The 72089-nt window shown below is 46.9% G+C and overlaps 1 protein-coding gene and 1 long non-coding RNA gene across 2 annotated transcripts; one reads left to right on the forward strand and one right to left on the reverse strand.

Moving 5' to 3' along the window:
* Positions 1-13311: 13311 nt before the first annotated feature.
* LOC128112288 (uncharacterized) lies at positions 13312-18919 on the reverse strand. Its single transcript, XR_008218935.1, has 2 exons — positions 17933-18919; positions 13312-16002 (listed from the first exon to the last, which is right to left on the reverse strand). It is a non-coding gene; the product is annotated as an uncharacterized LOC128112288 (long non-coding RNA).
* Positions 18920-19162: 243 nt separating this feature from the next.
* Ets2 (ETS proto-oncogene 2, transcription factor) lies at positions 19163-36848 on the forward strand. The gene is made up of 10 exons (XM_052741294.1): positions 19163-19727; positions 23305-23376; positions 26145-26256; positions 28128-28247; positions 28592-28792; positions 30066-30149; positions 30755-30979; positions 31781-32044; positions 33557-33675; positions 34691-36848. The coding sequence occupies exons 2-10, from the start codon at positions 23305-23307 to the stop codon at positions 34904-34906; spliced, it is 1413 nt and encodes a 470-aa protein (XP_052597254.1). The 5' UTR covers positions 19163-19727; the 3' UTR covers positions 34907-36848.
* Positions 36849-72089: the final 35241 nt, after the last annotated feature.

Genomic DNA, 72089 nt, shown 5'->3' on the forward strand with positions numbered 1-72089 from the left:
CACAAGCTTGGTCACTGTTTAATTCAGAAGTTGCCCCTTTGTTCTGAGCAAGTTCAACACCTGGATGTTCAAGTTGTACTGAAATAAGCCACGATTAAACCCATGGCAGGGAAACAACCCTGACTGAGAAGTGGTGGGGTGGACACTGGGCCCATCAGCTGTGAGGCCTCAGGAACCCATGGACCCACTGGGTACCCAGAGCTTCTCTTCTGATCCACAAGGAAGTGGGGACAGTCTACATCTAAAGACACCGGGGTTCCTGAGCCTCTTGACCTGTGACATCAGAACTGCTCTGACCGGTACCCTTGTCCTTCCCCGTCCTTACACCTCCATGTGTGAATGGTTCCGGAAGCTTAATTCTGCCAGGACTGAACCCAGAGGCAAGGATGAGTAAGACCCAGTACCTTTCACAAAGTCAGATTAGGAAGGTTTTTAAAAGGTCAAATGATGGCCTCCTTCAGCTACCTCTTCTGTTGCTGTTTTAGGAAATGCTATTTTTCATTTTTCAAACACCACTCACAGAAACATGGGGTGGGTTTATTGTTATTACTTTGAAATTAATGTTTTAAGTACTTGTCTGTTTTGGGTTTTTGTATGATAAAAAACCAGAGTCGCACGATAAGAGCTCCCGTGGCTTTTAATTACAGTTAAGAATGCAGCCCCGGAACCAGGAAAAGAGCTCCGGAGGAAACTGGGCTTGCCGCACAGACGTGAGGACCTCAGTTAGGACCCAGCGCCCAGGTCAACAGTCACGTGAGCTTTAACCGGCTGCTGGAGGGGCAGAGCGAGGACAGGACGGTGCGTCCAGCCTAGCCAAAAACCAGGGAACTCCAGTGTCTGTGAGCGACCCCGTCTCCAAGGACTAGAGTGGAGAATTACAGAAGAAGCACACACCTACACACAGGCACACACACACACACACACACACACACACACACACACACCCCTACACACAAACACACAGACACACACACACCTGCACACAGACACACACACACACCTACACACAGACACACACACACAGGCACACACACACAGACACAGACACACACACACAGACACACACAGGCACACAGACACACACACACACACACACACACACACACACACACAGACACACACAGGTACACACACACAGGCACACACACACACAGACACAGACACACACACACAGACACACACACAGACACACAAACACACACAGACACACACAGGCACAGACACACACACACACACACACACACACACACACACACACACACACACACTAAAGGAACACCCCTTCAAATGCCAAGGCCCCAAAACTGAGCTCATAGCCCCCGGAAGCCAGCTTTTGGGGGGTCACAGAAGCAAAGTGGCTGCCCCCGTCCCAGCACCCAATGCTTGACCTGTGTGTGGTCTCAAAAACAGCTGTCCATGGACAACAGCTGACTTCCCATCCTGGTTCCCTATCCTATACACAGACCCCAGGGTGGGGCACTAATCTGGGCTGTCTGAAGCTGGTCATTGTGCACTCTGTGCCCTGATCACAGTGTGGCCATAACTGGAGATGCCACCTCTCCAATTAAGGAAAGTTTGCTCTAGCTGTCTGAGGTCATCTAAATTCTCAGCTTTCATTTCTTCCTACAAAATTAATTCTTACTCATCCCTACACACACCCCATCACCACCACCACCAAACCACACACACACACACACACACACACACACACACACACACACACACACACACTACATACACACATACTGCATACACACACATGTGCTCACACACACCATCACCACCACCACCAAACCACACACACACACACACACACACACCCTACATACACACATACTGCATACACACACATGTGCTCACACACACCATCACCACCACCACCAAACCACACACTTCACACTGCACACACACACACACACACACACACTACATACACACATACTACATACACACACATGTGCTCACACACACCATCACCACCACCACCAAACCATGCACACATACACACACACACACACCACTACCAAACCACACATACACACTACATACACACATGCTCATACACACAGCCATCACCACCAATCCACACATATTGCACACACATACAACCACTACCATCAAACCACATACACATATACAAGCTGCATACACACATACACACATCACCACTACCAAACCACACACACACATACACATACTACACACACTACACACACACCACACACACCACACACACACTGCACACACATACATGCATACACACCACACTACACACACACACACAGTCCCAGTATGTAGGAGGTATAAGCAGAAGGATTGAAAGTCGGAGGCCAGTCTGGGCTACACAGTAAGACAGACCCCTTCTCAGAAACACAAAACAGAAACAAAGTTCCTGAAAAGTCACAACATTCACAAGGCCTCTCTCCAAAGTTATAGAAAGAAACTACTGCTAAACCAAGTCCATCCACCAAGTGTCTGTAAGTCCTGAAGGAGACCTTCCATCTACCAACCTGTCTGTAAGTCCTGAAGGAGACCTTCCATCCACCAAGTGTCTGTAAGTCCTGAAGGAGACCTTCCATCCACCAACCTGTCTGTAAGTCCCGAAGGACACCTTCTATCCACCAAGTGTCTGTAAGTCCTGAAAGAGACCTTCCACCAACCTATCTGTAAGTCCTGAAGGGGACCTTCCACCAAGCTGTCTGTAAGTCCTGAAGGAGACCTTCCATCCACCAAGCTGTCTGTAAGTCCCGAAGGGGACCATCCATCCACCAACCTGTCTGTAAGTCCTGAATGAGACCTTCCATTGACCAACCCATCTGTAAGTCCTGAAGGGGACCATCCATCCACCAAGCTGTCTGTAAGTCCTGAAGGAGAACTTCCATCCACCAACCTGTCTGTAAGTCCTGAAGGGGATCATCCATCCACCAAGCTGTAAGTCCCGAAGGCAGCTACAGGGATGCAGCTTTCATAATCCATCACCTGTGCTGGAGTGGACTTTTCAGATGCAACAGCCTTTGAGTCACCCTGTTCCTCTCATCCATCACCCTTGCTCGGGTAAGTCACCTCAGTAGAGACACTGGTTCACCAGGCTAGCCTTGGGTGGAATGGTTCTTTGGTCTGTCATCAGTATCCTATCTGGGGTGAACACATTTAAAAAATTTGTTTATTTATTTATTGTATTTTATGTGTATGAGTGGTTTGCCTGCATGTATGTATGTATACCATGTACATATAATGCCCAAGAAATCCAGGAGAGGGTGTTAGGTCACCTGGAACTGGAATCATGAATGGTTATGATCCACCCTATGGGTAGTGAGAAGTGAGCCTAGGTCCTCTGCAAGAGCAACCAATGCTCTTAGCCGCTGAGCCATAGCTTCAAATATTTATTGTCGCCTCTCCAAAGAACGGACTCACCCAGCTAGACTACATTTCCCAGCATTCCTTGCAGCTAAGTGAAGTCATGTGAGAAGACCCAACCTAATTTCCACCTGGGATTTGAATCAATGCCCTTCAGAGGGGTATGTCTCTGCATCTCTTCCTTACTCGGGGATGGGTGTGGATGTGGCAGGGAGCAAGGGAACTAAAAAAGACAGTCCTTGGAGCCACCTTGGGTCACTGTCCCCAAGCGTCATGGAGAGATCACTGAATTTCTATCTTACTGAAGCCCCAGCATTTGTGGGCACTTTTACTGACATGTTATTTGCAAGTGTTGTTCTCTGTGAGGGAAGACCATTTGTTTTTATTGTACTTTTGTTATGGTTGTTTTGAGATCGTCTTACTCCGTAGTTCACACTGACCTGAAACTCATGTGATCTCTTTCTGCCTCAGCTTTCAGAGTACTGGGGCTACAAGCCCCCCCTCTCCATCTCCTACTCCCCAACCCCCATGCCCCCACACACCCCCTCTTCCCCTTTTGCTGTCTTTTCAGTGAATGGAGGACTTAGTCTGTAAACTAAAGGCCTTCGGAGCCACCGTCCTCCTGACCACAGGCTCTGTGTGAACTTGCAGCATAAAGTGCACCTGAGAGGCATCTTCAGCCTGTGATGGCTCATGGGACAGAGGCCCCTTGAGTCAGCAACGTGGATCTGGGAAGAAGTGGGTACGCTTGGTCAGCCATTGTGGGAGCAAGCCAGGATTCACAGTTTCCTCCGGTCTCTGGGACTAATGAAAACAATTTGTATCAGGGTAGCCTGGAGGCTTTGCTATGATACTGACAAGGCTGAGGAGCCAGACTGTGGACTCTATGGCCAGACGTGTGGCACACTGTCCTTTATCTTCATAGGCAATGTCACAGAAGGAGCTAATAGTCCCCAGTGGCTGTCACCCAGAGGAAGAGCCCTAGTGACATAGTCTCTGGCTTTACGTTAGTCATTGGTGAATGGCACGCTAATCAGGGTTAAAGGTGACCCTGTCTGAGTGGTTAGTTTGAATGTGAAAAGATCTGGGGTGAATGAGATGGAGCTGCAAACATACCTAGTTCCATCCATTCGTCCTTTAATCATTGACTAGACACGGGAGTGTCCAGAAACACCTAGAGATCCCAGGCACTGTAAAAAGTGCAGGAACACCACGAGGAACATATGTCAAGGTTCCACCCTCCCTGAGCGATAATAAGATTAGAAGAATACTAACAGGGTGGATTTCAAAGTGGCAAACACTGGGAAGGGCATTAGCAACTGGGACACTGACAGAAGTCGAGGTCCCAGCACAGCAGGGTCAGAAAAATCATCCCATGCCCTTGGATTTGAATTACGTAACACAGTCAGACCTGTGGCAGCGAAGAGCAGGGGAATTCCAAGGAACCCTAAGGCAAAGGTCCTGGAGCAACAGCACAGGCTGTTCTGGGAACAGGCAGAGGCTGGTATGCTGGGCATGAGCATGAGGGGGCCAGGGCTAGGTCAGGGGACACCAAGAGGATTCAGTTCTATTCTTCGCTTTGCATTTAGAAGAAAAAGGCGACCTCATGGGATTTACCAAGGACAAGGTTGGCTTCAGGGTGAAGGACCAGTTACAGGAGGCCTGGCTGCCAGTGATGGTGATGACCAGAGGGCAGTAGAGGGCAGGGCAAGAAGAGGCTTAGCCTGTGCTTTGTGATGGAAATACAGCTGAGAGAGCTGATGGTTGGGCGGTGAGAAAAGAAGTTGGGATGACTCCTGGAGCCTGAACAGAACAGGAAGATGCAGGGTTGGTGTTGGTTACATTTCTTGTAGCTGTGACCAAATGCGTAACCAAAAATACAACTTGAGGGAGGAAGGGCTTATGTTGGCTCACAGGCTGAAGGGCTGCCGTCCATCATGGCGGAGAACACAAAGAGGCAGCTGGCTCCGTGGTGGCGGGAGATCTGCACTGGAGCACCTCACATCTTAGTGGACAGAGAGCAGAGAGCAAGCAGGAAGTATGCTGTAGAATCTCAGCTTGTCAGCCACTGCCTGATTCAACATTTTACTCTTAACACTTTGGCTGCCCCCGCTGCTGTGGAACAATCCTTTTCCACACTATGAATATGGATTACTCTCATTGGTTAATAAAAAGCTGACAGGCCGGTACCTGGGCAGGAAGAAAAGAGGGGAAATCTCTAAGCCAGCATGCCAAGGGGGGCATTAAGCTTGGTTTGGTGCAATTTGTATGATCAGGAAATGCTCAGCCCTTGGATTGCTGGAATTAGGGAAGACTTTTAAACAAGCCATGAAAGAGTCTGTCTCAGGCTGGCTTGTGAGGCTGTGGGACATGGGAGTGGATGGGATCGGTCTGACTGCTGTGGAGGAAGGAAAACTGAGTGATGCAACTTCCCACCCCGCCTTAAGGCAAAGGCTGCAAAACCTGAGACAGTGTGATGGAAGGCAGTCCCTGATGGACTGGCACATCAAAGCCATTAGGAACACTTGGTTATCTCTGTCTGAGGTCCCCACAAATCACAGGGGCCTGGAGGACCATAGAGGTGGGGCAGATTATTGAGGGAACTAGGGCTAAGAGAAGCTGTGTTGGAACCCCACTGGGCCGGATAGAAGTGTGTTCACAGAGGAGTTAAAGACAAGGCTGACCCAGAAAGGACCTCAAGAGTGGTGTGGAACTTTAGTTGATTCTGCTGAGCCCTGTGGTAGGGCAAGATCATTATAAAGTAGGAAAGGCTTTGGCAGATCTCAGTAACTTAGACCAGCATGTAAAGAGTGTCTATTGAGAGAGAAACCTAGGGAGATAAGTTTAGCCGGAAGGTTTCTCCAGTCCCACCCAGCCCCACAGTCCTATGTTTCTCTGGTCCCACCCAGCCCAGAGGTGCCGCAGCCACTTATAAAATAATCATTCAAAGACGTAATATTAATTACAAACTGTATGACCAATGGCTTAGGCTTCTTGCTAGCTAGCTACTATAACTTAACTCAATTTTCTATTAATCTATATGGTGCCACGTGGCCATGGCTTTACCAGTCTGCTGGCATCTTGCTGATCCTTTGCTGGCAGGCTGGTGTCTCTCCAGACTCCGCCTTTCTCTTTCCTGTCTCTCTCCTTGGATTTCCTGCCTGCCTTGAAGCTGCCTTGCCATAGGCCAAAGCAGCTTATTTATTAACCAATGGAAACAACATATATTCACAGTGTACAGAAAGACCAGCACTTCCCCTTTTCTATCTAATCAAAAAGGAAGGTTTTAGCTTTAATATAGTAAAATTATATATAAAAGTTATCAAGCAAGAATTACAGTTACAATATCTATTCTATTTGTATTTGGCAAAATTAAAGAAAATATTTTATATTTGTGAGTCTAAGGTTTCATATCTAATTTATCTTTTATCATAACCAAGGAAAATTATAACTATCTAGTCTTCAACTACATCAAAGACCCCAGAAGAATATAATATAACCTAAGTAAACAGGAAGTACATTGTAAGCAACTTCCAAAAATCTAGAATGACAGAGACAGCTGGCTGCCTGGACAGTTACCCAAAGTTCCTCTGTAATTTGGGGGCATCCATCTTCAGCCTATAGGCCTAGAGTCTCTCAGTATCTTCTCCCTGTGTCCTGTAGAATGCCTGGCAGTCTCCTCTATGAAGCAGGAACCTGAAGGACCATCTTATCTTTTTTTAGTTATAGTTTTCCTTGTTAACAAATTCAGAAAAGAAACTCACTAAAGAAATGTAAAGTGTATAAGTTTGAAAGACATAAAAAGATAGTTTTCGGTTGGTAATACAAATTAGGATAGAGAGTAAATTAGGTACAATTTGGACTCACCAAAACAGGATAGATAATGGAATATTTTCTCTGAATTTGTCAAATGCAAATTGACTAGACATTGTTGATATGTTTATTGCCTGTATATATTGTATATAGTTATTGTACTTACTGTGTATAGTTTTTCTTATATTAGTTATAATTTTATTTTAGATGAAAAAAGGAGAAATGTAGTGATATTTTATTTGTGCTCTAACAAATAAAGCTTGCCTGGGATCTGAGGAAAAATCCAGCCACTACATTAAACATAGAGGTCAAGCAGTGGTAGCACATGCCTTTAATTCTAGCATTCAGGAGGCAGAGATTCATCCAGATCTCTGTGAGTTCAAGGCCACACTGGGAACAGAGCCAAGCATGGTGACACACGCCTTTAATCCCAGCACTAGTTAACCATAGAGGTCTGGAGGTCTGTACAGACAGGAAGTGACAGAGCTGGGTGAAAAGAGGAAGTGATGTAGCTGGGAGGAGAGGGGAAGTAAGATGGCAGGGCATAGAAAGGTATATAAGGTATGAGTATCCAGGAAGTAGCTCTCTTGGGCTGAGGATTTCCTAGGGGTAAGAACTTGTGGCTGGCTTGTTCTATTTCTCTGATCTCTCAGCTTTCACCCCAATATCTGGCTCTGGGTTTTTTATTAATAAGACTGTTTAACAATTCATGTTACAGATAAGGAAATGGTAAAGCAGAGGAAGAAGTCTGTCTGGGTTCCTCAAAGACAAATGTGGCAAGATTTGTGTTGAGCTAGAGTTCCTAAGGAAAAAAAATGATAGAAAGCCAATGACACAAAAGAACTTGTGTGCTATGGAGGTTCTGGACGGCTTTTAAGCCTGAGGAGCAGTTCACATGAGACATATGTGATGTAAGAACTCAAATGAAGATGATCAAACCTTTCCCGGGTGGTAATTACCCACCCCACCCCCACACTGAGGAGGGCATGTATTCCTCCCTCCAACAGAAGATTATGCTAGGGGTGGAGATGGTTTGCCCAGTCAGGAACTCCCCTGACAGCCAGGGATGGTGAACAGGGAAGGAACAGCTTCAGCTATGTCCACAGTGCCTGCTGACCTGGGGAGCCAGCAGGAGCAGCAGGGGAAAGCCAGACCAGATTCCCCTTTGGCCCTGAGTAGGTCTGAGCAGATTGTCAGACCCGCTGAATTCATCAAGTATGCAGAAATGCAGGGAGGCGCCATGGAAGAGCTCCAGGATGTGGAAATATAATGGTTCAGAGAGAATGACCAAGGGCGACAGGGAGCATATTAAGTTAGCGCCTCTTCTCCATGCTTCCTACCCAACCTTGGTCTGTGGAGGAAGCAACTGATACAGATGGATGCAAGCTCTCCATGCTGTATTAGACCTTGCTCATGTTCCACTTTAGTGACCTTAGTTGTGAGCTTCTGGGATCACCTGACCCTTGCTGAGAACAGATGCCAACAGGCTTTGATGGTGGTTACCTTTATGACTCCACTATCTGTTATGGGACGGCGGTTTGAGATGTTGCCTTATCCCGCCCATCCTCTGAAAAAGACTTCGATATACAGATGACATAACGTTAGCCCCTGAGTGTTCTTTAGATTTGGAAAGCCAAGCTATTGGAGGGACAACCAGTTACAGTGACACTTCCTCCTACCTTACAACCCTACTGTGCTGGATTAACTGAAAGGAAGAATAGGTTGTTAAGACAGCAGCTAGAGTGTAAATCCAAAAGGCAACCTACATGGGTGAAAGGGACACCCCCAGAGGCCATTCGGGTATTGAGTGAAAACCCCAGTGCCAGCAGTGGGCTACCTTCCTGTGAGTTGTCGGCCAGGGAAGCCCCCGAGGTCACAAATCATAAAAGCTATTGGTGTTGCTGTTGGTTATATGCTGGAACTAGGCAGTACGACCCTATTGAGACACCACATGTGCATGTTTTGACTGCAGGGCAGGGGAAAAATAAGCTGGGGGTGAACTGGAAACTCCCACCCTGCTGGTTGGCTTGTGTATTGTCAGAGCGGGCCATACAGGCTGCTGATGGAGAATTGTCACCAACATCCCTGTGTGCTAAAATACTGAAATGCCAGGCAGGATGTTCCTGCTTGTACAATGGTGGCTTGGCTATCAGGAGTAAGATCAACAGCCTTTAATTGGATTTAAGGCCTGCTACACAAGAGGGGATTTCACATCTGGTACTGTAAGCCGTAACAGAAACCTGTGGCTAGGGAGGTCATAAGTCCCAACAGGAAAGCTACTTCTATGGTTTTACGGATGGATGTGATGTGTCCATCAAACTACCCGTAGCTTGTGTGTTTATGCCCATAGATCACTGTCGTTGTCTGTCTCAACACATAACCCCTGAAGCCCCTGAGAACAAACGGCCATTACTGTGCAGCATGGTGGCCTGCTTCTTACCCATAGGTGGACATCTATAGTCACCCCCTCCAAGGCTCCAGGATCACTGAAGAGGAGGAGGTGGAAAGAATGTAAGAGCTGGAAGAAGGGGTGGACACTCCATCCTGAAGAGAAGCTCTTTAAACAGGAAGGCAAACTCAAAATGGCTTCAGGAAGTCCCTGAAACTGACCAGATTCACTAGGACCCTCCCTGCCAAAACATAAACCCTGAAAGCTGAGAGTCCCTCCCAGACAAGCTGAGCCGCAAAGATGCCTCTCAGAGGAGAAGAGCTGCAAAGAAGACTCTGAGACCAGACCAGCTGCCTGGAAGAAGCAGAAACCAGACCAGCTGCCTGGAAGAAGCAGAAACCAGACCAGCTGCCTGGAAGAGGTTTAGGCCAGCTGAGACACCTGGAAAGGACACTCTCCAACCTGCTGAGCTGCCTGCAGGCTGTGCAGTGTGCTCCAGGTTCCCAGCTTTGTGAGCTGTCACCCGTGCTGGGGTGGGCTTGGGTGACGCAGCTGTCTTTGAGTCATTTCTGTAAGTGACCTCTCACCCATATTCCTATAAGTAACTCCAATAAAACTCACTGGTTCACCAAATTGAACTTTGGTGATATCTGTACTTTGGTCTATTATAAGATCCCTATCTGGGGTGACTAGACACGTGTGTGTGTGTGTGTGTGTGTGTGTGTGTGTGTGTGTGTGTGTGTGTGTGTGTGTGTGTGTTGCATCTCCCTAGGAAAAGCTTTGTCACATGACATCTCCACCTCTGCCATGAGCTTGTCTCTGTCTTTGATCCTGTGGCAGTTGGTCACCCGGTTGGATTTCTGCAGTGCCGCTCTGTATGACTGAATTTCTGGGTGCATGCCAGCCCTCCTGCAGATCAACAGATAGGAAGGACCCCCAGTATGGTCTGCAGGTGATTACTCCGGGGACTAGCCTTGCAAGGTAGGACAGCACAAACCTAATGAGGGAGGAACAAGGACACCAGGCAGGGCAAAGGCCCAGCCTGAAGGAACGAAACAAGGGAGCAGCCTCCTCCAGAAGCCCAGAGTGAGAGGAGATCGAATGCACCGCAGCCCGGAGTCAAAGCAGGGGGCAGCTCAGACTAGACGTGCACAGAGCTGGCTTTCCTTACTGAGACTGGACTCCCAGCTCTGAGAACCTAGAGATAGCAGAGGCTGGAAAGCCCACACGATCCCTCCACTTTCTTATTTTCTTGTCCCCTGACCCTATTGTGTGAATTTCTGGGAAGCGGGGTCACCAGTGTTTTCACTTGGGGAGAGGAAAGTTGTTTGTGCCTCCTACTTTATTAACAAGCTATTGATCTAAATTTATAAGCTCTTAATTTTTTTCAATGTTTCTTCCATATGAGTTGTAGAGACTGGTCATCCCCTGGGGCTTGCATTTAGCATTCCAACATATAATTGCCTCTATAAACTGAATGCTGATCCACTGGCTACTGCTGGTTTTAGAAATCCTCTCTCTCTCTCTCTCTCTCTCTCTCTCTCTCATTCTTCCTTTCTTTGTAGACAGGGTCTCACTATGTAGCCCTAGCTGGCCTGGAACCCTCTTACAGATCTGTCAGGCCTTGAGCATCTGCCTCAGCTTTCAGAATGTTGGGATTAAAGCCACAACCCACCACACTGGGCTGTTCTCATTTTCGTGGAGAAATGAGAGCACTAAGCCATTGCCTCGTTAATCATTTTACTCTTTACACCTTAAAATTTTGTTTCCACCTCCAACTGACTTGATAAAACCCTCATTTTCTTAGAAAGTTTGACTTCCCATTGTGCTCCCAACTTTCTCTGCATCATAAGACCGCTTCTCACAGGAGAACTGTACTAATTTTCTCGGATTGTCATACTAATTGGCCAAACCAAGCATTTTAAATGAGAGAACTTTATTGCTTCACTGTTCTATAGGCCAGAAGTCCAGAGCCAAGGTGTCAGCAAGGGCCCTGACAGTATTGAAGGCCCCCAGGGAAGATCCTTCCTCACCTCTCCCAGCTTCTGGTGGCCCCAGGCATCCCCTGGCTGTGGCTGCATCACTATAATCTCTACCACCATCTTTAGCTGTCTCTGCCTGGGCTCTGTGTGTTCCTCCTCAGGATATTGTCACTAGATTCAAGCGCCATCAGAGTGGCTCAGGGTAGACTCATCTTCAGATCCCTACTGCGGCTGCAAAGTCTTTTTACCCAAATAAGGTCATACTCCTCGGCATCAGCTACTAGACAGAGGTGGGCAGGGTCCATCCGTCACTCCCCTCAGGACCACACTTGCCACCCTTTGTGGGAAGTCTCTGTGCACCCAACAGTGGAATGCAAGACTGGCAGTAGGCTATATTTGAGGTGTTCATGCTAGCCACGTGGCTGAGGCAACGTAGACTCCAAGTTCCGGAACATATCTTCGAGGGGCTTCTAGGCTCCTGAATCATGAAAACAAACACAAAGAACATCAAACCTGTACCCTTCTGCAAAGCAAAGGGAGGTCGTGCATCCCTGTGCGTCGACAGCTAGCATGTCTGTATAAAGAGCAGAGGGCCAAAGGGCCACTGAGTCACTAGTCACGTCTCACACTTGACAACGTCTGTTCTACCCATCATAGGGAGAGGGGTGAGGGGTGGTGTCACGGGCCACATACACCTAAAGTCTATTCTGTCTGCTCATATGGGAGAATATTCTAGAGAAAAACTCAGAGCTAGTGTGGGAGCTTCTGGGAGCTGGCTCTGGGACTTAGGGCAAGTGATTTACACTGGAGGTGGTGATACCTTCCAGAAGAGCAATGTCACAGAAGGCTGTGACCAGGAATAATAAAAGTACGATATAAATGGTGGGCTGATGAGATGGCTTAGCGGGTAAAGGCACTTGTCACCTGACCTGACGACCTGAGTTTGACCCCTGGAGCCCACATGGTAGAAGAAGAGAAATGACACCCATAAGTTATCCTCTGACCTCCCAATACACACACACACACACACACACACACATTAAATAAATGCAAAAATTAATTAATTAATCAAAACACCATATAAATGAGAATTCTGTCGTTATAGTTTTCACCAGTTAGCAAAAGTGCATCAATTATATACCCTTAATCCTTAAATTCACACGTTGGTGGTACTTGGAGGTAGGGCCTTCAGGAGGTTTTCAGGATGAGATGAGGTCATGAAAGCAGGACCCATGTGGAATTAGAGGCTTTCTAAGGAGAGAGCTGCGCTGACGTGTCCCTTCCTCTCGTGGTACCACAGCCGTGCTCCGTAGCAGGAAGAACACAATCCTTACAGGCTCCGTACAGGCAGATGTGAAACTCGGGGAAAGGGTCAAAGGGAGAGGGTGGGGAGGACGAGGAGGGCAACAGGGTGCAGCAGACGTGCTCCAAGTACCCTGAGCACTTGCGTGAAGATGGCCTTAGTGATGCCACACAACACATTCAAAGGAAACTACAAACAAACAAACCCCCAAGGCAGGAGGAAGACCTCACCCGACAGCACCGTGCTCTTGGATTTCCATCCTCTACGGCTGTGGGCTTAATGAAAGTTTATTCTTCATGAGTGACTTGGTCTCGAATGCCTCACTGCAGCAACAGAACACAGACTGACTGAGGTTGCACAGCGTGTCTTTTTAACTGGTGGAACTTTATGTCAGTGCTCGCTAACTGACATCTTACGTTTCCATTTGAAAGGTCACAAAAAAGCCATCCAGAAGATAGTTGGGGTGATTTATTCCACAGATATTTATTAAATGCCATGCCAGGAAGCATTCCAAGCACCACAGAAAGGTAATGCCAAACCACATACAATTCTGACCCTAATGGAATGGAATACATGCTGGAGAGACAAAGAATTAATTAACAAGGTAAAACAATTAATTAATCAATTGAAAGAAATGACTAGGGAATTCAGTAGAAGAACACTTGCCTCAAAGGGGCAAGAACTCATCTCCTGCATGGCAAAACCAACAGTCTAAACTTAAAAGAACATTACATCACATTGGGGGTTTAAGAAAAATAAATAAATCTACACACTGCCATCAAGTAAGTTGGAAAAGTGTCACTGAGGCCAGGGAAGGTCTCCAGGTGGCTTAGTTTAGCTAAGGTGGATTTGAGAGGGGAGCCAGGTGAGGACCAGGGAGTAAAGTCTTGGGAGGGAAAAACTCAAGGAATCCTCTTGCCTGGCAGTTGGGGGATTTACTGAGGCCAGTAGAACAGCCCAGAGTGAGGAGAAGGTCACTGTAAAGAGATGAGCCAAAAGGAGCCATGGAGGAGGCCCATGGACAGCCGGGTCTCAAGGCATCTCACGGGACTCTGGCTTTTCTCTAAGTTAAATGAGAGCTACTAGAAGGCTTTAGCTGAGGAAGGGCTGGCTGACTGATGGAACACCACCACTCTGGTAGACATCTATAGAAGAATTCAAACTCACAAGTTCTATTGAAAAGTCATTTTCTAAATGTCAAATGCTTGCTTTTTTCCCCACTGAAGTACAGCAGGTGGTTCTTGGCAGGGAAACAGTCCATTCCTTCCGACACAAACCAAAGGGTGGGATGGAAATGAAGAAGCGGGAGGCACACTCGCTAAGTTTAGTCAGCCTTCACACTTGCTACCAAGAAGCACATATGCTCAGGCTCAGTGCCGGGAGAGGGCTGCCATTGTCTCCCCCCGACACAGAGCCCAGCTATTTTGGGGGTGGCCAAGTGTCTGGAGGAGGCTCTGCTACTCCCCACTCTGCCGGGAAGGACGAGGCTTAGGGGCTGAGACAGGACACACGGGGCTGGAGTGCGGCTCCTGGTGGGTTGTCACCATGGCCTCCTGCCTCTTCCCAACTCAGGCTGGTGCCAGAAAGGGACATGGAGTCATGTCCTCACCGTGGTGTCAAACACCCCACACAGCTCAGCCATTCTAACAGACCAGCCACTTCCCTTGTACCTGCAAACAGAAATGGGACAATTGACCACAATAAAAAGGACAGAGAGTGGGGGATCAGCAAGACTGCCCTTGCAGCAGGGGCCACCACCTGGCTCACAGCAGTGACGGATGGCTTCCTGCACCTTAGATGTCCCTGTGCAAAATGAAAAAGAATCTCTTGTTTGAAACCTGTGACTTTCAAGTTGGCAACAGCACAGCTGGAGTGCTTCTTTGGTAGGAGACTGCAGGTAACTCCAGCGTTCTGTAAGAATGTTCCAGAAGACTAGGGCTGTTGATCTGCTTCACTGAAAACTAAGAAAGGGGGTTGTCCCTCCTCCTGCTTGGACCGCAGCAAAAGTCGTATTTAATTCGGCTGCACTGGGGATGGAGAGATGGCTCAGTGGTTAAGAGCGCTTCCTGCTCTTCCAAAGGACCCAAGTTCAGTTTCCAGCATCCACCTCAGGCTGTTACATCCACAACTGCCTGTAACTCCAACTCCAGGGGTTCCAACACCCTCTTCTGGCCTCTTTGGGCATGCAGACACACACGGATAAAAATAAAATGTAAATGTAAAAGGAACAGATGGTGGGTTTTGCACTTGAAAACAGCATGCCCCTGGAGCGGAGCGCGTGGAGAGGTAACCACACAGCCGTGGAAACTGGGGTCTGTAGCTCGGCTATTCTGGAATAGATACACGCTGCTAAGAACACGTGTTCCAGGGAGTGCGGAGTCTCACAGTAGCCAAGGAACCATCACCAGACTTGGGAGGCATCACCAGACTCTGAAGACATCGCTTTCATCTCAGACTTCCAGGCCCCAGAGCTGGGACACCTGAGTTCCCACTGTTCATAAACTCTCCAGTGTGTTCCACAGTTCTCCGTGACCACAACAAACACCCGAGCTTACCCCTTCTACATCAGTTTACTGAGCACATGGCTTTGGAGGTTTGAAACTGAACTACCCCACTTTCTTAATGATTTCTTCCCATGCTTACTTAAGCCTGTTACTTTATTCTTTTGGTCTTTAATCCAGCTCGCACCTTAATCCAGGCTTTGTCTCGTCTCTGAAGGTATGTCACAGACTGAACTTTCCTTAAGCGTTGGCTGGTGGGCCTGACAGAATCATGACCAACTTAGTTTATTTGTGGTTCAGTGATCCTGGTTACTCAGAGCAAATGTAGGAGTCATGTTTGATTCAGAGAGAGAAAAAAAAAAAAAACTTAGAAACCATCTATCTGTACAGGTCTGACTCAGCACAGACACATTTATTTAGAGATTATCAATTTTACAAATAGTACGGGTCCTTATTATGAGTTCAGCTGTTCAGACATGCCTAAGGCACACCTCCCTGCAGGTTCACATCACCGTGGATTTTCAAATTGATGCACTGCAAGAAGAGATCCTTAGCCTAATAAGGAAAACAGCTGTGTAGGGTGATGGTGTGGTAGACACGGGGCAGCGCCGAGGCCAGAAGCGTGGTCCGGTCTTGAATGGAAACTGCCAAATGTCCCTGAGAAGGGAACCACACCTCCTTAGGCCTCAGTTTCCTTTTCTGTAAATATAGGCATTGACCTTATTTACTGGCTCTGTAGCTTTCCAGCTTCGAAATTCAGCATTTCAATCCCTGGTCTCTCTAACTACTGAAGCCAAGAAAATCAAAGAAGCCATGACGCCTGTTGATAACACAGGTCTTCACCCCTCCTCCTTGCTGTGAGGGGGGTAGCGTCTGTCTGTCCGCGTCCACCAGGGTAAGGCTGGGAGGCAGAGACTAGGCCTCCCTAGGCAGGGAAATGGCTGTTGTTACTCCCTACTTTCAGTTTGGAGTTGTTCTTTGTGTGACCACCTCTGTTCTGAGCTCAGGAAACAAGGGACTGCAGTAGAACCTCAGACCAGAGAAGTAAGGAAACTTGCCCCCAGGGCCACAGCTGTGTAGCCAGCAGGAGGCTGAGTGAGGGTGATCCCAGGCAGGGCTGAGGCCCAACAGCTGCTCCCAGAGGTTAGGAGAGCAGGAGCTACGCAAGGAGCCTAGGGCCCTGAGAGACACAAGAGGCCTCGGGCCAGCAGAAAACATGCTAGAGGACAGCAGGAAAAGGTTTTTTTCTCCCAGAGTTGTCCATATTGACACTGCAGAAGCCCTGCTGATCCCACCTCATACAGCATTCCTGGTACCCTTGCAGGCCAACAAACTGGTTTGGTGAGGTGTGGGATTAGAAAGCCTGACTTTATCTGTGCCTTGACCCCCAACATCAGTGGGCTTTGGGAATCAGTAGACTAGTCCCTACTCCCAGACACATTCCAGATCATACATGAATTGGGGCAATTCTGCCTTTCCACACATTCCAGGCCTCACCACTTGCCTCTGCCTCCCCGCCCTCTGGGTTCAAAGGGTCCCACACTGTGTGGGCTCTTCAAATCCTTCCTTTCCTTTTGCTTCTCCAAGGGGCAGGAACTAAGCCTCAGTCCTCTTTGTCATCGCCCCACCTCACGTTGTGTTTGCTGAGTGAATAAATGGTACACCTCAGACTAAATGTTTAACTTGGAACTGGGAACCCCCGAGACAGTGCTATTGACCAGGATCACAAGGTAAACACAAACCAGCTTCCCAGGAGGCTGCACCACACTGTTTTTGAAAAGGATGGCTTAGTGAGTTAATCATTTTTTCATAATTATGCCCAGATCCTAAAGAACTCTGTCTACATTTCACTCTCTAGGTATTTCGTATTTATGCTATTTCATATTATGTCTCCCTTCTGATCAGAGAAGGGAGACATTCGCCCTCACACTCCGCCCCCGCAGTCCACCTGCTCACTCCGCTTAGGAACCTTCCCATCTTCCATTTCCTCCTAAAACCATTGACTTTTGATCTCAGAGCACAAGGGGTGTGCTTTTATTAGATTCAATTTGCAGGAAGGCCCCAGGTTCCCTGTGAATTGAGCCATAATAGTCAATGAATAATCACAGGGCTCAGCCAGGCTTCAGTAACTAGGAGACCGCCCAAGAAGACGAAGGGGGAAAAACAATCAGAAAAGGTGACTGTGTATCCGTTACATTACAATGTTCCTAAGCATGTAACTGCCCAAGGCTAAGGTGGATCAACCACCAAACAGGGGCCGGGTGGGGCCGCTTGGGCCAACCCAGGTCTCCTTCTCCAGAGGACAAGCCCAAGGACAAAGGTGCCTGCCGTCCCTGAGCCCTCACAGGTCTGGCGTCCATGCTTCTGGCCACTGTTGCTTTAGACCAGGTCTCCCATACTCAGAACTATGAGGGTCGGGGCTGCTCTCTCGAATGCCTTCCTTCCCTCTCATGTATACGACAGATTTGGTTTTGTTTTCCCCAGAGATTTTCCTAAAATGCTTACCAAGGAAAGCTAAGGTTGCTCTATTATGTGGAGCCCATCCCTACGGAGTTCTCAGCCCTGCTAGCTGGCCTCGGTGACTCACCGCAGGTGCTGTGTGTGACGGCCATGTGACAACTTCTGCAGCTTTCTGCTCAGCGTTACCAAGTGCTGCCGTCCAACGGTCGGCCTGAGCAGCCCTGAAAGGTACGCGGTCTTGGCTCAAGAAGGCCCTTGGTGACCAAGGAGCCCCTCCGCACCCAGCCACGAGCGACCGCAGTCTCTAGAGCACATATGAAGGAAGAAAGCCGTCCTGTTTGGGGTACCCGAGCTTCAGGAGATCGCTCTGTGTGTGCCAAGCTTCTCGGACACACGGTCAAGGTGTGAGAACGGGCAGAGGGAGGCAGGAGGACACCCTCCTTCAGCTGGCACTGGAGTGCAAACAAGTCAGTACCTTCTGCTACAGCTAAAAAAAAAAAAAAAAGTTAACATATGCGGCTCCATGTTTCCATGGTAACAGACTAGGGAATCTGTGTCTGTTGATGGAGTTCCTCCTTGACCTGAGTTCTCTGGTCCAGACCTGAACACACACTGGGAAGCCAGTGAGGAAGTACACACTGAGGAAATATCAATTCCCTCCGAACGCAGCTGTTTTAGCTTAGCGGATCCGGCCTTGACTCCTGAAAAGGTGATATACCAGAGAGAACTATCAAGTGCATCAGTAACTCAATTGGCCAATAACTTCAGATGGGGGAGTTGCCATGGAAACCCAGGAACCCTGAGTACCAGGGAAGCTGGAGGCCTTCTACTCCTTTCCCATTAAGGCTGACCTTGGAATGTACCAATTATCAACCCCACGGCCTTGCCTAAGCTGGACATCTGCCAATTCATATTCATCGCTGGTATCCACCTAAACTTTTCTACTCAATACTGAACATGCATCTGTGCTTGCAGAGCGAACGCACAGGTTCCCAACCATGGACTCGCCACTCTCCGATAAACGTGGAAACTACTCTATGGCTGGTGTTTTTGACCACGATTCCGAGAGACCCACGCTGGACTTGGCACGTAGTTGACCTGGTAGACTAGGTAAAGTAGAACACCAATGCCTTCCAGAATTATTAAGACTGGGTGCTCGGCCAAGTTAGCGCTAAGACTCGGCTCAGCTCTAGGGGGCGCCGTGCCTACCGAGGCGGTAGGAGGGGCCTCCCCAGAGCCAGGCGGCTACGCCACGTTCTACTCTTCCACTCGCGACTCGGCCACCCGCCCACTTTGCGCCTCCCTAACCTCACGTAAGAGCCTTTTCATGACGGAAGGACCAGGGATCAGAATCCACACGTAGTTCCAAGCACAGGGCCGGCTCCACAGCAGAAGCCTAACCGCCTAACCTGAGTGCCACCACCTCCACTAGCTTGGACCTGCGGGCAGCCGTGCGTCGGGGACGCAGGAGGACACGGCCCTGCCCTTCCCGCTGGACCTCCAGGGCACACGGCCCGAGCCGGGCCCCCAGGAGCAGAGGCCAGCAGGCAGGCGACAGCGGGCTGCAGGGGCGCACGGCAGGCCCCGGGAGGAGCGTGGACCCGCCACTGCGGGAGCACAGGTCTCCTCCCACGCCGGCCTCTAGCTCGCTCCTCCTCCCCGCTCTCCCCGTCACCCTTGCTGTCCCCTCCCCCGGTCCCCTCCGGCCCTCCCCCAGCTCCAGAAGAGCGCGCGGCCAAGAGACCGGGCTGGTTACTTCCTCCACCGCGGCTCTGAGCACGCAGTGGACACCGCCGAGCCCCGCCATCGCCCCCGGCCCCACGCGCCCGGACCGGCCCTCGCCTCGCCGGGCCTCGCGCGCCCGGATCACCGCGATCTCCTCTCACAGCCGCCCTCCGGCCGGCCCTGCCAGCTGCGGCGCGGTAAGAGCGGCCCCCGGTGCTCGACGGTCCGCGGGAGGGACTCCGCCCGGGGTGGGGTGCAGTGCGGACGGCCCCTGCTCCAGCCGGTCGGTCGATCGCGCGTCCCAGAGCCGCTCCGGCTGGTTCTCAGGCACCCAGTGGCCTCGGCGAGGGACCAGGGCACCGGGCAGGGCGTGGGCAGCCCGCTTTTGTTTTGGGGAAGCCAGTGCCCGCCTGGTACGGTTGCTGCCCGGGGCACGCGACTGCGTTTCTCAAGGGGGCTTGGGGCATCCGAAGAGGGTGGCCGAGGTAGCCCCAGGTTTGGAGTGACTTGACTCCGGGAGGCGCTAGGCCTGGGAGGATGTGGGGGTGTCCGGAGCCTGAAACACCTGGGAAGCTGCGACTCCCAGGAACGTGTCACCTGCTTGGCCAGGTCTGGGCCCCCGTGCCCCGGCCCTGCGAACCGCGCACAGGGCAGCGGCCAAGTGGGGGTGCGCATGGCTGCGCTGCCTTTATTTTTTTCTCCTTAAAGCATATGAATGAAGGTGTAACCTAAAGCGTTTGTATGTATATTTGACCTGTTTTTTTATTTGTTTATTTTTTAATCTTGTAAGACTTTGTGCTAACCTGCACTCAGTTTCAGCGGAGCTTAAAATAGTGGTTGACTCGCTACTTATTTAGAAAGTAAAGCGGTGAGCAATCCTGGTTGGAGACAGGAGTCATTTAATCCATCAGTTAAGAGATAGACTCGCTCCCTGCTGTGGAAGCTCCAGTGCCTTATCTGCCTGCCCACACCGCCACCGATCGGGAGATACATCTCAGTGTTAAGCTTTTATTAAAATTCTGAGTAATCTCACAATACAGTAAATTTGAACACCGTAGGCCCCACAGGGAAATAGTCTAACTCTCATATCTGGAATTAGTCATTCGTCTCTCTAAACTGATCGCGTTCTAAGCGAAAAGCAAAGCAACTTTCAAAAGGTTTTGTTCTTCTGAAATTTACCTGAATACAAACCTGTGCTTATGTAAGTGGTTACCTGTTCCAATAAGGATACAGTTGTCAGTGAAATTCTTGTTTTAAAACTTAACTATTCTCAGGCATTACGTTTGTGCCATTTACTCCTATTCTTTTTAATCTTTTTTTTTTAAAGTACAAGTAGCAGTTAGTCTCCCGAGTACCAAAGGGTCTAAACTTGAAAATTCATTTATCTAGAGTCTTGACTTGTCCCAGGAGTTAGCAAGCACATTCAGTAGGATAAATGAACTTAAATTTGATTAGCTGTGTGTCTGCCTGAAGCCATTTAGTAGAGCACTTTAATTCTACAGGGTTTTTTACAAAACTCATTAAAAGCGGGCCAACAAAGGAACCCTGTTCTGCAGCTGGTAATTACAGCTCTTTATGTGGGAGTGGGAACCTCCCTTTTCTCCTCCTGTTTGTACACAAAAGGCAGGGACGCTCTGCCCGGCCTTCCACGGCCATTCATCTCAGGAGCTAAAAATCAAAATTAAGTCCACAAGTGTCTGCACACACGTTGGTCCAACAGAAAGCCCTGACCCTGGAGGGACCATGTGGACATTTCTGGCTCTCTGATTGGTTTTCTGCTTGAGGCTTGTTTTTAGTCAACAGGTTACAGGGCTGACTCCCTCAAAGTAGGCGACATGAAGTTCTCAGTCGGTGAGCATTTCACAGGGTTGTGGCAAGAAGGCCTGCTTTAATTGTCGTTAGGTGCTCTCTGCTCCGGTGGGATGTAGCAGGGAGAGCCCAGTCATTCATGGTTTAAGGCCCTGCTCACCTGAGGTGTAATCAGCCCCGGAGGAGTGTGGCCCCAGGCCAGTGACTCAGTATCAAGGCTCCAGTTGCCTCCCTGTAAGGTGATTTTAACGTTTGGAACCTGGATGCAGGAGGATTGAGGAGGTGGGACTTGGGGCTTCGTTCACATGAGGAGCTGGGAGCTAGGCATTCTGTCGTGGCAGCATTGGTTTGCAGAGAATATTGAATCCTTAGTGAGTGTAGACAAGATCATATTCCAAGGGAGACTGAACAAATGTACTCACTGTGGAGACGGGCAGCCCTACCCTGCCTTCTCCCAATGCTGCCCTTCCTTAGGTGCTCCGCAGCATCTGTGAGCCACGTTAGCCCAGGTCTGCATATCTGAGCTCCAAACAGCCTCCCCCAGGGCCCCTTTCTCTGCCCTTGTTGCCTTTTATCAAGGTGTAAGTGTGTGCATGTGTGCACACGTGCCTATCAGTCTATACACATGAGTTTGTGTTTAGTAGGAAACTGTTAAGACGCCTGCCTTGGCCATTATGTCGACTGTAAAGAGGACAGGGAAAAGAACAAAGCAAGTTAAATCATTCTTTAAGATTATGCTATCTGCTGCCTCTAGTGAGTTCTATCAGTTGCACACTCATTTTAGTGAAAGTGTTTGTTTAACAGGTGGGTGCACATGGAGGGGAGCAGGTGTGGGCCGCTGAGGGGTAACACCAAGGAGCTGCGGGTGGCTCCTGTTCTGTAGCTTGGAGGGTGGGGAGCCGCCGGTGAGTGCTGATCTTTGGTGAGTGGACATGAGGTTCAGTGGCTCGGTCTCCACCACTCTGGTGGTGTCATTGAAGGCCTGCCTGATTTCGTTCAGCATATCACTTGCTTGACCCAGAAGTACACATTAGGGCCCCAGAAAAATGTTCAGTCCCACTGCAAGTTACATTTTTGGTTTTTCTCTTCAGTGTGCTTGAGGCAGTCTTAACAGGTCAAATTGATTTGGCTATATTCAGTAAACCTAATGTATTCACAACATTATATAAGCACAAAGTAAATAATTCAAAGAACTGGGATGCTTTCCTTTTCCCTTCTAGTTCCTAAGATCTCATGTGCATCCTCACTCAGAGCCTGCCTCCCTCCACAGGTGCCTTGCCCAGTGCCAGTAGCCACAGTGGCCAGCTGGTGGTCAGCCCAGCTCTGGTATAAGTCCCTATTGTTAAAGCAAGGCCTAGCTTCTTGAAGGAATGCAAAACTGTGCCACACACAAAGCAGAGATGTTCTGAGGTCACATACTCAGAGGCTGAGGGTCTGCGATGATGAGGGGCTGGATGACTGAGGGCCATGTGTTTCTTCCGCATATCTCCGAGAATGGTGGGGAAGGGGTGCTCTGGCCTGACTCCCATGGGAGGGTCCAAGGCAGGTGACTCCCTGTGGCTTCCATTAGGTTCCCAGGTAGAATTGACTGCCCTGTGCAGCAGGAGGTGGTGGCTTGTGGCCCTGGTTGGCACCACCTAACCTCTCTCCAGCTGCCCATAGAAGTGTTGCTGAGACTCAGGGCACAGCCTCCTTGCTCAGCTAGCCCAGGATGTGGGGGCCGCCCATGGAGTCTCACATCTAAGTGGAACTCTTAGGACCCTCCCCACCCCCCGCCGCCACCACTGCCACGGTTCTCGAGAGCTACTTTGTCTGGAGCCTTTTAAATAAGAATTTCCACATTCAGGCATGTGTACTCCTGACTACAGTGTTCCCCCCAGCTGAAGACTGATGCCACTGTATCACTGTCACCTTTAAAATGTGCTGCAGTGGTAACCTCTGTGTCTCTTTTGCTTTTTCTTCAAGATGAATGATTTCGCAATCAAGAACATGGACCAAGTGGCCCCTGTCGCCAACAGTTTTCGAGGGACACTCAAGGTGTGTGCTTCTTAATTCAGTTTTCTTGACAATTTCGGGAATTGCATTAATAAGAGAGGAAAACCCATGTTGAACCAGGTCCCAGAAAACTGGTTCTGGTCCCAGGTTTTAAATATCTTACCTGTGTGTCTCTGGGGGAAATTGTTTACTCTCTCTGAGCCTCAGTTTTCTGCACCATAAAATGGGTATTGTGATGCTGTTTGTACCTGTACCCCAAGATATGAAAGCAGTTCATTTGCAGATGAGGTAGCTGCTGCAGTCTATTCATGAGGCTCCTTTCAGATTGGACGAACAAGTCAAGGCCCATGATTCTTGAAAACAGCTGGAGAGGCTGTGTCCACCACCTTTTTATCCACTCCGGAGTTCTCATGGCTGATCAAAAGGCTATTTATTTTTTAACTTCTTTACATTTATTTATTTGTACCTGTGTGCTCGTACCACAATACACATGTAGAGGTCAGAGGACAGTTTGTGGGGGTCACTTCTCTCCTTCCTTCCACCATGTGGGCCCTGGGGGTCAAGCTCAGGTCCCCAGGCTTGGCACCAAGTGTCTTTACCCACTGATCAATCTCAACATTCCCAGAAGGCTGTTTGTAAACTGAACGAGCTGAGAATAGACATCCTGGTGCTGTTTCCGTCAGGAGGGGCTGCACCCCCGAGGTTACAGGGAGGTGCTCCCCTGGTGCAGCAGCAGCAGCAGACCTGTTTCTACAAACCCCAAACAGATTAAAGGAGAAAGAGCTGGCTCCCCTGTGTAAACACTTTTCATGTCACGTCTGTGGGACACTCTTGTAGCATAAGCTGGGTAATTTCGTTTGTGTGTGTATGTGTGTGTGTGTGTGTGTGTGTGTGTGTATGCACGCACGTGTAGTAAAGAAGCCAGCCATGAGTGTCTCTCTCTATTGCTCTCCACTTATTTTTTGAGACGGCATCTCTCCCTGAGCCTGTTGCTCACCGGCTAGGTGACTGGCTGGCCTTCAGGCGCCAAGAGCCTCCTGTCTCTCTGCTCTCCTGTACCAGGATTCCAAAACCAGGACAGTCTCTAGTGTTGGTTCTTGCCTTCCCCTTATTTGAGGCAGGGTCTCTTGTCCGCTGCTGTGTACACAGAGGCTGGCTGGCCCCGAGCTCCTGAGGACTGTCCTGTCTGCCCCCCTTCTCAGCACGCTGGGATGACAGACAGGGTCCCTCGTCCAACCTCACGCGGGCTCTAGCGATCCCAACTCATGTCCTCAAGCTTGCCCAGCAATGCTTTTCCTACTGAGCCATCTCCCCAGTTCCCTGAGCCGTTTTTAAGGTTATGTGTCTGGGGCAGACTCCAGAAGCAGGACCTGGCACCCATTTTTCTATTACCGTGAAGTCACCAAATCCCAGTGCGTTTTCTTGTTTGATTTAGTCATGTGTCTTAAGCATGGCAGAAATGGTGTAAGGAAGCCTGATGGAGCTGAAGCCACATACACCCCTAAGAAAAAGCCCTTCCGTAAACGGAAAGAACTTGCTATGTCCGGATTCGGAGAAGGCATTCACCGCCAGAATCTATGTTGAAATGCATAGCAAGGCTTTGCATTGTTCTTCGACTTCCTAGTTTTAAAAAAAGAACTTCCAGAAAGACACTTCCTAGAGGCCCAGGCAAGGCGTGGGGGAGTTTTTGTCTGGCATCTCTTTAATATTTCGCGGAAATCATCCCCACATAAAGTCCCCTGTACGTCCAGTGGAGTGCCTCACATTCCTCAGTGGGCCTGCCCTCCTGGTCACTGGCAGTCCTGGGGGGCGAGGGCTGGGGCTGGGGCTGGCAGCCGCCCTCTTGTGCAACACACGAGCCATCCGCTCTTCTGCGTTTCTGAAATGAAGGCCCAGCACTGAGCTGATTTCATTTGTAAATGTGTTACACATTTATTTGCCCATGATGCAACACACGGGTCATTGTGTTACACACGATGTGGGATTTCCAGATTATGTTGGGAAATAGGACTTTTCTTCACGTTTCCTAAACAAGCCGTGCAGGGGCGGGTCGGCCTTGTCGGGTGCGTTCTTGGTGCCTCTCCCTGCAGGGCTGCTGTTTTCCATAAGTGTTGCGTATGTGAGATCATGCAGCCGTCTGTCGGTCTTTACGTGGGTATCTGGCTTTTCCTGAAAGATGCCTTTGGAAGTCTCCTTGTAGTTGGTTTGAAGTTTCTTTTCCACGATCCTTTTTTAATTTTATCATGGAAAGTATTAGGGTTTGATTTTTTTTTATTGTTGTTGTTTTTCACAGATTACTATTATCTGAACCACTGGAGTGATGAGGGAGGCTTCCCTCAAATTATTTCAAGTAGTGGATACTTCAAAGTAACTGTCCAAAGATAAGAACAGCTTATTATTGTTTCAACTCCCCATTTCTTTCCAGCCTTCCCTTTGAGTTTGAAGTTCATTATACCAAAACACCCCGTCTGATGAAATGGGTGCTGGTCTTCTCTGGAGCGCCCCTCTGTGTGGTCCTAAGACTCTGTTGCTTTTAGATGTACTTAACTTATTAATGTGATTATGCGGCTAAAATAACGTCCCAGGCCGTCTGACCCTGTGAGAGTAATGAAAGGATTTAGAGTGAGATAGAACTGTTTGGATTACTTTGAACTTTTTAGGAAGTGTGCTTCCAGTACTGAGAGGTCATTGGCCCATGCTGCTTTAGAATGGCCGATGTCATCAGGACCCGTGGTAAAGTTACTGTGGCCTACTAAGAAAACACGTCCAGTGAGTTCATGCTGCGTCTCCTCTCTTCCCTGTGCCTGCAGCGCCAGCCAGCCTTTGACACCTTTGATGGCTCTCTGTTCGCTGTGTTCCCCTCTCTCAGTGAAGAGCAGACACTCCAAGAAGTGCCCACGGGCTTGGATTCCGTCTCCCATGGTAATTCGCCCCTCCAACCTAGCAGAGATGGTGCATAGCTTCCTTCAGAAGCTGGGTTAATAAAGCCATGACCAGTTAATAGAAACAGATCATTCTCCAGCCAAGAATGCTGATATCTTGAGTATTGGGTCATTCTGGTGTCTTTTTTTTTTTTTTTTTTTTTTTTTTTTTGGTTTGTCGAGACAGGGTTTCTCTGTGTAGCTTTGCGCCTTTCCTGGAACTCACTTGGTAGCTCAGGCGGGCCTCGAACTCACAGAGATCCGCCTGGCTCTGCCTCCCGAGTGCTGGGATTAAAGGCGTGCGCCACTGCCGCCCGGCTCATTCTGGTGTCTTCAGGTGCGGTATCCGCCTGTGAGCTGAGAACCTGTTGTCACTCGTGGCCAGGGACTCCAAGAGTCCCACTTGGGGTGTTTTCAAACCCTTCCTCATCTCCGTGGTGTTTTCTTCAAATGGAAGGGAGTGGACATTGAGATGTGTCTCGGTTTCTAATGCTTAGTTCACATTTCTCGTTAAAACACCCCAATGTGCGAGCACGTGTGCATACACACACACACACACACACACACACACACACACACACACACACACACGCACACACCCTTTTCCCTTTGAGTTTCGGGACCACAGATTACTCTTGCTCATCCTAACCCATCTGTATTTTGGTAGTAGCCCTCACTACTGTTCTTTATTCTGCTCAAAGGACTAGCATGTCAGATACGTCTCTACAATTACTTCATGGAGTTATTGGCTGGACACCTTCCAGATTGATTTGTCATATGAAGTGGGTGCTGGAAAACATAGCCCAGAAAGATCTATCAAAGCGCCGTGCTTTCGTAAGCATGACGTCGTCTGGCAAGTCATTTATCGTTCCTGAAATTGCTGAGAGCATCAGAGAAGACTGTTTTTCAGGAAAGTTTGGGGTGGTGCCTGTTCCACAGTGCAGAGTGTTGTCTGAGACTGGCAGGCCCAAGTTCCCCTGCCGCCTGCCCAGCTTGATGGACACAGTTCCCACCTCAGGCACTCAGTCACTGAAGGCAGCCAGGGACTGTCCAACCTTTTGACATTGCAATATGACATCGTCATCTACAAAGGCCACACTCAAGAACCGTGCAATCAAGCTACAAAAACAAGGAAACTCTTACGTCTTGAATACCTCTGACAATTTTGCGCTACATTTGTCGCTGTCCGTGGCTGTGTACAGGACGCAGGCTGCAAGGCTGGACACACCTGAAACCTTCTGAACAGAAACCATACAATTTAAAATGTTCAAACGTGATTTAGGTAGAAGTAGTGTCTCTGTGTGTTCCTGCTTTATGAAGCTTTGCAAAATACAGTATTTGATTTTTATTTTAAAAGTTTAACACACACACACACACAGAGGGGACTTTGCCAGGTTGTCTTGGAACTCCCTGTGTAGCCCAGGTTACCTCATCCTCCTGTCTCTGTTTCCCAAATGTTAAGATTACAGCTGTGTACAAACTCATTTTTATTCTAGATTCTTCTTTTTGTAAGTGGAATTCTAAGAAGCATAATCAGTTTGGTTCTTAATGCCATTGCTTACTTTTCTTAAAAGAAAAAAATTGCATGTCAAATTATCTCCATGATTATTGTAATAGAGTATACTTTTTAAATTTTTTTTTTTCTTGTTTGCTCTTGGAGTTTTTTGGTAATTCTGAGTATGGAACCCAGGGCCTCCTGCGTGCTAAGTGAGTGCTCAAGCACTGACTTGCACCCCAGCCCCATGGCTGTATTCTGTTAAGGAATCCTGTTGAGATTTGTGATCACAGCTCTCTGGAGACTGGGGCTTATCCTAAGCTCCTGTTGACATTGCCACCCTGGTCCTGATGTCCCTGTGCTTTCTCTCTCTCTAGATGCAGCCAGTTGTGAGCTGCCCTTGCTCACACCCTGCAGCAAGGCCGTGATGAGCCAAGCCTTAAAAGCCACCTTCAGTGGTTTCCACAAGGAGCAACGGCGTCTTGGCATTCCCAAAAGTAAGTGCTGGGCTTTGAGGCTGGGGAGTCCCTGGAAGACATGTGAGGGACTGGTTTGGCTGGGCCTGTCTTTAAGATGCTCTTAGTTGTCTTGCAAGAAGTAGCAAGAGTGTAGGAAGAATGCAGCTGCCCTGTGCTGTGGCCTGCTGAATGTCTAACCCTGCACTCATTAAACACCAAGTGCCTCTGGTGTCCTAGAACACACCTGGGTCACGGCACAGTGGTGTCCCGTTCATGTCGTGGGTTTGGAGCTGCCCAGGCTTGGCGAGTTGTCCAAGGCCACTACGGCCTCCCTGCCTTCCAGCTGTTCACCAGCGTTGTCCTTTCTCGCCTTCCCTACACAGACCCCTGGCTCTGGAGTGAGCAGCAGGTGTGCCAGTGGCTACTCTGGGCCACCAATGAGTTCAGCCTGGTGAATGTGAATCTGCAGCGGTTTGGCATGAATGGCCAGATGCTGTGTAACCTCGGCAAGGAGCGTTTTCTGGAGCTGGCACCTGACTTTGTGGGTGACATCCTCTGGGAACATCTGGAGCAGATGATCAAAGGTAAGGCTGCAGGACTTGGGGAGGCAAGGACCCAGACAGCAGGAAGGTCTGCCCTTCCACCTCGAGCTGCCCGGTGGCGCAGAGTCCATTGCTTTAGAACACCCCCAAGCGAGTCAAATGGGGAGGCGATGACAGGTCTTCATTCCATGGAGGGAAGTGTGTGCGATGTTCGTGCCAGGTGTAGCCACAAGGCAACAGCCTGAGTCACCAAATTGCTGGTTGTTGCCAGGCTGCCCTGGTTACGCCAGCTCAGAGCACCTTGGATATGTAGGCCAGCCAGGGTGCCAGGTGGGTGAGCTCACTGGAAGAGCCAAGAGAGACAGGGATGCTTGAATGTAAGGCGGCATACGCAGATCATTGTGGATTTTATAGGAAAATTACTCCAGTCCACTGAGGATTTTGGAGTGCAGGCTGTAACTGATCGACTCATACACAGACTGAAATGTTAAGGGTAAGCACTGAACTCAGAAATCTCATTGAGGCTAGAGACGTTCTTGTCTCAGACCTCAAAGATCAGCGAGACCTGCTTAGAAGATACCTGGGTTTAATGAGGGACAGTTAGACTAACTTAAGTTAAAAAACCAAAAAAGTAAGAAAATGGTTAGCACCATAATTAAACACATCTGCTTTTCAACGTATAAACTCAGAATCTCATTTGGGGTTCTGTTGTCAGGGCTGTTTAGTTATGGCTTCCTAGAGCCAGGGAAACTGACTTTAAAGACCCCCGATTCTCTGGGGACGTGGACTGGTCTTACCCACTGCATTTCCAGGCAGCTGTTTATACGGCGAGCCTGTTCAGCGTGTGTGTTTGTGTTGCTGGCTTCAAGGGGTGGAGTTTGTGATCGTGTGTTCCCAGTAAGGGCATTTACACAGAACACACACTTGCCCTGTGGACCTCACGACATCCCAGACTAACCTGTAGAGGATGTTAAGCCTCACAGGGGCAGGAACCAAGTCCATTTCCTTCACCCACTGTTTTCCCAGCCCCAGGACAGATGGCGTTTCATAAACATCGGCGTGAAATGAATATACACAAGTTGGACTGTTCTAGACAGTGATGTCATCCCAGATTACTAGAAAACTTACCCCAGATTATTAGAAAAATGTATCATAAATTTTTTTTTTTAAAAAGACACATAAGGGGGTTGAAATGAAATGGAATGCAAAGGGCAAAATGAGTCATTCGGATATCGGCAATACAGGAGCGTGGAAGTGTTGCTTTTCTTGTGGAGTTTTTAAACTGGGTTTGATGTCTTCTTTGTCTATTTTTCAGAGAACCAAGAAAAGACAGAAGACCAGTATGAAGAAAACTCACACCTCAACGCGGTTCCTCATTGGATCAGCAGCAATACATTAGGTCAGTCAACTGACCATTTCTTAAAATCTCTAGTTTTGGTCTCTCAAGCCCCTCAGGTAGCCTAGACCTCTTCCTGTGGTGGCTACACATGGCTATTGCCCTACTAAGCAGCTGGAACATGGCAGATCCACGTGAAATGTGTAATGAGAATCTAAGACTCTGACTCATCTCTACTAACTCAGAGGTCATAAAATGAAACCAAGAATATAAACTATTCCTTGATGAGTTAGGATACTGTTTATATATTGAGGTGACCACTGAGCAGTTAAAATGGATAATTGACTTCACCTGTTCCTGGGGTTTTTAATGTGGCCACTGGAAAACTTAGCCTTGCTTAAGGGGCTCATATAATCTCTAGGAGTCAACACTGTTCAAGGCCATTCTAACCATAAAGAGGAAAAAGAAGTCTGGAGACACCAATGTAGTATAGCAGAGGATGTGGCCTCAAATGTGTGGAAGGCAGTTACTGTGCTCTGAACTTGGCACCCAGGACACCTGTTTCAAAACAGGGTCCCCTGGGGGTGGCCCACAAGGTCGGGTGAGGGTCTTAGCTGTTGTGATGGTGACTTTAACAGCTCTGCCATCTGACCCATCCTTGCGTTCAGGCTTCGGCATGGAACAGGCTCCATATGGAATGCAGGCACAAAGCTACGCCAAAGACAGCCTCCTGGACAGCATGTGCCCGCCCTCTGCGACGCCTGCAGCTCTTGGCTCCGAGCAGGAGTTCCAGATGTTGCCCAAATCTCGGCTCAATACCGTCAGTGTCAATTACTGTTCCGTCAGCCAGGACTTCCCCGGCGGCAACTTGAATTTGCTCACCAACAGCTCTGGTAAGAGAACATTCTAGAATAAGGTTGTTGGTTTGTCCTGGAAGCCATTCAGGATGAGAGATGCTTGGTCAGGACATCCTGTCCTCTGCCATTGGAGCAGGAGGTTAAAGGACGGGGTCGCCTTCCGTGTGACTTTCCAAAAACGCACAGCCTGTTTGAGACCCTGGTCCGAGTTCTGTAGGTATCGAGTGAGCAATACCAAATAGCTTAACCACTTTAAGCTAGCTTCCTTGCGGTAGGGTACTCTTGCTGAGACACATGGGAATGTTCCAGATTCCTGTCCAAGGGTGTAACAGACACCGTCCTCACATCTCAGGTGGTACATCTGGTTGGATGAACACAGCTGTGCACACCTGTGTTACAGCCATCCACGTGGAGATAGAGTTTCCAGCTTATCTGTAAGGTTCCTTCCTGCCCCTTCCCAGCCCTCTTCATCATCACAGAGTGGTTTCTGCTGTCCTGGGGCTTCCCAGGGATAGGCTCCTGCTAACTGTTTTCTTCGGGATTTGTCTATGTTGTACCATTTCTTCTTTCTCACGGCTATGTAGTGTTCTACATTTTATCCACGTGTCTGTTGGAGGAAGGTGTTACTTGTACAAAACCTTATCCTAAGAAATTAGCACCTGAGTTTAAGAGTGCGTGGAGGGGGTCTGAATGATGCTGTCCCTGAAGTGTATATATCTGTACTGGGGGTAGCTGGCAGTAATGGAGGAACTGGTGCACCTGAATCGATGACCCAGGGCCACTTCTCACATCTTGGCGGGGTCTCAGCGTGTGTTTGGTGGGTTTTTTTTTTAACAGGGAAGCCCAAGGACCACGACTCTGCAGAGAATGGCGCGGACAGCTTCGAGAGCTCAGACTCGCTGCTGCGGTCCTGGAACAGCCAGTCATCCTTGCTGGACGTACAGCGGGTGCCTTCCTTTGAGAGCTTCGAGGAGGACTGTAGCCAGCCCCTGGGCCTCAATAAACCGACCATGTCCTTCAAGGACTACATCCAAGAGAGGAGTGACCCAGCTGAGCAAGGCAAACCGGTTATTCCTGCGGCAGTACTGGCCGGCTTCACCGGTGAGCGTGCACTCGGGCCCGGCATCGGGCTCCTCTGTGACTGGCGCAGTGGCTGTCGTGCTGCTGTGACACTTTTCCAAGTCTGGCTGTGACACCCACACTCTGAGGTTCCCTGAACCCAAGTCCCACAAGACCAGGCTTGCAGAAGTTTTCACGTTAGGATCTCGGGGCGGGAGAAGATCCCAGGCCACACCCTCTACCTGGGACAGGACGGGGAGGGTGGGAGAGGGGACAGATGGACAGACTCGTCCTGGCTCTGACTCACACTCTGGATCTCTAGGAATGTAAACTGGCCTGGGGAAGGGCGGGAGCTAGCTCACAGGCTGCCAGCACTATTTACCTCTCTTGGCCTCCAAAACCATCTGAGAGGAGGAGAGAGCTCTTCTAGGCAGAGACCGAAGGAATCTTAAAGCTGTTTTTAGAACAAGACAATTTCAGAACTGGGGCAGAAATACCAAGAATGTTCATTTTCACTGCTGCTTCAGATGCCTTTAAATAGACCCTCTTCTCATATGCTGGCCATAAGAAGCCACTGTGGATTTAAAAAAGAAAAAAAAGCCACTTAAAAAATATAAGATTAAAATGAGGATGTGTGGATTTTTTTTTCATCATCAAAAACAAATGGCTACTTATATGTATAAAGACTCATAAAGGGGTTTGAACCTAAGGCCGTTTTGATACCTAGGAATCCAAGGATTACTAAGAAAACCCCACAGAATTAGGAGTGTCTACCTGGATGGTAATAGTAGTAGTACTGTTTGTTGGCTAGCCCAGCCTGTGGCCAGCGGTGTTACCACGGGTAGTGTGGAAACCCATCGGAGAATCAGTTCAGAGGTGGCAAGCCCTGGTGGCCACTGAAGTGAGTCAGCTCAGTCTGGTTCCATCTGAGGCCTTTCTGTGGGTCCCCAAAGGCTTTTCATGTTTGTGGGCAAGGTGACAGCTGGGCTCAGGGTCAGATCTCAGTTTCCTCCCTGAACCACGATAGGGAACCAAGACGAGTTGCTGTCCTGAGTACATCCTTAAGGAAGACGAGGCTGCGGGAAGCCCCCCCACCCCCTCTCAAGGTGGTAGCTCTGAGTGTGGAGCTAAGACAGACAGTTGTCAACATAGGTTACCCCGGGAGTATGCTGTGTGCAGGAAACTGTCTGCACGTGGTCATGAGAGATGTGCCTGTGAGAAAAAGGCCCTTAACACCCACCTCAGCCCCCGTGGGGTGTTTCTAGAAATAGAAAAGCATGAAACAGCAGGAAGATTGGTGCTGATGAGGGTTGCTAGCCCCGTATCCTGCTCCCAGAAGGACAAACACAGTGACCAAGGGAGAGCCTTGGTCCAGCCATCTCCTTGGAGGAGGAGTGGGTAGGAAGGGGAGGTTACCGCAGCTTCTGCCCATCAAAGTGTCATCAGCAACGTGCCCGGTGGGGTCCATGTTCTCAGGACAGCCTGGTCACCGGGAGGGTCAGATCCATGCCGACCTGGCAGAGTCCTCAGTAACCCGCCTCCCTGTGTCCCCAGGAAGTGGACCGATCCAGCTGTGGCAATTCCTTCTGGAGCTCCTCTCTGACAAGTCCTGCCAATCCTTTATCAGCTGGACCGGGGACGGATGGGAGTTCAAGCTTGCCGACCCTGATGAGGTATGACCGCTTGCACTCACACTGGGTTCATCCCAGTTCATCACATTGGGTTCTAAAGCTAACCCTGGGCACAAGGAAAGTCAACAGAACCAGCAAGAGCCCTTCTTCTGCCAGGAGTGCCCTGGCTCTTGGGCTAGCTGACCTGAAGCCACTGCCTTGTTGGTGAATGGCCTGGGGTCCCTAGGGCAGTGCCCTCCTTCCACGTCTGTCAGAGGTTCTCTGGTAACCCCCAGCAAGTTCTGGAGGGAGTCACCTTTGTCCCAAGTTGGATAAGACACAGAGCAGCCAGGCAGCCTTCAGGGTTGACCCTGGGGCCCTCTCCTGGAGATGGCTGTGGTAGGGCATGATGCCAGCAATAGATGTAATCTGCCCCCGTCTCTGTGTCTGGGGGAATAAGCGTGTCTCATGGGGCAGGACAGTCTCTACAGCTATCACGTGACTTGAAAGGTGTCTCCATTGGCCGAGTGGCTGCCTGGCTTGCTCACATCCATGGCTTCTATCCCCAGCACCACATAAATTAGGTGTGATGGCACATGCCTGTCTGCAATCCCAGCAGGGAAGTTGCTGTGGATATCGCTCTGCAGACAGGAAAACTTTCAGCTACAGGAAGTAGAGGTTGGAGGATGAGTGGCTAGCCTGGGATACACGAGACTCTGGCTAGCCTGGGATACACGAGACTCTGGCTAGCCTGGGATACACGAGACTCTGGCTTTTTAAAAGAGTGGGGGCGGGGAGGAGTCGAAATAAGAATTACGGAGGATGGTTGACAGGAAATGTCCCTGTCTGGGGCACTCCTGGTTCCAAATAGTTGGCCCCAGGAGGCTTTGCTGAGATGGAGGTGGGGGCAGAGACAGGGATATCACTGGCCCTTGTACAGAGAAGCATCTGTGCACATTTAAAGTGGCCCAGACAGGTGACTGTCGGGTCCTTTAGGGTGAGCATCTGGGGCCAGGGGAGCCACTCGTGGTTCAAGAGTGGACATGGGTGACTCTGGCCTTCCCACGTCTTCCCACAGGTGGCCCGCCGATGGGGAAAGAGGAAAAACAAGCCAAAGATGAACTACGAGAAGCTGAGCCGGGGCTTACGCTACTACTATGACAAAAACATCATCCACAAGACGTCAGGCAAGCGCTACGTGTACCGCTTCGTGTGTGACCTGCAGAACTTGCTGGGGTTCACTCCTGAGGAACTGCATGCCATCCTGGGTGTCCAGCCTGATACAGAAGACTGAGGTCCTCAGGACAACCCTGAGCTGGCCCCAGGCCCGGGGACTTGAGTGGGAAGCCCGTCCTGACCCACTGTTCCAAAGACCCATGGGAGGGCAGGATGGAACCCCTCTGGGAGTCGTCAAGCAGCAGCGGCCTTCTTTCATCCCATGCCTCTTCCACAAGGCCAACTCCCCAGTGGTGGAAGGTGGCATGGCCTCTCTGCCCTGTAGCGAGACCCGGAAGGGAAGAGGCTCTGGGGAAGCCACGGTAGCACCGAGCAGGCTGTGTGCCGATCACAGTCGTTACGGCTATTTGAGATGCTCCAGGGAGCCAGCACGTGATGGACGCACAAACTCTGAAAAACACGGTTTTTCCTTTGACCTTTTGCCGTCAGGAGTAGCAAACGCAGAAGCCGCCTCCTCCTGAGAGCGGGCTAGGCAGGTGGAGAGCAGCCATGGCTCCATTTCGGAAGTCAGTTTGTACATATTATTGTATCTTATAATGTCAGAATCCGCCAGCAGTTCTATTTAACAGAAATTGTATATTGTATTTAAAGTAATTATAACTGTGTTTGAGTCAAGAATGCGATACCTGATAGGTTATCTTTTTTTTTCCATTAGCACATAGAAACATCATCATTTTACACAGATTTAATCTCTTAGAGGCCGACTGAGAGAAATCATAATATACTGTTTTCATTTGATTTTTTTTTTTCCAACAGTAATGGGGTCTGAGGGATGATCCCTGGTTTTTACTTTTGTTTTGTTTTGTTTTTGTTGTTATTTTAGTTCTGACTTGCTCATTATCTGGCCAGGACTTTGTATATTGGGGTTTTTTATAAGAAATTTAATGTTATTATTTTAGGGGGCCTCAGGCCTTTCCACTTCCTCCTGGACTGTAAAGTGAAAGCTGTAAAGCAGTATTTTTCTTGACAAATGGCACGTGTTTTCCACTTCTGCATGCCTTAAGTCGGTTTATACACAAATGTATTTTATTTTTTGGCGTACCTGTGTTTTCCAGGCAGCCTCCCCTCCCCCAGCCAGCCATTTTCCTTCCTTCGCCCCAAGGTATTCTGTGTGACTACAATAAGAAGACTATTTTTGGAAATATATGACTCCTTTTCAGAGATCAGAAGGGATTTATGTAGCAGCTATTTTTACTGCAAAAGTAACTCACTGGAAAAAAATCGTAATTTGTACGAAAGCTTTATTTTTATCTTAGCTCGTGTAAAGGGAAATGTGTTGGGCAGGGCCGTCGGGAGGGATCTTCCATCTGCCTTGACCTTAAATGAAGCAGGGCACTCCCCATCTCGCTGACCTGCCGTGTGTTCTTACCGTCTGGGTTGCATGTTCTTCTTTCTGCTCCTCCGTGCCCTCAGAGAACTTGCTCCTCTTATGTTCTTGGCCGTGGATACCCAGAAGCACAGACAGGGCAAGCAAGACGGGAACGGTGTGGTGTGGGTTGTTTGATGTTCTCATCGGGTGAAGCACTCACTCCGCCATGAGACTTCGCACTCTCATCCAGCCATTTGCCAGCCAGGGTGGCCTCGGAGCCAGCAGGTGATACTGATAAAAGAGTCATACGACCGACCTCGCAATGGATGCAAGACCAGCTGGGACCTGCTGTGCCAGTCCTGGGAGTCTTAGCCTGCAAGCCCAGGAAGAAAAAAAAAAATGCTTTGCAGTTAAGCAGAGGATGCCTTTCAAGTGGGACCTGTGTGTCCCGGGAGACACGGACTGGGGACATGCTCCTGTCAAAAGCTCAGCCATCACTGCGGTTGATAGCAGCTGAGCCACATGAAATTGCCACGTTTAGCCTGAGTTTTGTCTGCCAAGACGGCGGCTTTACACGGTTGAATCTAACCGTTATGGAAGTTCTTGGAAGTCTTTGGCATTGTCTTAAGTATAAAGGTTTTGTAATTTGGCCTTTTCTTCCTCAAATAATAAAGTATTTGGTTTATGCCAATGCCTCCTTGTAATGTTGGCTCCTTGGAATATTTCTCCTTCCCAGTCCAGACGCAAAGGAGGTAGATGAGGACTTGAACCCGTTCTGTACCTTCATCTGTATGGCATGAGAATCTGGTCTACAGCTCATTGGTCTAGAAACAAGATGGGATCCATTGAGCCCTTCCTCAAGGAATTAGAAAAAAAAAAAATGTTTCTTGTGAAAAATTACCTAGGAAAAGATTGGAATAGAAAGATTGGCCTTGTCTTCATCAGAAGTCTGGAGAGAGGAAAACTTTAGGAAGCTTGTGTGAAATGTTAGGATTTGAAGTTGAAGCCACTTTTCATTTGAGGCCACACATTCCCCTCACTGGAATTCTGACAGAGGTAAGACAGCAGTATGGCTCATGGTCACAGAATACACGTTCTGGCTCCCAGGCTGTTGCCACACTCTAGAATCCACAAGTATGTACTAAGAAGCAGACCACACCCAGGCCTCACAAGTTTCCCAACTGCCTGTGACAGTGTTAAGACTGGGAGTCGGCAGGGGGTAAAATCAGTGTCTCACCCTCCAGGGAGCTGGCGGCCAATGAGTCGACCACAACCCTATTCATCCCTGGTTATCATATTACAAATTAATTTTTAAAAACTAAGTCATGGCCAGAGAAGTAGGGCAGCTCTGCAGTGGCCCTCACCTGTTCTTACAGAGGGCCCAGGTCTGGCTCTCAGCACTCACCTGGAAGCTCACACACACCAAACCTCCATTTCCAGGGGATCCAACACTCCTTCCTGGCTTCTGTGGTGATGTGAGCATGTGGTGTATACACACATGCAGACAAGTACAAAGTTTTTAAATGTTTAGAGTTTTCATTCAAAATCATACATTACGTATTAGCATAATAGCATTTAACATTTTTTCAAGTATATTATAGCATTGTTTTCTATGTTTGCACATCTCTTTAATGTTTGGGCTCTTGTGTCTTGAGTATATAAAGGAAGTCAGGCCTAACAGATTCATAATCAAATCAAGGAAGCACATTCAATGACTGTCAGATACTGTGAATATTATGTGATACTGCAACATAAACACAAGAGGAGAGGTCAGCTGTGATTGGGTGAAGCCATACAGCAAGCCTTCTGCTACTGTGTTCTCTCACATCAGTTTATCCTGGCTCCTTGCCCATGTGTAATTTTGTAACTTGCATTGGTTATTTGGAAAATACCGACTCAAATGAGAACACAGTTTAGTAGACACTGTCAAAGGGTTACTGGACTTAATATCATGCCCAACTTTACAGAAAAGCTCCAGGAACCTTATCAGGCTCACAGTGACATATACAAATTCTTGAACATTGAAAGTTCAACCTTTGATCATCAACAACCATCTTTTCCTAAATTGTTTGCTTTGAAGAATCAAGCTTGTCTCATTTAATTTTGAGAAACAACCAGCCAAATATCCATGGTAAGTTATAGTTTGCCAATTGTTCTTTCAGGCAAAACCTTATTTGGATGAAGTGGTTAGTTTAGCTGGTAACTCTAACATGGCTGCATTTCCTTGGGGCTGTCACCATATTTATTCAGAATGCAGCAGACTTCTATTACAGAGAAGTTAGAGGTCTGTTCTGTGAGCAAGTGGATCTTAACTGCCTTATCAAATCCATTTTTATATGTGACCTTTGTCGGGGGTTCTTTATTCTTTACAATGTGGCGAAGAAAGCAATGACGTCAGTCTGCTCTGACCTCTGAAGAGGCGCCAGGAGTCTTAATAATTTTTGTGTTTGCACCAAGGCCAATGTCAACACAGTAAAAAAGAGTAAACAGATCGATATTATTAAAAAAACATTTTTAACCTTAAGGAGAGCTGTGAAAGCATCTTAGAAACCCCAGAAGCACACTTTGAGAGCCGTTCTAGAAAGGAGAGAAGCTTGCACAGAACCAAAGGAATAGACTATGGCAGAGGCAGGCAAATGAGCCCTGGACCCCTGTAATCCAGTGCCCTGGTAACCATTGCATCCCTCCATAGTTAACAAGGATGCATTTTTACTTAAATACTTGAAAACTCTCCTTTCTTGTTCCTTTATGATACACCACTCCAATTCTAAACCTTCTAAGACAATTAGTGTATTTTACCACATATATTTGATAGTTCTGAATCATATTGAAATGTAATTATCTGTTTAATAAAAGTGTTAGTTCTCTGTCACTAAAACAAAATACTTGAGATAACCTGTTTATACAGATAACAGGTTCTTCGGGCTTACAGCCTGGAGGTGCCAGGCCCAGGGTCAGCTGGCTGCACTGTGGTGAGCAAATGCTTCATGGTGCCATCTTTGGGCACAGCAGAGTTCCCTGGCTTGTGACCAGAGAGCAGCAGAGAAAGAGGAGGTGTGCTCCATGTGATCTGGGGACCCATGAAGACCTCTCACCAGGCCCTAATGGGGATCAAGTCTTCAACATATGGACAGTTGAAGACATTCAAAGACAGCAACATGATATGACTCGTCTAGGCCTGTGAGATGGCCTTGCAGGTAAAAGCACTTGCCTTCCAAACCCAAACCCAGAGACCTGAGTTCAATGCCCAGAGACCACGGCGAGAAAACCAACGCCTGAAGGTTGACCTCTGACCTCCACACAAGTGATGTGGCATACATACACACAACAAATTAATTAACATTTTTAATTTTTTAAAGCTTTTTCATTGTTTCCCTGTGATACCAGGAATTGAAAAACAGGGTCCTGTGTTTTCTAGACAAGTAAAGCTGCACCCCCAGCACTTGAGTCATTTAGAAAAACATTTCAAGGCTCTTTCTGTCCTTTTAAAAATTCTATTATTTTTTCTAAAGGTACAAAAAAAAATGATGTGTGGGTTTTTTTTTACCACGTGACTATAAAATTTTTACTCCAAGCCCACTAATGAATTAGCAATCCTTTGATACAAGGTGATTAGTCATTTGTGAAGATATCAATTCAGATGTTTTATAATTGTGACTGATTTCAATTTAATATAATTTTTATGAAATTTACCAAAAAAGAAGGGAACTCATATATGTAGAAAAGTAATTTTTTCTTTAATATTCTTATTACATTTATATGAGAGAGAGAGAGAGAGAGAGAGAGAGAGAGAGAGAGAGAGAGAGAGTACTCATGTGGAAGTCTGAAAAGAGCTTGTGAGAGTCAGTTCTCTCCTTCCACCGTGTGGGTCCTAAAGATCGAGCTCATACTATTAGGCTTGGCCGAGAGCGTCTTTATCCACTCTCCATCTGCACCGGCCCCTCATATTTTTCTTATCATACTCAAAACTGAGACACTGCTGAGGTGAGGAGTGTAGCCTCTCTGTGGTGGGAAAATAGTGAAATTAAAACTGGGACAGTGGTGTACACCTTGTAATTCTAAAGCTCAAGAGGCAGAGGCAGGAGGATTGTCAGAAGTTCAAGGCCATCTTACTCTACATGTCAAGTTCCAGGCTTGATAGAGCTTTTTAGTGAGAAAAACAAGACAGACAGGAATCAACTCAATCACTCTGGGCTCACAGCACCTCCTAGCCACCCCTGGCCTGTTCCTGCCTCGCTTCCTTTTCCAACAGTGGTTCCTGACAGTGAGGGGAACGAACTCCTGGCAGATGATGAAGAACCCAGTGGAGCTGCTCAGTGGGATGTGTAAGGTGCAGGATGTGGATGTTAAAGGGGTGATGTAGGAGCTGGGTGCAGGGCTGGGATGGCAGACTGCCTCATCATCCTTCTCTCCCAGAAACAGGTCATTGAGATTGGGAGGCAGTGGAGGCTCTCACTCTCAGCAGCTCTGTCAGGTTCTGCTGTGTGAGCCAGGACGTGTGATGCACTCACTCTGCCTCAGTTTCCCCTTCATGAAGTGAAGTCCCTGGTTGGGTATGGGTTATAAACTTGAATGTAAGCAGAGGAGGAGTGGGACATGGACTGCATGATCAGAACCCTCCAGCCAGAGAGTCTGTGAAGACGCAAGGGTTTCTGACAACCATGCCCCCAACTGCATGAGCCAAGGTGTGCCAAGCCAGAGTCTGTGAAGATGCAAGGGTTCTCAACAATCATGCCTCCATTCTTATAAGAAGCAACTGGTACAGAGGCCAGTTAGAAAACTAGTTGTTAACTGAACCAGAACTCAAAATCAGGGCTCTGTGTCCTAACGGAATTTTTTGGTCACAGAAATAACAATCTATGCTCTGGGCTGAAGGTTCTCTCCAAAATTTGGGTTGCTATTTGCTTCTTTTTGTGATAGTAGTGAGGATTGGGGTGTTCCAGAGGTGAACTGCATATCGTCTCTGCCTGTTCAGTCCTGTAGTGACACACCAAAAAGACCCACAACAGGTACCAGAGCCTTGACGTTGGACTTCTCCAGAATAGTGAAAAATAAATCTGCTTTCTTTATGAATTGCCCATCCTAGATTCTGTTGTAACACCAAGAAATATAAAAATATGAAGTTAGAAATTTGTTGATTTGTTTTTTGTGACAATATCTCACTGTCTAGCCCAGGTTGTCCTCTAACTTTGGGCGGTCCTCCTGCCTTAGCCTCCCAAATGTTGGGATTACAGGCATGAGGTGCCACACTCAGCTCTAAAACATGGAGGTGGGTTGAAATCATCACTACTCCCTGAATAATGAAAGAGCTGCTAGAGGTAGCACCATTCCAGATTTCCAGTTCTATTAGAGAGTGCTAGGAATAAAAACATCATGGTGGTGTTTAAAAAGACATTGATCAAGGGAATCAAGTCAAAGGCCCAGACATGACTCCACACACCTATAGACACATGATTTTTGACAAAGAAGCCAAACAGATACACTGGAAGAAAGACAGAATCTTCAACAGGTAGAAATAGCCTTGACCAAACGACATGACTGCACGTAGAAGAACGCAAATAGATCCACATCTACCACCCTGCACAAAACTCAACTCCAGATGGATCAAGAATCTCACAGAAGACGAGGCACCCTGAAACTGATCAAAGAGAAAGCGGGGAATCGGCTTGAACCCATTAGCACAGGAAAAGACTTTCTGAACAGGACATTGATAGCCCAGGCATTAAAACCCAACAATTAATAAATGGGACCCCGAGAAGCTGGAAAGCTTTTGTATGGCAAAGGGCACCACCAGGAAAAGTGGGAGCCTACAGATGAGAAAAGATCTTTACCAATTAATTATGTATCTGATATAAGGTTAGTATCTAGAATATACAAAGAACTAAAAGAAAATTGAACATCAAGAACACAAACAACTTGATTAAAAATGGAATACAGAACTAAACAGTGTTCTCAAAAGATGAAACACAAATGGCTGAGAAACACTTAAATGTTCGACATCCTTAGCCATTGGGGAAATGCAAATTAAAAACGACTTTGAGGTTTCATTTTACCCCAGTCAAAATGGCCAAGATCAATAAAACAAATGACAGCAGATGCTGGCAAGGAGGACGGGGAAGGAGGACATTTATTTATTGCTGGTGGGAGTGAAAACTTGCACAACCACCATGGAAATCAGTGTTGGAGGTTCCTCAAAAGGCTGCAAATCAACCCACTACAATATCCAGCCACACTACTCTTGGTCATATTCCCAAAGAACTCTATATCCTACTTATGACAGACTCACTTGCTCATCTATGTTCATTGCTGCTCTATTCATAATAGCCAGAACTGGAACTGCCTCAATGTCCATCAACCAATGAATAGATAATGAAAATCCAGAATATTTACACAATGGAATATTTTGCAGCTATTAAGAAAAATGAAATTTGCAGGCAAATGGATAGAGCTAGAAAAAAATCATCCTGGGTGAGGAAATCCAGAATAAGACAAATTGTGCATGTCTTCTCTTATATGTGGCTGCTGTCTTTTAAGCTTTAGATATGTGTGCTCAATCCAAATAACCATAGAGGTTAGGTAGCTAACAAGGGACCAAGGAGGAGGAGGAGAGTCTTCCAAGGAAGGGGAAATAGAGTATAGTCTTATAAAGAGATAGAGGGGAACAAGAATATGAAGATGAAATGGGGAAGCGAGGGGAGCAGGGCAAAGGAGGGAATATGGGGAGGGACAGCTACCACTAAAGGTCCTTTGAAAAGCCCTATGAAAGCCTACTACTGTAGAAGCTTCCTGAAATATATACACATAGGAAAGGAACGTAAAGGGAATCACTGTATAATGGGTGAGACAAGGCCCCAACTGGACATCTCATACTACCAAGTAAAATCTCTAGTGTCAGGAAAGGGTTACATCTTGTTGAGCCATTGGACAAAGGGGTCCCATAGACACACACACACCCCAAATCACAGGATATCGCAAAAGCTATTGGTTGCCCTCCACAACATGACAGCAAGGCCCTATTGCTGAAGACACAGCTCACTTACATCATCACACATGGAGAAATCAAGCTGCTGCCCTACTGGAAGCTTCACCCTGACTGACTGGCATTCATGGCACTGGAAGGTACTCTGCCAGAGGATAAATGTAACCATCAATCTTCCCCAGCGACAAATCTTTCAACCTACAGCAATAACTTGCCAGTCAGACATATTGATGCAATAATAGCACAAATGTTATGGAAACAATCGAGCAGTTTTTTAACTGGATTTAAGGCCCATTCTGTGGGATGGATGGAGCTCACACACGACATTGCTAAAGTGGTCAAGAGCCTGAGGCTGTACAGATCACGGGCCTAGGGAAAAACCATAGATCAGAGCATTTCTCAGACCCAGTCAGAAACACCACTTCTTGCAGTAGATGGGAATTAACACAGAGACTCACAACTAGACAACGTGCAGAGAGTGAGATGTCTTTATCTAGACCTCCTCGTCAAGGCTCAGAGATATGTATGGAAGCAGAGGTGGGAAGATTGTAAGAGTCAGAGCTCATGGATGACTCCAAGGAAACCATGTCTTCCAGACACAACAGGATTGATGCTAATAAATTCACATAGACTCCGACAGTGGTCCTAAGACCTGCACAGGTTCAAACCAGACAAAATCCCAGCATGGAGAAAGGAAAGGGGACACAAAGTCCCACCCCTAACAATGAGCTATTTGCAATGGATACCTTGTAGTAAAGGGAAAATCTGTGGTCTCCACTGGGTTGTCACCGGGTGTACGAACACACTCCAGGGCAGGCCCCATGGCCAGGAGTAGCTGGCCAACACAAAGCGAACTCCATTAGTTTTGTTGGGGGGAAGGGGACCACGTTTTGTTCCTTTATTTTGGATATTTTTGTCCTATTGGCTCTCGAGTGTGTGTGTGTGTGTGTGTGTGTGTGTGTGTGTGTGTGTGTGTGTGTGTGTTTTGATTTTTCAGTTTTGGGGTTTTGTTTTTGCTTTGAGAGAGAGAAAGGACATGGAATTGTATAATTAGGGAGGCAGGGAGGATCTGGGAAGAGTTTAGGCACAGGGAAAGAATCTGATCAAAATATATTATATAAAATGATTTTCTTAAAATGAAAATAATAATTATTATTATTATTGAAAAGGGATTATCAATACTGCCCCAGATGCCACACAGGGGCTCCTTCAGGCTCCCAGTTCCTCTATCCACAGCCCTTGGTTTGCATTTTAAATTGCCACATGACCTCCAAACCTCTTCATTTGTGCCAGATGCTGGCCTGTCAGTTCCATAAGAGCAAAACAGAAGGATGAGACCCAAAGCTTCGCAGGGGAAACCCCTGGTTGCGAAAGCATTTTGTAACTCTTGGGTGGAGCGCAATCATGTGAGTCCTGCTTGAAATCTGACACTCGGGAAAGACCATTTTTGGGCATCACTGGTGTGATGACATCTTTGCAACTGGAACTGACACGGTTTTTGTTCCAGGCGCTGTGAGTAACTGTCCCCTCCCTGCCTCCCAAAGCCATGTTCAGGTGGCACAATGGCTTAGGATTGCCAAATTCAATTCCCACCAGCTGTTTCCATGTGTCCAGCTTCATCCTCTTCAAACGTAGAACCAGGGCTCATCATGTGATCACATGGTACTGCAGGTCCAAAAGCATGGGCTCTAAGGTCCAGTGAACCAGACAGAGCATGGAGGTGGCAGGTTAGACAAACAGCAAATGAAACATGAGCTCTGGAGAGGAAGGGATTGCGGGTCAGTCTCTTCCACGTAAACCTGGCACTGAGAAATACTTCCCGGTTAATTAATGACTGCCGCAGACAGTGCCATTTTCAAAGTTCACTTTCATCTGCCACCCCATGGATACCTCAGTTACCCTGAGGTTGGCTTTACTATGCCCATTTTGCAGATGTGGGAACTGAGGCTTAGAGAAATCAAAGTCCTGCACTGGAGGGGCCGGACTGATCCATCAGTGGCTCCTGGCTTGTCATGTCTGACCTGTAGATTACGGCTTGGAGTTGTGGAGGGATCTAGGTGGCCCGGAGCCCAGAGCTGCTGCCTCCTCTGAGTGTCTAGACGTCTCTCCAGGGCTGCGGGCTATCTTTTCTGTCCCTGACTGGGGTGCTCTGCACCATACATTGTCAAGATAAAGGTGCCCTTACATCTGAACGTCAGCCTCTGCCCATAATGCTCAGCTCCTCAGTCGCCGAATCTGTTTTGGATTAGATGGTAGGGATGCTGGGCCCCCATCTTCTTTAGTCATCCATGGGTCCCCAGAGTGTGAGGCTTGCTTAAAAGTTTGATTAACTTCTGTTCACTATCTCTGCGTCCACCCAGCCACAGGGGCATTTATCAGCAATATGTTAGCAATGGAGAATCTGAAGGTGAACAGCCAGGCCATCCTTCACTCTGCAATGAAGAAATACAGGAGGAGCAGAGGCAGCTGGAAGCAGGTAACCCAGGACTGGGAGGCTTGGGAGCCAGCACTCCAGTTTGGTCTATGGTTAGGGTCCAAATAACTCATTTCTCCTGGACAGTGTGTTTTAGGGACAGCTCGGGGAATCAGCCTTGACAAAAGCTAGCAGATGTTGGGCATCCATGGTTGTGCTGGTGTCTACCTCAGCCCTGCATTTGGGAGCTAAGGCTTCAGTTCTCAGAACACATACATAACATACACATGTGCACGTACATCAAATGCATCCATACACGCATAGACATGCACATTCATATGCTAATGCATTCTGCTGGTTTCACATTAGCTGTTTCTGCTCCTTTAATCCAACCTCCCATGTCACATAAGCATTAACTCCCTCCCCAGCACTGGCTGCACATAGGCAACATTTTTTAGTGTAGCTCGGCTGACCGAAGTGTGAGATGTAGATGTCAACAATTTGGCTCCTATTGAGACAGGAAGGATCATCTGTCCTCCGCTCCTTTCCTGGTGTGCAGGCGGCCACCTACTTCGACTCTTCCCTTCAGCTTCCATTTACAGATGAGCCTGTGCCCATATTCTCCTCTTCAGAATAATGCTACTCACTCACGTCAGAACCACCGCAGAGACCCAGTTGTAATCCAGGAGCCTCTGTGAAGACGCTGTCTCCAAATCCAGTCTCACCTTGAGGTTCAGTACACGACTCTGAGAGGATTCAGTTCCACTCAGATTCCCCAAGACTCAGCAGGTTAAAGTCAGCTCCAGTGCCCCGGTCATGTCTGTGCTCTTGAATCTATCTTAAACAAATACTACAGGCTTAGAGGGCTTTTACGATAAAAAATTAACAAGAAGTACGTTTACACTGCAAAGAGCAGAAACAAAATGCGATCAGATCTGATGCTCAGATGAAAGTGGGGAGAAAAGAGGATTGGAAACGCAGCTTAGTGGTAGAGCGAGCAAGGGAGAGCTTGCCTAAGCTTGAGTGGGCCTCTGGGTCCCAAAGGAGCACATGAAGGAGGAGCAAAAGGGGGTGGGGAGGAGAGAGGAGGGGGAAGGAGGGAAGGGGAGGGGAGAGGAAAGTAGGGGAGAGAACAGGATTGGAGCAGACTGGAAGGGGAGGGAGGGGATGGACTGGATGGGAGGGAAAGGGAGGGGAGGAGAGGGGAGGGGAGGAGAGGAGAGGAGACAGGAGGAAAGCGGCAGATAAAAAGAGCAGGGTTTTTTTTAAGATTTATTTTTATTTTATGTGTATACACCTATACCCGTTTGCATGTATGCATACCCTGTATAAGCCTAGTGCCCAGGGAAGAAGAGGGCATTGGGTCCCCTGGAGCTGGAGTTAAAAATGACTGTGAGGTGCCATGTGGGTACTGGGAACTGAACCCAGGTCCTCTGGAAGGGCAATACACGGCCTTAACCGCTGAGCCATCACTCCAGCCCCAAGAGTGGAAGATTTTTTTAAAAAGACACAGACAGTTGGTAAACAGGAAACAGTAGGATAGATATTAACTCAAATGTATCAAAACATGAAGCAAACGCGAAGGGGGAGCGGGGCAGTGTGCTCTAAGGAGCCATCCCTGTGGCCTCTGTAGGCAGGGAACCTGTGATCAGAAGGGGCTGCACTAAGAAGGAGCCCCACTCTGTCTTTGCCAGCCTTAGGTGAGCAGAAGTGGTCACCATAGCCCTGCCAGGAAATGCTAGACTTTGGGTGAATGGTGCCTGGGAGTGAGGATGCTTCACTTGCAGTGAACGGTTTCTACATCCCCTGTACATCCCATTGACCATGCTGCTCTTCGTGGTGTTGAAAAGAACACAGCTAGAACATTGCTTCTGGAACCTGGCTGGCCTCCCATCCTCCAGCCCAAGAGAGGCCAGTCCTGGTGGCTAGGGACCTGTTTGCCTTGGAGATGGGATGTTCTGTGGGATACAGGGGAAGGAAACAGAGGCATGGAGGCCTCTGCATACAGGAGGCCTGTTGCCACAGCAATGTCTCTCCTGTGCTCCTAGGGTGGCTGTGAGGGTGGGATCAGGAGCCTCAGAGGTTACGAGCTGTGGCAGCCTTGTCAATGAAGAGACCACACACACCTTAGGAGGGGGAAGGAGGAAGCTGAGCAAAAGTGCTCTGCCCTGTAGTGTCCACAGAAATGAGCATCAGAGCACAGGAGGAGGGCCAGGAGCCAGGGAAGCTGCAAGTCACTCTAGATAGCAGTGGTCCTCTGGTGTCCCTTAAGCATCCGAGAGGTCTCCCTGCAGGACTGTACAGGCATTCTGGGAAAACAACAGAAAAGCACTCCAGCCTCCTCAACTTTCCCAAATGATGTTGCAAAATACATCTTAAAAGCATCAAAGAGCAAGGGAAAAATAATGGGTGGTTGGGTAAAAATAGCTTGTTGACAGACCGCCTAGACACGCCGCTCAGACAAGAATACACAAGAAGGAAAAGTTCGCAAGCAAAGGATCAGAGGGGACTGGGAGGAAACTGCACACACCAGATTCCCACATCTGCAGGAATGAGGCCAAGAGGGGCATCTCTGTCATGAGAGGACTCTAGGGAGAGCTGGTGCCCTGTTTGTCTGTCTTGGTCAATTTCCCGTTGTGATAAGCTGCTCCGACAGAAAGGAGAAAGGGTTTATCCTGGCTACAGGTCAAGAGTACAGCCCATCATGGTAGGGCAGCCTGCGTAGTAGGAGCTTGAATGAGCTGGCCACGCTCTATCCACATTCAAGAAACAGACTCATGTGGCCTCTCGGCTCCTGTTCTCTTTATACAACCCAGCACCCCCCTAGAAAATGGTCTTGTGCACGATTAAGAGGGATCGTCCCAAACCAGTAAACACAATCAAGATTACCCCATGGGCATATCCAGGGGCTCATCTCCCAGGTGATCCTAGATCCCATCAGGGTGACAATCAACATTAGCTGTCACAGTGTCCCATGGAGGAAAAGCCTAGCGGAGAAGAGAGGGCAGCTGGGTCAGGCTCAAGGTTCTGACCAAATACAACTTGTCCAGGGGCTTTTGCTCCTGTTGCTTCTCAGGAAACTGGCAGACACCAGAAAAACCACAGTCCCAAGCGTTCTGAGGACTCTGTTGTCCATCCAGGTGACCAACAACTTTGTCACCCCTCCTAGCAGGGGCCCTCACATGCACAGTCATCTGCTTGATCCTGGTTTAACTCTCTCTGTTTAACTATCGCTGTTTGATGGATGCCATAGTTCCCTCCAACTGATGCATTCAATAATATCCACAAACACAAAATATCCAGAAGACAGCAACAGGGAAAAATGTTCATGCCTTGAGGGAGGTGGAAGTGGTGTCATCTGAGCCCAAAGAGGAGCTACTGATAGATGGTGACAGCTGTCCACACCCTTATTCCTATCCTCCCATTGACTACCAAGGCTTGGGTAGCCATTGGCCAGAGGGTATAGCCACAGAGACTAGAGGAGCTTCATGGGCACAAGCATGCCAGCAAAGGTGCGTTAGAGTCTGGGGCATGCAGCACTGGGCTCTCCTGATGAGAACCTCTGTCGTATGGCATCATCCACCTCAGTCTGTTGAATACGCCCACTGAGCTCCGTCCAGGCCTTCTCTCTGTTCCCAAAAAGGGGATGAAGCAATAGAGAAAGCATCTCTGGAGGCCTGAGGACCCCAGAATTGATGACATTCTATCAAGGGCAAGGTTAGGTAATGAGGGGCAGATAGACAGCAGCCATAGTGTTCTGCAGACATTCCAACAGAGTGATGGGAAATGGGGACAGTTGGAGAGTACCCAGGTAGAGACAAGTGACCTAAGGTCTAAAGATCAGACGCAGGCATCCTGAGGTGCTCAGGGGCTTTTGTATGGCAGTTTCTTCGGAACTGAAACATTCCCTCCAGGAGGAAAGGGGAGGCTCAATCTACAAAATTTCTCAATGAACTCTTCTATTATGCTAGGAGAAAAAAAAAACTAAATCCAAAGCACGGTATGTAATTTTTCAAGTGTTATATGCCCATAAGGCTTTTAATTTTGATTCATCAAAGAACCAGGATTTTGAGATACTGCCACAGACAGACAGACAAGGTCCCATCTTATAAGTGCTTCACTTGACTCAGAAGCAAGTAGGAACCCAGGCTGTGGACTGTGAAGGTTCCCTATGATGCGAGGGGTGGGGGTCGGGGGGTGTTAAGCACAGTGTGGTTGGGACTCTCTAATTACAGAGGTGATTAGAAGAGATTACAGAGGTAAAAGAATCACAGAGCACAGAGCTGGGGTTGGCTCAGAGGGAACGAGCTGACCTAGCGTGTACAAGGCCCTGGATTCTACCCCGGCACTTCGAAACCAAAGGTGAGGCCTCATGCCAGGCATTTAGGTGGCTGGAGACCATTCCTTAGGACCCCAGTGACCTTTCTCTTTTGCCTATGAAGTGAATGGTTTTTATTCTGTCACGTTCTCTACCATGAGCCACCTGACTATGGGACCATAGCAACAAAGCAGGATGGTGGACAGAAACCTCTGAAGAAACCGTGAGCCCAAACGGGCTTTCTTCTCCTTCCAAGTTAGTTATCTCAGCATATTGGTCACCTCTTTTATTGCTGTGACCAAATACCTGACACATGTCACTTTAGGATTTATCTAAGCTCACAGTTTGAGGACACAGTCCATAACAGCAGCAGCGGGGGAGGGGGGGGGAGGGGGGTGGGGGGGGTGGGGGGAGGGGGGGGAGGGGGGGCCTGGTCATGTTGCACCCACAGTCGGGAAGCAGAAAGAGAAGGATCTGCTGCTCCGTTCTTCTTTTTGCTTTTGATTCAGTCCTGGAACCCACCCCAGGGAAAGCGCTGCCCACACCTAGGGGCAGGCTTCTCATTTCAGCTAACCCAATCCAGAGAGTCCCTCACAGGCACACTCAGAGATTTGACTCCTCGGTGATGCTAGAGCCTGTCAAACTGAGAGTCAGGATTAATCCTTGCACTCAGGGATTCTGTTCCAGCGATGGGTGTTAACTGACATGAGTTCTTTAAAATCCATTTGTAAAAGAAATTTGCATATTAAAGGAAACACAGTATGGATAGAAGTTTCTTCCTGGGGTAGAGGGGGGCGGGAGCGCAGCTCAGTGACAATTTCCATGATCTGAAAGCAAGATATCCAGCCTGCCCCAGCATGGCCTGGCCCGTGTAGAGCTGCTGACTCCAGAGACACTGCTTTCCTGAGACCCTTTCCTTTCCTAAAGACTGAGCCCTCATGGGTTAAATATGTGCACCCAAAGTGTTGGGACATATATACATGCATGTATGCACATGTGTGTACATTATATGTAATGTGTATATGATATATAATGTATATACACACATATGCACACACATTTTATATATATACTGTTGCTCAGCATAATATACTCTTGGCTCAGGGACCCAGTGGAATTTTTCTAAGTGCTCTGTAACCCTATAGCTGCTGGTTGCAGGAACGTGTCCCAGGTCCCAGCCTTTTTATGGCATCTGCCATGACTCATAAACCCTCTCCTTTCTGAAGTTCCTTCATTTGCAAGAGTTTTTGACTCAACCGATCCAAACAGGTGTCTCAAAAGAAGGCAGATGAATACCCTAGAGGTGTATAAACAAGGCCCAGAGTCAGTAACCGTCAGAGAAATGCAAATCAAAACCCAAATGAGGAATCGCTTCGCATCGGTTAGAAAGGCAGTTTTCAAAAAGACCAGAGAGAGCCAACATTGGTGAGGATATGGAAAAAGCAGACCCTTCACAGTGTTGGTGCAGAGTGTGGACCAGTACAGCTACTGTGGGAAACAGCATGGGGCTTCCTCAAAACACTACAAATTTAACTGCCGTGGGTGCCATCCAGCAATCCCACCTGCATCGCCTGTGTTCAGTAATTGGGAAAAAAAATTCTTGCTACCACCTGGTAATCAGGCAGAAATAAAAACATGTTTTTTCCCCATCCAAGTTTATTGGGCCTTGAACTTCCCTGGGCGAAGTCCTATCCTGGAACGACATGGTCAGGGGACTGAAGGAACACACACCTTGTCCTGGTGTGAACCATATGGAAAGCTCTAGATGCCTTAGAAGAATTCCACTTAGCTTCCTTTTTGCAGCTCTCCTAAGAAACAGGCATTCTGTGGCGAGCTTTTCAGAGCAGGTAATTTTCTCCCATGAGCTTTCTTTATTTACCTGCATATTGAGTTCAGAGGGACTCTCTGAACCTCTCTCAAGATGGTGAAACCAAGATGGATCTGGAAGTGCAGCTTCCAGAGCTCCTGTGTCCCCCGTGGCAGTCTGTGGGGACAGCTGGTCAAACAGGCTTGTCTGTCCTTTATCAGGGTTACTTACAAAACATTTTCAGCTTTCAGAGTTCTGTGGGGAGAGGTCTTTGTGGAGTTTTCTGCTTGCAAATGTTGTTTTCCTCCAGTTTCCACTAATCACCAGGCCCTGGTTGTCCCAGCTGCCCATATAACACTTTCCCCCGGAAGCCTGCTTTCCCAGCTCTTGACCTGATGTTACCTCCATCTCCATCTCCTTGTCCTGTCCCTGGGACCGGCCAATGATCTCCATCCCCCCATTGAGCACGACATCTCAGCCAGTACAGGTTCCACCTCAGAAACAGACAACAAGAGCCTGGGATCCAGCTCCTACGGCCACTCCATCCCTTCTGGCTATCCTGAGAACTGAGCTGTTACCAGCCAAAAGACAGAAGGCCAGAGTCCCAGTGGCACCCCTATCCAAGGATCCCACTGTTCCTGAAGGCCCATGTTCTAGTTTTATGAATTATCCAAACCAACATGCTCTTTGGAGGCTCATGGCAGTTTTCTCTGCATTTTTTCCTTTAACTGTGAGTCATATTGACAGAGCCTGTAAGAATTCAACAGTGACAAGAGTCTGTCGTAAGTACAATTCTCTGTCCAGAGTTACAGACCCCTTCAGAGCAAATGCAAGGAGGTGGCTACAGTGAGCTCCATTTTCCAAGTCCAGAGGCAGCTGTATCCTCCCTCTGGGCCCCAGCTGCCCGGTCTCGCTCACTGTGCTCACCCGACGTCCACTGCATACCCTCGCATTTGTTCCTTGGGGCCATTCTGGATTGGGAGTGTTTTTGCTCGGTTTCCAGACCTTCCCAGGAAATAGAACTGGGGCAAATTGATGGCTTTGACCTCCGACCTACCCTCTACCCAGAGCAGATGACTTTGCCGCAGCTCCTGGAGACAGAGACTGGAGGGGTAGAAAACACAGCCACAGGTATAAAGGTGTATTATTTACTTCCTATTGCTGTAATAAAATGCCACGGCCATGGCAACTTAAAGAAGAGTTCGTCTGGGCTGACAGGGCCAGAGGGTTTAAGAGTTCGCGATGGCAACAAGCACCAGGCATGGGCCAGGAGCAGAACCTAAGAACTTAACCTGGAACCAAAATGGGAAGCAGAGAGTGCACTCAAAATGGCACAAGTCTTGAAACTCCCGACTTCCACTCCCCGTGACATACTTCTTCCAACAAGGCCACATCTCCTAAACTTTCCCAAATGGTGCTACCAACTGGGGACCAATTATTCAGATGCCAGAAACGATGGGGGGCATTTCATTCAGACCACCATTCAGCACCAAGACACCAGGCCCAATGGCTATGGCCCAGATGGGGACCCATCCTCAGACACAGTAAAAGTGACCCATGAGGCCAGCGGAAGGGCATCTCCTAAGCTAACATGAGGCTGTCACACACATCTCTGCTTGCCCCCTGATTGCTGACCTCCTCGAACACTGCTGAGATCCTATTAGCTCAAAGAAAGACCAATCCGAAACTGGTTTTATATTTATATCCTTTTCTGTTCCCTCTGCTGATGAAATTTCAAGTCTGAATCATAAGATTAGGCTGAACAAAACCTGCTAGATTAGGGTAATGATGAAATCGATGTGCAAGGACAGTACTTCTCCCTGCTCCTGCAACGTTTCTAACATCGGGTACCAGGCAGTCCTTCAAAGAAAAGCAAACCAGTGGGTAAAGACGTGAGTCAGCTGTCCCGAGGCCTGGTGTGGGTTCCTGAGTGAGACCCTCACTCAGGACCCTGTCTTGAGCTTCCTGAACACATAATCCATAATGCAGCATCTCAAAGGCTCAGCCGTGGCTGTCAGACACCCCTAGCTGTAATGCTTGCCTTGCACGAAGACCACTCCTGAAGGCTAGGGACTGCTGCAGCTAAGCCTGCCCAGTGGCCCTGCACCTACCTGTTCCCTCCTGGAACTCAGCCCGCATTCCCTCCTGGAAGTGAAGCCCTTCCTTCCCTAATACCTCATTGGACCCCAAACTATAGGGAGGAGAACAATTTGTCCAGTCACCTGTGGCCTCTCTGTGTGGGACTGATTGACTCTAAAATAACCTAAAACCATGTGGGATGGATAGGACCATGTGGGAGGTAGTAGGAGTATCCTGGAAACTGGAGAGGGAATCACCATGGCAACCAGCTCTCTATCCCTCTCTTCCCTGTTGCCTGGTCCAGACTTTCTCCCTCTAGAACATGTGGCCTGAAGCTTTTCCATACCCTGCAGCAGGACCAAGCAGGTCTCTGTCGATTTGCAGTTAGGCAAAAAACGAGCAGTCAATGAAGTGCTTAGTTCCTGTGCTAAGCAAGGAACCCAAGTCCACAACCTTTCCAGAGCCTCGCGTCCAACGCTGTTTTGTTTTTTGTTTTGCAGAAGTAATTAGTTAGGACAAAGTCATAATGGATGAGGGTGTGCACTACAGGCAATGGCTGATGTCCTTATCAGTGAGAAATGAAGCCAGGAAGATTCACAAGGATGAAGCATGAGAAGTCAGAGAACAGGCAGAGGTGGGGGAGGGTAGCCACAGCCAAAGAGCACTGGTGAGAGACAGCCAAAGCAGAACCGAGAAAGGAAAGGAGCTCCATTGTACTGCGCTGGATTTCACACTTTGGGGAGCCAGAGCCATGTGTGGTAAGGCCTCCTTGGTAGTACTGTGTTAGAGCAATCTCAAACAGTACCACAGGGGTGGCTTTATTTAATTCTGAGTGTACTGTGTCAGCCACGCTGCTCACTCCAAGCAGCTGGCAGTTTATTCCGTCTTTTAAAATCAGCTTTAATACCGCAGTGTCTAGAGTCACAGAGAACACCGACGCTGCCAACGGGTGACAGGAAAGGAGTAAGGAACTTGATGTTCTGCAAAGAAATCTTGTTTCCCTAAAGTTCATTCCTTATGAAATGAAAAAGCTTAAATTAAAATGAATCACCCACGTTGGCTGACATTTGAAAGTATTGTTGATATATCTTCCATATTATACAGGTTTTTCAAAGGAATGTTTTGCGTTAGTGTAATTGTACATATTTATGGAGCACGGTGTGGTAATTTGAGCTATGTATATAACATAATGACAAACTCTGGGTACTGTGCATTTCCATCTCCTTGGACATTTACTGTTTAGTGTTGGGAACTACTGAGCAGTTCATCTAGTTCTTTACAGAATATACGCTACCGTCCTATGTCACTGTAATTTTAACACTTCCCCTCCACCCATCAGTGACTCTAGTGACCTCTGCTCTAGTCTCTGCTCCTATGACATCACCTTCTCTAGCTCCTACACATAAGCAAGAACATGACGCTCATCTTCCTGTGTTGGGTTTGGTTTCCTTAACATATTCTCCTCCGTGGGAAGGATTATCTGTATGCAGAGATGTGCTCCCCGCTGTCACTCAGACCTACTCAGACATCAGCTGAGTCCACAGTACCAAGAAGGCTGCTCTCCAGTCTCCTTTCCTTTGCTGAAATTGGTAACTATACAGAGATTTGTTTGCACTACAGATTACTCCCATCATGAGGGGGTTGACCACACTGTGGGAAATCCTGCTTGTTTCCTTCAAGTTGGCTCTAGCACTCCCATTAGGCCTTGCTTATTTGCAAATATTTCCAAGTAGACAGCCACTTAGAAACGCAGGAAGGCCATTCTCAGCCCAGAAGGGGGCTTCACCGGTCTTGCCTTTGCTAATTCTTATGCAATTAGTGACAGCATATCTTTTTTAAAAAGGACTTTCAGGGATGATGTCTTGATCTGTGTCATGTTCCTCAAGAGGCTAGCTGCCTCTTGCTCTTGCTGCCTGCTCTCATTTCGTGAGGAGCTTGGTTTACTGGAAGTTTGGATAAACAGTGTTCTTCTGAGTAATTAGTATCCAATTAGGCCACAGTTTCATGTCTGCATGAGTCAAGCCTCTTACCCAACCCCTGGGAAGAATTAAATAGGTCAGGCCTCTGTTTACAGAGCAGAGCCATGCTGACTGCTGCGGGCAGTGTTCGAGTTATCCCTAGTAGCTAGAAGAGGACTGTCCGTGTTCTCAGGTTGGGCCTTGTGAAAGGGGCTGGACCAATGGCCAGGTGATCCAGATCCTTCCTCGCTGACATGGGCTGTGGGAGGTTCCACAGCTCACCAGTCTTGGGCCACTGTCACCTTATGCTGACCATGAAGGAAGTCCAGCTCAGCCCTGTAAGTGACAAGGTCACAGCACTGTCCTTGTAGGCAGACTTACTGCAAAGAACACCTGTGATGAGTCTCCCTGCTGACTAATATCTAATTTTCCTGACTGTTTCCAGCTGTGTATTAAATTTTTTAAAGTGTATGTGTATTCACACATATATTTACATAGATGTAGGGGCCAGAAGGCAATGTCCAGTATTGTTCCTGCTGGGCTGGCTGACTTGTAAGCCCCAGGGATCTACCTGTCTCTGTCTCCCCTGTGCTGGGGAGACAAGTGTGGCCACCACTCCTAAACATTTTTTTAAAATGAGAGATCTAGAGATCACACTCAGCCCTCATGCTTATAAGACCAGGACTCTACTGATCGAGTGGTCGCCGTAGTCTCTCAGACGTTTTAAATATGGCTGTCCCTTGATATCCAAGGGTACTCATTCCCAGAATCCCACTGTCAGCTTCCTAACACAATCCGTGTATTTTAGTTCCCTTATATAGACTGGTCTATGCACATCTCCCTGCGTATTTTAAACACTTTTAGGTTAATTATTATAGACAAACAGTGTAAATGTAATATAAACATTATACTCTACTTAGAAAACAAGAACAAGAACAAGTCAGTAGAGATGATTTTTTTTTTCTTTGAATATTTTCTACCCATAGTTGGTGGGCTCCATGTATGGAGAGCCTACAGAAGAGGAAGGCCATCCGAGGCTAGAAAGGAGAGGGAAGAGTGTGTGGGTTGTGAGCTCACTGTGTGCATCTAACCACGGTGGATGTTTTGATGAATTGTTCTGCACACACCTAAGAAGAAAAGCATTTGCTAATGCAAACACAAAATCATTAGACAAAGATGTTCTCAAAGCAACTGGAATAAAACTGGTCCTAATATTTCCCTGTGTTGGTTTGTTTCTGAGTTTTGTTTGTTTGTTTGCTTGCTTTTTGTTTTTGTTTTTTTCAATCTGTAGGGTCTGTCCTGCTGCCCTTTCTTCCTGGTGTGGTAATGTGCATACCTTCTGTACTAAATAGATCTAGTTAAATGTTTATCAGTTTTCTTTATTTTTCCCCCAGCTATAGGTTTCATGGCTGCTTTTACTATTATTATTATTTGATTTTTTTAGGTTTAAAATTTTTCACTCGTGATTACTTCATATTTATTGTTCCCTCCTTCCTATTTTTGGGTTTAATTTTTCATCACTTAACGTGAAAGGTTAGATCTTTTCTTAGCTGTTTCCCACAAACTCTAACGTGCGTGTTGTTCTCATTTAGTTCAAAATAGTGTTAATCCTTCTTATGACTTCTTCTCTGACCCATGAGCTATTTAGGCGTATGTTGTTTAACTTCCAAATATTTGGGGATTTTCCAGATTCTTCTGTTGTTGACATATTAAATTCTGCTGTGGGAAGAATATAAACTTTGTATGGTTTCAGTCCTTCTAAATCTGCTGAGGCCTGTTCTCAGGTTCAGCACATGATCTGTCTGAGTGTATGTACGTTCTGTACATGTCATGGATGACATGGTTACATCTGATAGTCATCTTTACAAATAATTTTTCACACCTTGCATATCTTTACCAATTTTCTGTTTGCTCAAATTTTTACATAATTGTGTGTGTGTGTGTGTGTGTGTGTACATGATGTGTATGGGAGTATGCATACCACAGTGCACATGTGGTGGTCAGGGGCCAACTTTGTGGAGTCAGTTCTCCCCTTCCCCTTTTATGTGGGTTCTGGAAATTGAACTCAGCTCACTAGGCTTGTGCAGCAAGTTTCTTTACCCACAGAGCCTTCACTGGTCTGTCCATGTTTTCTCATCCTTTAAGATATGTCCCTTTCCCCTTGGGCTCTTCTGTGGAATAATCCCTTTGTACACTATGAAGATTTATTGCTGTGATTGGTTTAATAAACAATCTGACTGGCCAATAGCTGAACAGGATAAGGTTAGGCAGGAGAGCCAAACTGAGAATGCTGGAAAGGAGAAGGGCAGAGTCAGGGGAGTCCCCACCTAGATGCAGAGGGAAGAGGAGATGAACCTGCCATGCTAATAAATGTACTGCCATGTGGTAGAGCATAAATAAGGAATATGGGTTAACTGAAAATGTAAGAGGTAGTTAGTAATAAGCCTGAGCTACCAGCCGATCATTTATAATTAATATAAGCCTCTGTGTGGTAATTTGGGAAGTGGCTGCCGGCTATTTGAAAACAGGTAGTAGGGACAGGAAACGTCCGATTACAGGCTGTCTCTGGTTTTGCTTCCATTTTTTGCGTGCACTGGGAGTGTTGCTTCTCTGTGATGATCTGACCCTCTGTCAGAATGAGATGTCCCTCATCCTGCCATCTTTCTGATGTTAGCAGAGTCACACCTGCTCAATTTGATTATTTAGGCTGGTGTCCCTTTCTGACCCTTTGCTTTTGCCTGTCTTTATTGACGTATTTTAAAATAGGTTTTGCACAGATCACCCATGCCCATCTTTTGTGGGTTTTTTTACCCCCTTATAAGCTCAGTCTTTCGATGAGAGTGCTAACCAGCTGTGCATCATATAATTACAGGATACTGGGTGTGTGTCTACTGTCCTGCTGTTTTTCCTGTGTCCGCTAAACCCCTTTTATTTCTTTTCTTCCCATTCCAACCTTCTTTTGAGGTAGATATGTATTCTTTAACTATTCTATTTTATACAGGCTATATATACAGTTACATATACTGATATATATATATATATATATACTGAATAGAGCTTTTCACAGCTATATTCCTTAGAATCTCACATTTTTATCTACTGTGCTGTTTATTTCTCATGTAATTTTAATTCCAAAATATGTTTTTGCTATTTTGCCTTAAATTTTAAGTACTTTTTTTAAAGACAGGGTTTCACTGTGTAGCTCCAGCAGGCTTGGAACTCAATATGTTGACTAGGATAACCTCTAACTCAGAAATCTACTTACCTCTGCCTCCTGAGCGCTGGGATTAAAGGTTTCCACCACCACACCTGGCAAATTTCTAGTAACTTAAAAAGTTATATTACTGATTCATAATGATATTCTGCTATACTCATAGGTTGGTGCCTAGCCCAATTGTCATCAGAGTTCATACAGCAACTTATGGGAGCAGATGCAGAGACCCACAGCCAAACATTAGGCAGAGCTCAGGGAATCCTAAGAGGGGAAGGAAGGATTGTAGGAGCCAGAGGAGTCAATGACAGTATAAGAAAACCCACAGAGTCAACTAACCTAGGCTCATAGGGACTCACAGAGACTGAACCAACAACCAGGGAGCCTGCATGGGTCTGAGCTAGGCCCTCTGCATATATGTTACAGCTTACAGTGGAAGTGGGGGTATCTCTGACTCTTTTCTCTGCTTTTAGGACCCTTTTCCTCCCAACTGGGTTGCCTCATCCAGCCTTGATATGAGGGGATGTGCCTCATCTTATTGCAACTTGATGTGCCTATTTGGTTGACATCCCTGGGAGGCCTGCTCTTTTCCAAAGGGAAATGGAGGAGAAATGGATTGGGGGAGAGGGAAGGTGGGCGGAGGGACTAGGAGGAGAGGAGGGAGGGGAAACCAGTTGAGATGCAATATATGCGAGAATTTTTTTAAGTTACATTCATTTATTTTATGTGGGGCGGGCACACACACGTGCTCCCATGCATGTGAAGGTCAAATTCTCTCCTCCCACCCCGCGGGTCCTAGGATTATTCATGCTGTCAGTTTTGGCTGCTCCTTACCTGCTGAGCCACCTCCTGGCCCCTAAGTAGCTTTAAAGGAAAAGCATTTAAGAAGGCAAATACTTTGTATGTATCCATATGCTGAGCAGCACTGGTGATCTTTAAATCATGTAATTGTAGGTTTCTTATTCCTGTGGATTGAGGGACATTTAAATTTACCGTGGGCCCCTGGAAGCGAATTCTTGGAGCCAGGATTTGTTTGCCAATTATTTTGTTTCTACTGCCAAGTGACTGTTTTCTGAGCACATACGATTATAGGCTGATAGGGCTTATTTACTGTCTGTCAGTCTGTCTACCATCTAACACATCCCGTTCTTCTCCTTGGCACTATATGGTCTCTGATGAGAAGTCTGTAGTCATTTTTGCTCTCTTTGCTCACAAGAATTTTCCTATCCCCGTCTTAAGCTATTTTATCATGGAGTATAAGCATATATGTATATGTGCATGTTTGCGTGTGCATGTTTGCGTGTGTGTGTGTGTGTGTGTGTGTGTGTACAAGTATGTCTGTGTGTGTGACCTACAATAGGCATCTTGAGCCCCTTGGGTGGCTGGGTATATGATTTTCATCAAATTTGGGAACATTACGGCCATCACTCCATCAATGTTTTCCACCTCTCCTCTTCGGTGCTCAAGGAGCACTGTGCTGGAGGACGTCATGCTTGTCTGCGCGTCCCTGACACTCAGCCCCTGTGTGTCTCAGGTTTGGATTCTCTCCCTGCTTCTGACTGACTTACATTGCTGTTGACGGGCCTTGGCCAGGGCGTGACCTTGTTATCTTTTGTTCTTTCTCATTCCCGCTAGGCCTGTTGTACCACTCAGAACTCTGGTAGGTAGTGTGTCTGGTGTGATTTAGGGTCTGGACAACTCTGGCTTTCTTTATAGGCTACAGGGCTTCGCTTTGGAAGGAAGCTAAGTCACCCGAAAGCCAGACAGATGCCTAGAGGGCCTGTTTAAGCTTTTCTCAGGGAAGTCTAAAGTGATGTTGCTCTACCAGAGTTCAGTGCTATCCCCAGTATGAGCGGCTTCTCCAGGCTGTTCTGTGCAGACCCCTTGCTCTGATTAGTCAGAATTAATATCTCCACATGGAACGTGGCCCTTGAATCACCTTATAGCTCCCTGATCACTCTACCTATGATTTTTGAGATTCACACTGCAGAGGAGCAACCTAACCTGTAGTACTGAGCAAATACCACAAAAGTCCCCGTGAAATCTCTGCAGCTGTTTTTCTGAGTAGCTTCCTCCTGTTTGGAACTCTGCTCTGTCACTTTTCATAGCATTAGTTCCCCCCAACCCCCTAAACTGTTATGGCTGCCTCTTTGACTCATTGAGTCTACTGGGCTCTGTTTAGGATGCCACTTCTGCATCTAGGGTCTGAAAAATGCCTCTGGATAGAAATTTAGGCCCTTGTAGAGTTTCACCTTCAGCCAGGGTGTAGGTGTCCCCTAAGGGTTATGCATTAGAGGCTTGCTCTCCAGACTGGAGATGTGAGAGATGTTGAGACTCCTATGGAGGAGGTAGATTATAGCACCAGAGTGCAGCCCTCAGAAGGTACCTTTGTTCTCCCAAGGCTGAACTGATGCAAAAGACTAACTATTTGAGAAGAGCAAAGGTCCCAGACGGAAGGGAAAGAGGATAATGAGAGAATATGATCAGAGTATTATACACATGTCACAATCAAACTCATTCTTTTGTGCAACTAATGTATATTCTTGTTAAAGTTTCTATTTGAAAAAAGAAGTGAATCTGATTTCTCCCATTCTGGTTTTTTTTCTTGTCATGTGATCTCTGTCTGTCACACAAAATTCCTCCATGATGCTACCTACATTGAGAGGAGGCTATGACGTAGCCCAGGGAAGGCGATAGAAGGGAAGTCCCTGAAGTCATTGTGGTCACCTGGATTTCAGCCTCTCTCAGCTAAAGAAACCTCTTTCCTGTCCCTGCTCTTCAGTCTCAGATATCACATTGTAACAATGGAGAACAGACCAACAATAGCACCAAGCCGTCTATCAACCCACGTCTGCGCACAGCTGTCCCATCTATTGTGTCCAGATGTCAAGTAGTTCATGTGAGACAGGAAGCCTGGGTCTTGTTATTTCCTCAGGATCAGAAGGCAGCAATGTTTATTTTTTAACTTAATTTGCGTCAATAGTTGTTTCTCCTTTTGTGGGTTTTTTGTTTGCTTGCTTGTTTTTGTGAACTCTCCTATTCTTGGATTGGCTTCTGTGCTTTGTTGTATTTCTTTAATTAACTAAACTTGACTTTATCATATCTAATGGTTTTAAGTTCCTACTCACGTCAGCTTTATCTACTGGTAGGGTTTAAATCTGCCCCATAGGCTCCTGGTTTGAAGGCTTGATCCCCAGCTGGTGGAGGAGGCAGGGCTAGCTGGAGGAAGTAGGTCACTGGGGAATATGTCAACTTCTGCCCACTCTGCTCATCTCTGCTTCCGGCCTCCAACACACTCTTGCCACCCTGGCACTCTGCCTTACCTCAGGCCCAAAACTGTGGAGCCGACTAACCTTGGGTTGGAACCTCTGAAAACCAAGAGCCAAAATAAATCCTTTCCTCTCTTGAGGGGTTTGTCTCAGGGATCTGCCACAGCCTTCTGCGCCCCCCTTTCCTGCACCACCCCCTTTCCTTCCCTCTTCTTTCTTTTCATTTGATTTTTAAAGTTCTAACATGGAACTACAATCCTCACGTTTTATTTTTAAACGTTTTGGATCTGTAATTAAATTAGGACTGTAGTTCACACAATGAGCACACCAGGGTGAATGAATCTGGACCAAGTGAGCAATGATGCTCTGGGCAAGACCCAAATAGTCTCATCCAGTGACACACCACAACCCACCTTCCTAAAGCACACAGTGCAGTGTTTCCCAGAGACTCCCCTTGGTGGGATATTCATCACCACCAAAGAAAACCTACATATCACAGTGTCTCTCATTCCCTGTATTTTTGTTTTGGGAACCGAACACAGGGCCTCACACATGCTAAGCAAGTACTTTATCACTGAGCTATATCCCTATCCAGTTAACGATATCTCTCCATCTTTCCCCTAAACCCTTGACAGGTCTGCTTCCTGTCTTGGTGGACTTGCTCATCACAGAGTACGACAGACACTGAACCGCACAGGAGCTGGTACTCTGTGACTGGTTCTGACTGGTTCTGTCCACTGAGCACACTGGTTTCAGCTTCCACTAAAGTTGAGTGTGGGTTGCATTTCATTCCTTTTCACAGCCAATGATGCATCCTGTTCTGTCTCTCCATTCCTCAGCTGACAGTGTTCCCCTCCTCATCCTTTGGATGTTATGAACAACACTGCTAGGAACATTTCTGCACAAACATCTGTGTGGACACGTGTTTTCAATGCTCATGGAGTGGAACCACTGAGTCAGATGGCAACTCCAAGATCAGCTCTTTGGGGACTTGTCCAACTGTATTTCATGGAACTTACTCGGTAGCCCAGGCTGGACTCGAACTCACAGAGATCCACCTGGCTCTGCCTCCCAAGTGCTGGGATTAAATGCGTGTGCCACTACTGCCTGTCGACCAACTGTATTTCAAAGCAGCTGCATTACCAACGTTTTCTACTCTGTGTCTTTCCTTCTTTCCCTGAGCTATCCCAGTGGGTGACATATGCTACACTGTGATGCTCATTTGTGGGTTTTTTTTTTCAGTGAAGATTTAAACTCTATTTATTTACATAGCCATCAATTCTCTCTCCTAAGATCAAACCCGTTTCTCTAAGACTATCAATATTCTTGTATAATTTTCTTTTTTAATTTTTATTTTTAAAATTAGCATACAGAATATTAGGTCTCACTGTGGCATTTTCAAATATCTTGATTATTATTTTTTGTTTCTCTCCTCCCAAGCTCCTGGCCTTCCTTATGCCCTTCCACTCCTGACAGTCTCTCTTCTACTTTGATGCCACACATGGCCTATTAACCGCCACACCTTCCTCAATGGCATTTCCCCTCTTCTAGTGGTCTACTCCCTAATTTCTTTACCTGTACCTCCACTCACCCCCACATATATACACATCCGTAAGCATTGAAAGGCAGAATCCACTATGAGAGAGGCCATGTAGTATTTGCCTTTCTGAGTGTAAGTTACCTTTTCTCTTAGCCAGGCTTTCTATTACTGTGTTAAAACACCATGACAGCTTACGACTGTCTCTCTATCATGCGGGTGAGCAGGCTTCACTTTTCCTCACACACTTGGATTCTCACTCAGAGACTATAACTAAAAATAGTAGTGGGTGTGGTGAGTTTGGGTAGGGGGAAGATTGAGGAGAGATGGATGGTGTCATGTTTCATTTGAGAAAGTAAACTTCTGTAGGGGAAGAAACAGGTAAGAAGAGCCCTACCATCACTGAAAAGGGAGTTGGTTTGTTTTATTCCATCTTCAACAAAGCCACAGAGTCAGTCGCATGATGGAAGAGTCACTCCCATAGAACAAAGCCACCCTTAATGGAGTCTTTCAGGGCCTGGGACTGGGGCTATGGATGGTCCCTCCCTCAGCTCACTTTGTACAGCAGGTTTCTCGACTGCTTTTCCCTCTTCCTTTCTGTCAGCCTTCTGGTCTACCAGATGCTAGGAAGGATTCTGGATCTGGAGTAGAATCCTCCAGTCAGATGCTGGCAGAAGACAGACAGGGTCTGAGCAAGCAAGTCTGTGGCCATCTGAGGCCATTGGAGTAGTTGTTTGGGTTTCTTCTGGCTGGGTTTCTGAAGTCCAGTTCCTAGAACCAGGTACAAGGCAGTGGGGGGGGGGGGGGGGGGGAGGGAGTTGATACATGTGTGGCTGGGCATTTTCCCTGGTGGTAGTTGTTTCTAACTACAGAGCAACCAAATATTCCCTGATCTCACCGAGGTCCTGAAGGATTTATCACACCATCTGATAAGTCACTCTGATCTGGAGCGCATTCTGCAGTTTGTGTTGTGAACAGTGGCCATTCATCAAAACGAGAGGCGAGGAAGTTAACACATTTTTCTGCAGAGAATCAAACTAGATGAATGGTTCCTAGAAGGGTTTGTCTAAGAGGAAAAGTTAATGTGCTACCAATTGGAATGAAACTCGAAAATGTCTGAAACAATCCCTGGTGATTCAGAGGAGGCAGAGAGACTCTTAAACGTGATTTACTATGTGGACCAGAAATATATTTGGCAATGGAAAGTTAGTACCGGAGAGCTCAGAAATATTTCAAACAGATTCATAAAACACACTGCCATCAAAAAAACATCTGAAAATCAAAATCTAATAATAAGCCATGAATGTCCTTCCTTAGTGCAGTAGGCAGGGTGCTAGCCTCACAAGAACAGGCTACATTAAAAGACCAAAGACTCGCCGGGCGGTGGTGGTGCACGCCTTTAATCCCAGCACTCAGGAGGCAGAGCCAGGCGGATCTCTGTGAGTTCGAGGCCAGCCTGGGCTACCAAGTGAGTCCCAGGAAAGGCGCAAAGCTACACAGAGAAACCCTGTCTCGAAAAACCAAAAAAAAAAAAAAAAAAAAAAGACCAAAGACTCTGGTTAGATGAGCATTAAAAGCAGGAGATGGCAGATATGTTGCATAAGAAGCAAGCTTTTCCTAATGCGTAGGAGTCTGGCCCAATGAGCCAGGTTTGATATCATTTCTATGGATGTGAGCTTGGTGGAGAGGACAAAGTTTTGAAAAAAGGAGCTCCCTCAGTTGATCTGGAAAATGGGTACTGGAAGCTCTGCACTTGGTGGCATCCCCTGTGACACCCATGAATGCTATAGCTGATGTCTGTTTCCTTGGCTATCCCAGAGGAGAACTCAAGGAAAAGCAAAAGGACAGAAAAGACCCCACAAAGTTGTCCTGACTTACACACACACACACACACACACACACACACACACACACGCGCGCGCGCGCGCGCGCGTGCGCGCGCGCACGCACATGCACATGCACACACGCACACAAGCGCACACACATGCACACACAATATGTATGTTTTTTTTATTTTGAAAAAAGAAACTAAGGAAGGAACAGATGACAGGTGGCTTTAATATCCTACTCTGGAAAATATAATAAAAAAGTCTTCAAATGAGGATGCTTTAGGGGGCATGTTACCAACACTGATTTAAGAAGAAATTTTAAATGTGACACCATCCACAAATGAAATTTAAAGCACAATTGAAATATCTCAAAGAGGCTTTCAGAAGTTTAAGGAGTTAGTTTTATCAACTGTTTCATAGCAGAGAAAAAAGGTACAGAGATCCAGCCCGTCTCTGAAGGCTAAATTGACCCCAGCTCCAGTATATGACAAAGATAATACAAAAAAGAAAACTCTAAGTCAGGTTCAGATAGAAACAACTTTCAAAACCTCAAGTACTTATAAAATATCTTCAAGAACTTTCTAGCATTACTGAGGAAGGCTTGCTCTATCTTAAGATCAGAAAATCTCAACATCAGAAAATCCAACGTTATAATGCTTCATGTCAGCAGTTCCTTCTAATGGTGGCTGAAAGGGCATTAAATACCAAATAAACACATTCGTAAAAGGCCGTAAGTGGTGTGGGGGTGAAGTGTGAGTCCAGGCTATGAAACTAGAAAGGACACCATGCTGGGGGAAAGAGGTGTGGAGGAAGAGAGCTATAGGCTACACAAGACATCGAGGAGTTATGGGGTGGTGGAAGGGACGGGGGGATCTGGGAATCGGGGAAAAGAGAAGGAAGAAAATCAACAAAAACAGTTTGTTTGAAAATGCCACCATAAAAATCTAAAACCACTGGGTGGTGGTGGGTCACGCCTTTACTCCCAGCACTCAGGAGGCAGAGGCAGGCAGATCTCTGTGAGTTCGAGGCCAGCCTGGTCTACAGAGTGAGTTTCAGGACAGCCAGGACTGTTACAAAGAGAAACCCTGTCTTGAAAAACAAAATCTAAAACCAGGTATGTTAATTTAAATTTTTAAATAAAAAAGGTCTTGGGAAATATTATAACTGAAGAACAGCTGCTTTCCCACCATGATTATGTGAGTGACAGCATCTTACCGGACAGAGAACGTGGGAAGCGTTTCTGTGAAAATCAGAAGAAAGGACAGTATCTGCTTGAATTGTTACTTCCCATTGCAGAGAAGGTCTGAGTCATTTCGTGTGCTCTGAAATAGAAATTACAGCTGTAACTATTAGACAGGGGAAGGTCAGAAGTTCACTCTATACTGATGACAATTAAATAACATTAAATAATCAGTTCCCAAGGGGACCAATGCTAAAACACAGAATTAAAAGGAACACTTGAGTAAAGGGGACAAATTTAAAACTGCTAAATATAGTTTAGCAATCTTTCCATACACCCTACAAACAAGCTGGATGTACATTCTTACTGCCACAAACCATTTCAGTCTTCCAGGGAACACACAAACACACACACACTTTACACACACACACACACACACACACACACTTTACACACACACACACACACATACACATGCATACACATATATTCACACATACACATGCACACACTTACACACACATACATATATACAGACATACACATACATACACACACACAGGGACATATACACACAAAAAACAACAAAATTCAAAACAAAAGCCAACAGATGAGATACATGGTATGTTGGTATGTTATAGAATCCATAATGGGGGTTGGAGAGATGGCTCAGTGGCTAAGGGCAGTGGCTGCTCTTCCAGAAGTCCTGAGTTCAATTCCCAGCGCTTATATGGTGGCTCACAATTGTCTGTAATGGGATCTGATGCTCTCTTCTGGTGTGCAGGTGTACATGCAGACAACGTGCATACATCCATAAATAAATAAATCTTTAAAATAAAAAAACCTATAGTGATGTGTCAAATTGTTCTGGAAATAAAACAAAACAGAATCAACAAAAACCCCAATCTCCCTCTATATAGGAGCATATTCACTGCAGATACACACACACAATATAGAAATCATATAGAATTACAGAAAAGTAAAAATGACTGCAAGCAAAACCTGAGATTTTTAACAGTCATTATTTTTATTGTCCAAATTTTAAGGTAATTTTTATGATTTTATGCCACATTGCTAAGATATGTAATTATTACTTTGTAGACAAAAATATGATCTATTGAGTTGGTTTTAAGTTTAAAACATATCAACTGCAAAATAACATGTTTACTGGTGACATATAATTGTAAAGATTCTAGATTGTTCTCTAGAATAACTTGAGTTATGGTAAGAGCTTTTCCAAGATGCAGAGTAACACTTGGAGTGTTTCCGAGATGCAGCTGGAGTAGACGATGGTGGGAAATGTTCTCTCAGCCTCCTGAGCTGGCCAGGCCACCTAGAATCTAATTTAAGAAGTGAAGGTGACATCATCGCAGGTGTGTCTCTGGAATATAAGTTTATAATGCTTCTGGCTAACAGAGCTGGAAGGGAAACAAGGATTTTAAAACCCTCAAGTTATTCTCTTTGTGGACACTCAGCATTATTATCTTTAAATAAAGCATCTGTGTCTCTCCCTGCACCCCCTGGGCTCTGATTCCTCACTGAGAAATGTCTTGTAAACCTCAGAAGCAGAAGAAAACGCGTGGTGATAGACAGCACAGAGTGTTCTCATCTTTAAGACTGTAAATATTTTGTCTTGTAGAAGGGATCTCCTATCATGAAAACTTCAGCTCTTCCTAAATCTGCAAAAATGAACTATGACATTTATGGTAATTCTTAAATTCAAGTTGTATATGCCAAATTGGCTGATAACATTTGAAAATGAATCCCTTGGATGTTTACAAAAGGTCAACATGATAGGGGAGAAAAAAGTCCAATTCAAAAACAAAAGTAAGGAGCTAGAGAGATGGCCCAGTGGTTAAGAGCACTGGCTGCTCTTCCAAAGGACCTGAGCACCCATATGGCAGCTCACAACTCTCTGTAACTCCAGTTCCAGGGTATTAATATGCCCTCATACAGATATGCATGCAGGCAAGACACCAATGTATATAAATAAAACATTTTTTTTAAAAAAAGAAACAAATCAAAAACAAAAGTAAGGCATACTGCCAGCCAAAAAAACTCAACTCCTACCAACTACAATGGTGTATGCCTTTAATTCCAGAGCTTGGGAGGCAGAGTTTGAAGCTAGCCTGGTCTACAGAGTGAGTTCCAGGTCAGCCAAGCCTACACTTAGAAACCCTGTGAAATGTAAAATTAGAAATAGTAGATATTTGTACCAAAGGTTTGCATTGTACAAACCTCAAGATCCTTCAGATTGGTGAATACCACCACAGAAAACAAGTTTACCAACAACAAGTGTTTCTCACCATAATGGTGAGAGGACACCATGGTGAGGCCACTCGCTCTTTGAAGACTCAGACTGAAGCCTGAGAGGAGCCACATCATGGGCTTCTGTGCACTAGCTTACGAATGCTTTGAGTTTGGAGACTTCACATCCAAATGCAATTACCACATGAGATGGAATTTCATAAACAACACAAGAAGTGCAGGGAATGTTTTAAATCAAATATATATTCAGCTTCTAAACCTGAGTTATTTAGTAAAGTCAACAGACTATACAAACAGAGTTCTTTTTGCTAAAAATCCTACATTATTAAATGCCTGCTGTTACCAAGATTTGTAGGAGGTACTGGAGAGTAAATTGATATAATATCTCAAGGAACTTAGAGGGTAACTAGAAAAAGGAAAAATTAAAAAATAAATAGTATAATGCCAATAAATCAACATGAAAATTAACAAATAATCCTGTTTTAAACAAGGGACAAAGCAGACACAGGCAGAAGTATAGGAATGGTCAACAAACCCATGATAAGTTACTCAGCTTTACTTAGTGGAGAAATGGAAATTAAAATTACAGCAAGGTGTCACTCCACAGCTATTAGAATTTCTCACATAAAAATGATTGACAGCAAAAACTGTCAGCAGGATGCTACGCACCTGGGACAACCATGGGTTGCCAGGGGTGGTGAAGAGAGGCAACTAAATACACGCTGAGCCTCTAACCCAGAGGTTTCATTTCTAGATATGTACCTGAGGGAAATTATAACATCTAACTATGTAGACATATGCAAGAGTGCTCATAGATGCTTTATTTACTAAGATGGAAACTGGAGTTAGCAGGAGGATGGAGAAACAGAATGGTGTAGTCAGACACTGAACTGTGAAGGAACAAGTGACTGATACGTGAAGCAACATGTGTCAGATGTCACAATATCAAGAATACATGCCAGAGGTTCAAACTCTACAACACACAAGCTTGTTCCACGACAATAAAGCCAATGGAGTTGGAAAATGGCTGCCCCCAAGACTGTGTATGCCAATAACTCACTGGAAATGTATAGCAAGAAAAGCTTGAAGGTGGTGGGCATGTCTGGACCTTGAGTAAACTGTGGTTGAACAGATATAAGATTGTCCAGTTTATTAAACTAGATGTTTAAAAGTTGTATGCTATACTGTTCTTTGGTTATACTCTGGTTTTCAGATGCTTGGGAAATGTAAAATTAGAAATAGTAGATATTTGTACCAAAGGTTTGCATTGTACAAACCTCAAGATCCTTCAGATTGGTGAATACCACCACAGAAAACAAGTTTACCAACAACAAGTGTTTCTCACCATAATGGTGAGAGGACACCATGGTGAGGCCACTCGCTCTTTGAAGACTCAGACTGAAGCCTGAGAGGAGCCACATCACGGGCTTCTGTGCACTAGCTTACGAATGCTTTGAGTTTGGAGACTTCACATCCAAATGCAATTACCACATGAGATGGAATTTCATAAACAACACAAGAAGTGCAGGGAATGTTTTAAATGAGGCTTAAAATGAAAATAAACTCATACCTTCTGCAAAGTAAAAACCAGCTGGACTAGGACGCTTATCCAACCTTAAACAATATAGCCCCACAAGAGTGAGGAGGTTGAAATTGGCTCTATAACTTCCAGACATATGGACATCTCTAATGGGACATTCGTTTCCTACACTGAGACACATTCCTTGTGTTAGTTGCTTTTATCATTCTAACAGATTGTTCAATAAGACAAATAATGAGGAGGAATTATTTATTTTAGCTCATACTTTCAGAGGGTTCAGTCAATCATGACAGAGAGGGCATTTCCTGTCAAGGCAGGAAGCAGCAAAGGAAAACACAGGTATTATTTTCCTTCTCACCCTTGTCTTTCTGTGCCCCTAGCCCTCAGGATGGTGCTGCCCACATTCACGGTACGTTGGTTCTTTCAGGAAAATCCTTCACAAGGCACCCAGACGTGTGACTCACCAATCTCCTAGGTGACTCTAAATCCAGCAATGTGGCAATGAAGACAGACTAACACAACCCTCAAGAGTCCTGAAATTCTACCATGTGTCTCCCAGAACTCTGCTCATGACAACAACACACAATTACCTTAGAAGGCATTTGCACATTGCTAAGAGCTGGATGTTAGGGCTCCCCCAAATTCATATGCTTCAATTTGATCCCTACTGTTGTAGAACTGAGAGGTGGGATGGCGATGATTAGGTCATGGGAACCCTGATGAATATTCATGTTGAGGATGGCATGAAGACATTTGAGGTCGGAGTGGGGGTCAAGGGGGTCATGGGTTGTGATATACAACTTGTCTCCTCCACTGTGAAAATCGCTGAGTCACTCAAGGATTCAACAATTCAAGCACCAGTGTGCTCCTTACATGCCTTTGCTCAAGTTTGAGGCCATCTTCTCTGTCTCACCTGGTTCCTGATTCACCCCATTCCTGCCCCACCCCAGTCTCCACTTCTTCCCCTCCCTTGGTACTCCAACCACACTGGCAGCCTTTCTGTGGCTTACAGACACACAGCTGCTCCTACTTTTAGACTTACGTGGAGGGGGCAGAAAAGACACTCAGAGGTTAAGAGCACTTGCTTTTGCGGAAGACCTGGGTTTAGTTTCTAGCACCTAGATGGCAGTTCACAACTGTCTGTAACTTCAGTTCCATGGGATCTGATGCCTTCTTTTAGCCTCTGTGGGCTCCAAGCACACGCATGGTGTACATACACACACACACACACACACACACACACACACACACACACACACACACGCAGGCAGGGAAACACTTAAACACATAAAATAGAAGTAAGTAAATCTTTTTTAAAAAGACTTTCAGGAAGGCTGTTCCATCTCCCTCTCCTTTCCCCTTAGATGTCCCAAGAGCTAACTCCTATACCTCTTGCAAACCTTCCCATACAGGCCGTCTTTAATGGGCAACCTTGACAGTCACTGTTTAAAGGTGTACTCTGTCCCTCCAGTGGCCATTTCTACCCTCTCCTATCCTGCTCTGTATTGCCCGTGTGTCAGGTTCAACACACCATGACTTGTGCT

Source organism: Peromyscus californicus, unplaced genomic scaffold (assembly GCF_007827085.1).
Source record: "Peromyscus californicus insignis strain IS unplaced genomic scaffold, ASM782708v3 Scaffold_16__1_contigs__length_79575227, whole genome shotgun sequence".
In the NCBI taxonomy this organism is placed as follows: Eukaryota; Metazoa; Chordata; class Mammalia; order Rodentia; family Cricetidae; genus Peromyscus; species Peromyscus californicus.

Coding starts and splice junctions, on each gene's coding strand:
- Ets2 (XM_052741294.1), top strand. CDS start 23,305: ATGAATGATTTCGCAATCAAGAACATGGACCAAGTGGCCCCTGTCGCC. Junction 26,257..28,127: donor CTTGGATTCCGTCTCCCATG/GTAATTCGCCCC, acceptor CTCTCTCTCTAG/ATGCAGCCAGTTGTGAGCTG. Junction 30,150..30,754: donor GATCAGCAGCAATACATTAG/GTCAGTCAACTG, acceptor CCTTGCGTTCAG/GCTTCGGCATGGAACAGGCT.